Source organism: Symphalangus syndactylus, chromosome 24 (genome assembly GCF_028878055.3).
Source record: "Symphalangus syndactylus isolate Jambi chromosome 24, NHGRI_mSymSyn1-v2.1_pri, whole genome shotgun sequence".
NCBI classification, from domain to species: domain Eukaryota; kingdom Metazoa; phylum Chordata; class Mammalia; order Primates; family Hylobatidae; genus Symphalangus; species Symphalangus syndactylus.
The window spans coordinates 42220959-42291965 of NC_072446.2; the positions used below are offsets into that span (position 1 = coordinate 42220959).

Here is a 71007-nt window from a genome sequence, read left to right on the forward strand (position 1 = left end):
TTAAGCTCTTTGTCTTTTTTTTTTTTTTTTTTTTTTTTGAGACGGTGTCTTGCTCTGTCACCCAGGCTGGCGTGCGGTGGTGCGATTTTGGCTCACTGTAGCCTTCGCCTCCTGGGTTCCAGTGATTCTCCTGCCTCAGCCTCCCGAGTAGCTGGGATTACAGGCACTCACCACCATGCCTGGGTAATTTTTGTATTTTTAGTAGAGATGGGGTTTCACCATGTTGGCCAGGCTGGTCTCGAATACTGACCTCAGGTGATGCACCGCCATCTTGGCCTTCCAGGCATGAGCCACCACGACCTGCCAAGCTCCCTGTTTTCATGTTAACGCTGGTCAACTGTGCCTGAATTCCAAAGGGAGGAGGGTATGAGGCATGCCTGATCCCCACTTTCCATCATGGCCTGAACCAGATTTTCAGGGTTTGTTGGGTCCCCTTGGCCGAGAGGGGGGTCCATTCAGTCAGTTAGGGGGCTTGTAATTTTATTTTTGGTTTACAGTTCTGAGGCCCCTTCTGGCTTTCGGACAGGCCTGGTTGCTTCCCATCTGGTCACCTCTCTGTCAGTGTTGGGGATCAGCGTTCATCTATCCCACGGATGTTCTGCCTGGAGTGGGGGTGGGAAATGGGACTGGACCTCCCGCCATGGAATGCAGCCGGGCCCTCTCTGCTCAAGCCTTCCAGTGCTCCTCACCCAGATACCCTTCTGCAGGGACCCCAGTTTTACTCCCCTGGAAAGAAAATTTCCATCAGTAGGAGAAGATAGGACCTGAAATTGTCCCTGAGCCTACATGTCTACTAGGGTAGATATTTTTGAAAGCCTGGAGAGAGGAGGAAGCAGGCAGGAAGGAGTTGAAACCCCAGGCCTGTCTGCTAACTCCAGGAGGACTGGTCTTCAGAACCCAGGGGCCCTCTGCATTCCTCCTGCCTCCCTATCTCATCCTAGCTCCTGCCCCGTCCCCCCAGCACTTCTCTCCCCTTTCCTAACGGGATGCCGTTTTCTCTCCTCCAGTCCAGCCCAGCCCTACGGGAGAAGAGCAACTTGAGCTGATCTTTCTGTGCTCTGCTTGATTAAAATGTAGAAGGCGCCTCTGTCCAGAAGACTTGGCTTGGCCTTAATCACTCCCAGCCCCCTTGGCTGAGTGGCCACCCACTGCTGGCTGCTGTCATCCCACATTGGAAGTGACGGAGGAGCAGAAGCACGAGTGGGTCACTAGCCAGTCTTCAGGCTCCCGGGCCAGCATTCAGACTGGGCAGGAGGTTATTGGGTGGAAGGTGAGGTGGGCAGCCTGTCGGCCACTCCTCAGGGCTGGATGGAAATAGTGATTAGGAGTGTGGGGTTTGATGTCAGATGGCCTGGGGTTGCAACCTGACTTTGCTATTTACTATCTGTGAGTTAAGCCCTCTGGGTTTCAGTTTCTCCATCTGTAAAATGGGACTGATAGTGGAAGACGTCCTACATAGAATGGCGCCTGAGCCATCGTAAGCACTCAGTGAATCCACTGTAAGACTTCAGCCCCCAGATTCTCACTGTTCCCTTGCCCCAGCTTCCATGCACCTTTCCTGCCACTTCCTTCAAAGTTGCTCTCAGTCAGGCCTGGGGAGCCACAGTCCTGGAATGAGGACCCTGACATCCCTCTTCACAGCTGTACCCAGCACCAAACAGTCATCAGAGGCCCAAAACACTGAGCCCCTACAATGTGCTGGGCACGGCATGGCATGCCTGCTTTCTTTCTTATTTTGATACTGCAATGATTAATTCTGTGAAAAAAGTTCTAGAAGGATATAAGGCAGAGAGTTAGGTTGTGTCCCGTCCATTCACTCACGGCTCCGCTCCTACGCATGGCTGCGCTGTTCACACTGCCCTGCAGCTTCCTTTGTCTGTTGCACAATGGGCTCTGGACGGAGCCCTGTTGGCGCAATGAGTGAGCCCTACGTCAAGCATTGTCATCGCTGCATCGTTTTGCACCATGTGGCTGGGCCACCGTCAGTACAGCCAACTGCCTTTGATGGACATCTGGGCTGCAGCCAGATTCCTGCTAACAGGGCTTCAGGGAAAGTCCTCCTCAGCGCCTGTTTGTGCACATGGCACATTTCTCTAAGGCAGGTTTCTGGACATGAGACTGAGGGGCAGCATGTGCTCCTTCCATGTGGGGGTCCTGTCAATCCCCACCTCTCCCACAGGCTGTTCTAGACTCCAGCCCCCATGTGGGAGGATGCCTGTTGCCCTCACTCTTCCATCCTAGAAGTCCCCAGCCTCCTTGCCTCTCTTGTTTTCTTGTTCCGATCAGTTCCAGGTGGCCAGAGGGTCGAGACTCGTCTCACAGCCATGCAATAGATGCTTGTCTCTCAGTCGGTCAGCTCTGGCTGAGATCAGTATTTATCTTCATGTCAGTGGACACCACCACAGGTACCCACAAGAATCAGCGATCGACAGGGAAGAGGTTTGGGTGCATGGAGGAGTGCTTTGCAGTGAGGTCTTTGGAGCCTTGTGCCCTGGTTCAAATCCTGGTTGTGTTCCCTGCTGGCTGTGTGACTTCGGATAAATTACTTGATGTCTCTGAGCGTAAGCTGGGTCATCAGAAAAGCCAAGCTAGTAAGAGCACGTAGCTCAGATGGCTGCTGTAAAGTTCAGATGAGTTGATATATGCTCAGTGCTGGAAAGGGTGCCGGGCACATTAGCTGTTGATATTATTTGGGCACCTCCAGCCCAAATAATGGTAAAGAGGCTAGGAGGGATGTTGGGAGATATCAGATGTTGCTCATTGGAGGCTATACTGAGTATGCAGAGAGCTTCAGGGAACCTGGAGCTTTGAGAGGTAAAGGAACGTGCCAACTGGAACTAGAAACCCACTGCCGCCTGCAGCTCTCTGGGCTGTTTCTCCACATGCACGGTGGGGTTGTTCAGGTCCCAGTGGGGAGGGTGGCTGGTATGAGGGTGGCCTGGCCTGGACGTGAAGTGGGATTTCCAAGGCTGGCGCTCAGTCCAGAGCACGAGTCTTGATGAGGAACAGATGCACTCACAGTCCGGGGTCGCTGCCCTCCCCTCCCTCACAGCCCAGGGTTGGGGTGTCGATAGCTTCCAGATGGGCTTGGCTCTGGGTGGTGCCTTAAATGACTCCCTCTGAGTCCCTGAGAGGTGGGACCAAGGGCCTCTTCCCTGGTTCTCAACCCCTCTGGCCCTGGGGGATACCTGCGGTAGCTGGGTTCAGGCCAGGTGACCTTGGGAATGGCAGCCCTGCTCAGAGCCTCAGTTTCCCTATCTGAGAAACAGGCAGTCTCCATCAAGCTGGCTTGGCAGAGCCGCTGTGTCCTGTGATCGCTAAAGAGAAACATGAAGGAGGACAAGGAAACCCCAGGAAAGTAGGGTTTCTTTGGTTTTGTTTTCTTTTTGTATTTACTTTCTGAATGTATAGTACATATCCATAGCATAACATTTCAAAGGTACAAAAGGGGTCATAGGTAAAAGTAAGCCTGTCTCCCACCCCTGCCCTCCAGACACCCAGACCCCTCTTCCCCGAGGCAAAATCCCTGTCACCAATTTCTTGAGAATCTGCCCAGAGATACTGTATGCACACATAGGAATTTTTTACCCAATGATGACAAACTTCACACACACTATTTCACACTGTCCTACTTTAACAATACCCTTTAGAGATCTTCCTATGTCACTCCATAAAGTGCTTCTTTTTTTTTTTTTTTGGATGCTTGGTGAAGATGGTTTCAGAATATTACACAACTGTTCAACTGACCAATCAGGATGGACCCAAGCAGTGCACACTCCTACAGTAGTATATGGCTGCCGGCTGGATGCCAGCTCTGTGTCTTCATGGTTCACCATTGCATAGATGGGTCAATTGCAGGGATGGGTAATTTATAAAGGAAAGAGTGTTAATTGAGTCACAGTTCCTTGTAACTGGGGAGGCCTCAGGAAACCTACAATCATGGCAGAAGGGGAAGCAGGCACGTCTTACATGGCAGCAGGCCAGAGAGTGTGTGAAGAAGCAAATGGGGAAGAGCCCCTTAACCAGTCTTCAAGAGATGAGCAGGGGCTGTTTCCGACATTTTGCTCTTCAAAGGAAGTTTGCAATACACACCCATTTTGTACATTTGTAGGAGAATATATGTAGAATAACTTTCTAGAAGTGAAATTGCATTTTACATCCATATGTTTAAAAAAATATCAATTTCCACCCCCTACCATATACAAGAATTAACTTGAAATCTACCATAAATCTAAATGTAAAACTTAAAACTGTAAAACTTCCAGACAGCAACATGGAAGGGAAATCTTTGTCACCTTGAGTTAGAAAGATTTTTTTAAGTATGACACAAAAAGCATAAACCATAAAAGAAAAAAAGATAAATTTGACTTAATCAAAATTCAAAACTACTGCTCTTCAAATGATGCTATCAAGAAAATGAACAGACAAGCCACAGATTAGGTGAGGATATTTGCAAAAGTCATATCTGATAAAAGACTTATATCCAGAATATATATTCAGTGCTTTCACAACTCAATAATAAGAACAAATAATCCAATAACAAATGGGCAAAAGGTTTAAAAGACATTTCACCCAAAACCAGATATTGATGGCAAATACACACATGAAAAGATACTCAATGTTATCAGTCATCAGGGAAACATATATTAAAACCATAATGGGCTACCACTACATACCTGTCAGAATGACTAACATGAAAAATAAATGATAATACCTGGAGAGGGTATCTAACAACTGGAACTTAGAAAAACAGTTTGGCAATTTCTTACAAAATGACCCAGCTGTCCTACTCTTAGGTACAAAGAGTAATGAAAGAGAAGTTTGTGTTTTAAAAAGAAAAACTGTATGCAAATATTTATAGCAGCTTTTCCCATAATCACCAAAAACTGGAGATAACTGTTGTATGAGTCTAGTCTCACACAGCTGTAAAGATACTACTTGAGACTGGCTAATTTATAAAGTAAAGAGGTTTAATTGACTCACAGTTCTGCATGGCTGGGGAGGCCTCAGGAAGCTTACAGTCATGGCGGAAGGGGAAGCAGGGGAAGCAGGCACGTCTTACATGGCAGCAGGGGAGCATGTGAAGGAGGTGAAGGGGAAAGAGTCCCTTTTAAAACCATCAGATCTTGTGAGAACTCACTCACTATCTTGAGAATAGCATCGAGGAAACTGCCTCCATGATCCAATCACCTCCCGCCAGGTTCCACCCTCGACATGTGGGAATTATGGGGATTACAATTCGAGAGGAGATTTGGGTGAGGCAGGAGGATCACTTGAACCCGGGAGGCAGAGGCTGCAGTGAGCCGAGATCATGCCACTACACTGCAGCCTGCAGACAGAGTGAGACTGTCTCAAAAGAAAAAAAAAAGAGGTAAACAGATAAAGAAAATAATTTTAGATCATGATAAGAGTTAGGAAGAAAACATTTTCAAGGCACTAGAGAATGATTTGGAGGGGGTACGATATTTAGAGAAGGTTATCAGGGAAAGCCTCTCTGAAGAGGTAACATTTGAACCGAGATTTAGAGGGAGAGAAGGAACCAGACATGTGGAGATCTGGGGGAAGAGCATTCCAGGCAGAGGGGATAGCAAGTGCAAGGGCCCTGAGGCCAGAATGAGTTTGGTGTTTTTAAGGAAAGAAAAAGGCCAGTGGATGGAGCAAGGAGAAGAGGGCAGGAGGTAAGGTTAGAGAAGGAGTGGGGAAAGTCTGGCTTGCACCAGCCCTGACATGGGACAAGACACCCTCTATGCCCTTGGTCCTGGTGGCTCCTGCTTCCTCCTTTGTGTCCACCCAACATGATGGTTGGGCTTGGCCATCCCCAGATCCCTCTTGATGCCCCAGTACCTTCCCTGCCCCGCCCAACAGTGAGGTCCAGCCTCCCGAGCAGCTCCTCTTGCTTGTCGTTGGATTAATGGGCAGGAATTGCTTCTGTTTTTTCAAAGCCATTGCCCCCTACCACAGTCCCCTAAGATCATGAAGGTGCGAGCAATCATACATGAACTGTTGGATGATGAATGCGTCACTGTTGATGTGGAGGAGGCTCCCCAGTGTGAGGGCTTGGAGCAAGGTCTCGGCCTCTCACAGACCTGGCTGTGTGCTTGACTCCACCTCCTATGACCTAGGGCCCTGAGCCTCAGTTGCCTCACCTGTAAAATGGGGCAAACGAGTATGCAAAAAGATGCTCAACCTCAGTAGTCGTCAGAGAAACAAGAGCTAAATAGCAATGAGGCACACCCTTTACCTCCGTTCCCTGGATTAGCAAATAGTAGAGTCAGGAACTTCCAAGTATTCATGAGGGTGTGGGTGATGGGAATTCCATGTTCTGCTGCTGGGTGTTTGGACCGGTTTAGTACTTAGGAGCCTAAGAAAGAGTATATCTGATGACCCAGGCATTTTCCTCCTGGGTGTATACCCCAGAGAAATTCTCCTGCAGCTCCAGAAGGAGCCCATTCGAGGTCATGGGTCACTGTGATGGTGTTTGAGGATGTGAGCAGTAGATGAGAATCCATGTCAATGCTAGGAGAAGCAAACTGCAGGGGCCTCTAAAAAATACCAGATGAGGGATGGGTGCGGTGGCTCATGCCTGAATCCCAGTACTTTGGGAGGCTGAGGCAGGTGGATCATTTGAGGTCAGGAGTTCAAGACCAACCTGGCCAACATGATGAGACCCAATTTCTACTAAAAATACAAAAATTAGCCAGCTGTGGTGGTGTGCACCTATTATCCCAGCTACTGAGGAGGCTGAGTGCAGAAGAATTGCATGAATCTGGGAGACTGAGGCTGCAGTGAGCCAAGATCACATCACTGCACTCCAGCCTGGGCGACAGAGTGAGACTCCATCTCAAAAAAATAAAAATAAATAAATAAATAAATAAATAAATAAATAAAAGAATAAAATGAATTAAAAACACCAGATGAAAAAGAAAACCAAAAAGTAAAAATAAAAAACTCCATATGCATGAGAGAAAAAAAAATAGAAAACGGGGAAATCTGTAGCACAAAACCATTTCTGTGAATTTTTTTTTTTTTTTTTTTTTTTTTGAGACAGAGTCTCACTTTGTCGCCCAGGCTGCAGTGCAGTGGCACAATCTCAGCTCACTGCAACCTCTGCCTCCTGGGTTCAAACGATTCTCCTGCCTCAGCCTCCCGAGTAGCTGAGATTACAGGCACGCACCACCATACCCGGCTAGTGTTTGTATTTTTAGTAAAAACGGGGTTTCGCCATGTTGGCCAGGCTGATCTCGAACTCCCGACCTCAGATGATCCACCCGCCTCAGCCTCTCAAAGTGCTGGGATTACAAGTGTGAGCCACCACTCCCGGCCCATTTCTATGAATGAAAAAAACTCACAGACTACAGAACATCCCTACACGCGTTAAAAGGATTCACACACATTCAAGCCCAGAGAACAGACTCACAGGAGCAGAGGCCTGGGTGGGAGGGGGAGGGGAAAGGGCAGAAGAGCATCAAGAGCGAAATTCAATTCAATCCAATTGTGCAACAGACAGTTTGCAGAATTGATGAGAATGTTTAACACAGGTCTTGGCACCCAAAGTCCAAGTAAAAAAAATAAATACGATACAGCAGGTAAAATGGGGGATGATGGAAGGGTGGCGATAGTAGTGCCTTTCTCATGGGGAATCCTCGAGGCTCTGATGAGCGAAACCATGCAGAGTACTCAGCCAGGTGCCTGGCACGCAGCAAGGTGTCAGGTGCACAGTAGGGCTGCCCAGCTGTGAGCGGTGTGCGTATTCTCTCCAGCCTTGAATTCCGGCCTGGCTCCTTCTGCTTCCTGGGCAGTGCTGCCCTCTTGTGGCCTATACAGTGATAGGACTTAGACCGAATAGAGATTGGCCATGGTCCAAGGTGTCAGATGGCGCTTCGGAGGAGGGAACGGAGGGAGTCACATGGGGGAGATAGAATCACAGGAGGGAGATGGGGTCACAGGAGGAAGAGCGACTACTCCTGATGGACGGAACGGAGGGAGTCACATGGGGGAGATAGGATCACAGGAGGGAGATGGGGTCACAGGAGGAAGAGCGACTACTTCCGATTGGGGAAGAGATGGTGGATCAGATAAGGCCTCCTGGAGAAGCAATGTCTAGGCTGAAGGACAGATTCGATTGGGAGTCAAGGGGATTGATGAGCAAATGAAAGAACGAATGGAGTTAGAATATTGAGCATGAGCATTACTTAGCCCTACTGTGTGCCAAGGCTTTACACGACTCATATCATTTCATCCTCTACCACCCCTGGGAAGGGGAGTTATTGCTTCTGTCTCCTTTGCAGCTGCAGAAAGGGAGGCTCAGTGGGTTAGTGACTCTTCCAAAGTCAAGCCGCCAGCTGCACACAGAGCTCCGATACACACCCAGGTCGGTGTGACTTGCTGGGGGACTGTATCTTCTCCACTTTGGGGTGAACCGAGGGACCCCAGTGAGCATAGGTACGGACCACCCCTGAGTCTGTCTGGACCCTGTCTTAGCAGAAGTTTAATACTAGACCTGTGCAGCGGGTGGAGATGGGTGGGACCTGTGTGGACAGGAGGAAGCGGATCGTGGGACAGCTACAGCGTGCAGGGGCTTACCCCAGGGCTGGACCCTCACTCTTCGGCAGGCAGCTGGGGCACCACACCCGGGGGTTAAAGATGGAGGCTCACTTCTTAAGCTAAAGGATGTGTCTCCAAGGCACTCTCTGAGAAATGCCTCATTTTGGAATTTATGCCAAAGCCATTTAAATCCTTATTAAGAGTATTTAAAGATCAATTTTCAAAATGTCTCCTAAGTATTTCATTTTTGTTTTTCTCAACTTGGTAACATATTTCCATGGCTAAAAATTCAAAAGGAACCAAAGAGAAAGGTAAGCCTCCTCTCTTTCCACCCACTCAAACCTCTCCCCACCCCAAAGCCATCACTGTTACTGGTTCCTAGAGTGTTTTGTCACCTGTAGGTTTTGTGCATTCATGAATCGTACACCCATGTGTATTTTCACTCCTTCCCGTCCCCCCACGTAGGGGCTTACTATGCACGCTATTCTGCAACTTGCTTTTTCCACTTGGCAATTCATCTCAGGGACTGCCTCGTCATTGTGTCAAATCCTTCCTCATGGTGCTTCTCGGCCATGCGATGTTGCATTGAATGCTGTGAGATTGTATCGCAATGCCTGTCCTCTAGATATTTAGGATGTTTCCAGCATTTTGTGATCATACACAGGACTGCAGGGAACAGCTGTGTACGCAGGTACACTTGTTCTGCGGCATGTGGGCCAAGCTAATTGTTATTTATTTATTTATTTATTTATTTATTTATTTATTTTTTTGAGACAGAGTCTCGCTCTTTCGCCTAGGCGGGAGTGCAGTGGCGCTGTCTCGGCTCACTGCAAGCTCCGCCTCCCGGGTTCACGCCATTCTCCTGCCTCAGCCTCCTGAGTAGCTGGGACTACAGGCGCCCGCCACCGCGCCCAGCTATTTTTTTTTGTATTTTTTAATAGAGACGGAGTTTCACCGTGTTAGCCAGGATGGTCTCGATCTCCTGACCTCGTGATCCGCCCGCCTCGGCCTCCCAAAGTGCTGGGATTACAGGCGTGAGCCACCGCGCCTGGCCCTGGGTCAGGCTAATTGGAGGATAAATCCCTAGAAGTGGATCGCTGGGTCAGGGGACATGTGCACTGTGATTTGAGTAGATGTCAACTCACCTTCTGTAGAGGCTGGGTCAAGTCACTCTCTCCTGAGGAAGGTAGGGGAGGGTGGCGGCTTATCCCCACCCAGCTCAGGCCCTGTGGTTTCCTTTTCTTTTTTTTTCCTTTTTTTTTTTTTGGCTCTTAGCCAATCAGATAGATGGAAAATGGTAGCTCTGTGTGGCTTTATTGTCATCTAATTTGAGTAAGGGTGACTGGAGTTCCTTTTCTGGATGAAGCATTTTTGCCACATGGGGACAGTGCTGAGCCGATGACACAGCAGTGCCACTCTGGACACGCTGATTCTCCCTGATGCTCATCTTCTCAGGCTGAGTGGGACTGTGCCTGTGGATGCCCGCTCATGGAGTGGTCGCCGGGTGGAGGGCAAGGTTTTTGAGTTCCCATTCCACTACTTACTTCCTGAGCCTCGGATTCCCCCTCCGTAAAAAGTGGAAAGAATAATAGAACCCACTTCAGATGGCTCTGAGGAGGATGAATTTAAGTTTTTAATGTGAAATGCCTGGCACAGTTCCTGGCTCAGAGTTAGTGCTTAGGAAATGTTTGTTGAATGAAGAAATGAAAGAGATATAATCATCTTAAAAATTTTATTGAGTACTTATTATGAAGCCTTTCTCATGTATTCACGTATTTTAACCTCACAGTGACACCACGAGGGGTACTTTTATTATCCTCCTTTAAAGACGAGAAAACTGGGCCGGGCGCAGTGGCTCACACCTGTAATCCCAGCACTTTGGGAGGCCGAGGCAGGCAATCATGAAGTCAGATTGAGACCAGTCTGGCTAACACGGTGAAACCCCGTCTCTACTAAAAAATAGAAAAAATTAGCCGGGCATGGTGGTGGGCACCTGTAGTCCCAGCTACTTGGAAGGCTGAGGCAGGAGAATGGCGTGAACCCAGGAGGTGGAGCTTGCAGTGAGCCGAGATCGCGCCACTGTACTCCAGCCTGGGCGGCAGAGCGAGACTCTGTCTCAAAAAAAAAAAAAAAAAAAAAAAGAAGATGAGAAAACTGAGGCACAGGGAGAGATACAGGATCTTGCCTAAAGGCTCATAGCTGGTCACTGGCGGCAACGGGATTCGTGATCTTCTATCTGCTCTTACCCACCTCACTTCCCTGCCTCCCATTCTAGGAGAGAGGTGCCACCATAAACCCCATTCCAGCTGTCCATTGCATGAAACAACCTCCTCAACCTCAGAGGCATAAACAAACAACCATTTTATCATGTTCCTGGGTTCTGAGGATCAGGAGTTCAGGCAGGATAAGGTGGGCAGCTTATCTCTGCTGGGCCTTCGATGGGAGGACTCTGTGGCTGGGAGGATTCTGCAGTGGGGGGTAAGGGGGGGCAGAGGGTAAAACAGCAAGGACTAGAATACCCACTTGTGAGAAGGCTTCTTCAGCTACAAGTCTGGCTGGAGGATCCATTCCACCTTGTGGATGGTAGGTTGGCTATGGCTATGGGTGAGGGTGGGAGTCATGGGGGGCTGAGTGGGAGCCATCAGACCCCAGGGCTGAGTCCACATGTTCCAGGATCTGACATCTTAGGAGGCTTAGCAATTCCAGGGCTGGCGCCCCTGTGAGTAGCTTCTCCAGGATTTTACAAGTGCTGTTTGCTCCCCCTCCCCACCTGTCTCATTAACACCTCACACTCTTTAGTTCTCGGCTTGGCTACCTGGTCCTGGAGGAGGAGCTCCCTAACCCCTGTACGCCTTAGATGGGATATGCCAGATTCTGTCATCATGGAAGGTCTTATCACGTTGTTGGAACTGACTGTCTGCAGACTGAACGCTTGGAGGAAAAGGCAGGGTCTTTATCACCAGCACCCAGGACAGTACCAGGCACACAGTAGGCACTTTATGCATATTCACTGAATGAATGAATGGGTGAGACTGATGGATTTTGAATGACTTGAACTTGAGCCTCAGTTTTTCCTCCTAGAAGTTAACTGGCAATGTAGCTGTGAAGGTGGCAGGAGATAGGTGGGAAATGCGAGGTTAGTAAGAGGAATTGGTAGAAAAACGGTAGTCATGATTTATGCTGAGGAGAGAAAAGCAAAGGAAATTAGATATTGCACCTGAACTGCTTAGCAATGTTTGGCGCATAATGGGTGCTCCATAAATATAAGATGATGTCATCATCCTCATCCTCATCATTACTATTATTTGTATTATAAGAATGCACATTTCCTGAGTTAGAAGGTCCACATACGATGGCTTGAAATTTTCCTCTGGGCTGGGTGCGGTGGCTCACACCTCTCATCCCAGTACTTTGGGAGACTGAGGCAGAAGGATTGCTTGAGCCCAGGAGTTCAAGACCAGTCTGGGCAACATAGCAAGACTCTTTCTCTACAAATAATTTTAAACATAGCTGGGTATTGTGGTGTGCATCTGTAGTCCCAGTTACTTGGGAGGCTGAGGTGGGAGGATCAACTGATCCCTGCAGATCGAGGCTGCAGTGAGCCGGGATCATGTCACCGACCTCCAGTCTGGGTGATAGAGCTATTACCCATCTTAAAAAACAAACAAACAAAAAAAGACAGAAAAAAGAAATTTTCTTCCAAGTGAAAATGGAGAGGTGTAATCCCCACAGGTCACCTGGGCCAGATGTCTGGGCAGGAGGTCATGCTGTGGTGACTCACCCGGGGATGCTGGGCTTGAGTCCTCCTGAGTCAGGTTTCCCTTCTGTGCAAGGAAGGGCCTGGGACAGGGACCTCTGAGTCTGACACTCTCTGCACAGCTGAGAAGGCCATTCAGCTGAAGTCTCCACTGCAACTGTTGTCCTTCAGCCTGGGGCAGTTAGTCCTTTGGTCTGAGGCAGCCTGTCCCTTGCCCTCGGCTACCCTCCACCCTGCTCCAGTCCTGCTGGGAGAGAACCGCAACACGTCCCCGTTTCAGAAATGAACTCCTTTACGAGCCTGGCTGCGACCTGTTCCTGGTTGATTGGCGCCATCCAGTGGTAGGATGTGGGAATGACATGCAGGGCTGTGGCGAGGGGTCAGGCAAGGATGAGGATGGAGTGAGTGGGTGGGGGATCTGCAGAGAGGGCCCTAGTGTGGCCCAGTTGGAAGTGGTGACAGGAAGAACCCACCAGGGATTCCTCAGCTCTGGCCAAGGGGTTGTTCTCTCCCTCTGGCATAGCATCCAGAAGGCCAATAGCAGTGGAACCTCCCCCTGGGCTCGCCCGACTGCCCCTCTTTGGCTGTATGGCCTCACCCTGTTTCTGAGCTTCTCTGTGAACTTCTCCAAGCTTGGCTTGTAAGAAGGAAGTGGGCAATGCCCACCTGACAGCAGAGTCTCCTTCCCAGAGAGGCCCCTCCATCCTCCAGAGAATGTGGGAGAGGCTGGGATTTGAAAGGATTGGAGCTGGCGGGCAGGGAACGTCTGAGATGGAAAGGTTATAGGAGGGGCTTAGGCCCTGAAGAAATTTCATCCTGTAATTTGAAAATATTAAAAAACCGCCACAGCCCCAGCTGAGGACAGAGGACCAGGCCCCCCGAGGAGAAAGAACATGGCCAGGGAATTGCAGTACTGGAAACTTCCACTCTTATGTTGGTCTTTTAGAATTGTGAAAATTAGAACGTTCAGCATCCTGCAACTGGAATCTTAACAGAAAACACTATATTGTGTGTGTGTGTGTGTGTATGGGTACAGTGGCTCATGCCTGTAATCCCAGCACTTTGGGAGGCTGAGGTGGGAGAATCATTTGAGGCCAGGAGTTCAAAACTAGCCTGGGCAACATATTGAGACCCCCATCTCTACAAAAAATAAAAAATTAGCTGGGTGTGGTGGTGTATGCCTGTAGTCCCAGCTACTTAGGAGGCTGAGGCAAGAGGATTGCTTGAGGCCAGGAGTTTGAGGCTGCAGTGAGTTGTGATCGTACCACTGCACTCCAACCTGGGTGACAGATCAAGACCCTGCCTCAAAAAAAAAATTTTAAAAATACACAGACATACACACACACATACAGACTAAACTCTATAATCAGATCGTTGAGCCTTGAGGTCAGAATCAGAATTGCAGCTGCAAATCTAGACTCAGCCCTCTGAGCTGGAAGTCATCTGAGAGCCACCTCTCCCCTTAGCTTGTCCTGGAATGAATGTTTGCTCTCACTGCCTGCTCCTAAACTTGTTCGCAATGAATAGATCTGGGGGGAGGGCCCTAAAATCTGAATTTCGAAAAGGCTCCCCAGGGGATTCTGTTGTTGGGTCTTCCAGATTTCGGCAATAGATTTAATTTAGCCATGCTTCCTCTTCATCGCATGGGAAAACTGAGGCCCAGGAAGGGGAAGTGACTTGACCTAGACCCCACCAGATAGCTGGTGACAGGCTGGAGCTCCCACCTGTGCCTCTCAATGCCAAGGCCACTCTCACCAGCAGCCCAGGGTGTTTAGATGGCCCCTTGGGACTGTCAACCTCCTAGGTGCCCCTGGTCCCTGAGACATGCGGTTCGTGAAACTGCGAGGTTCTGGGGCTCGAGGTGTTACCCTCTTCTGCCTCTGGCTGAGTCTGCTTCTTGAGAGTGGCCTGGAGGGGCTGAGGGCCCCTCCTCTTTTATCAGCTCCCCGCAAGCTGAAACCCCACCCCATCCCCAATACACTCTGACCCCTCTCAGCCCCAATCATTCCTGTGAAAACCACTCCACATGTGTTAAGTTCTGCTACTCCAAACTCATCAGTACCATGGTTTTGCAACACTCTCTTGATGCTCAGGAAGCATTTGCATGTTTCTTTTCCGTTTATTAAGAAAATTTTAAAAAAAGTTAGAGTCTTGAAACAATAATAACGGAGCATTTCAGAGGCACAAACGTTTACAGAAGAGAAGCTGGTGGCCTGGCCAGGCGAAGGAGCGGGCTCTAGCTGTTCTCGGGGAGGTGAGAGGAGGGAAGTCAGAGAGAGGGTGGGCCTGCGGGTGTCAGGCCAGGGGCTCCCCAGCTGCCAAGTGGAGGGCAGGTCTGAGGGTGGGTGCTCTCTTGGGATCGGGGATATAATATTTCATCACCTAGAGCCTCTCCCCCAGCCTGCTGACCTTCTTCCTTCCCCAGGCCCCCCCTGGGCCCCTTGGAGCTCCAACTCTTGCTTCTCCTGCCCATTCCTGTCCCAGTCACGGAGCCCTATGTGTTCAGGCCAACCAGTCACGGCAAATACAAATCCCCTTTCTAAGGATTCCGGGGAGCAGAGCAGGAAGAGGGTGTTATGATGGCAGAAGGACAGGCAGTGAGGACAGACTTGCTTCCAAGCTGGGTCTGACCTGGAGACTCCTCCCAGCTTCATTCCTGCCTAGGGTGAGGGGCGTCACAGCAAAGCACAGATGCTCAAGTCACCGGTGGTGGGTGTGGGCGAGTGCACAGATCTTCCCTTGCTCCCCACCCACAATTCCCTACATTTCCCCCCTCAAGTGACCCCCAAATTCTCCTCTCAGCCGTGAATGTGCTGAGCAGAGCCGTCAGGTAGAAGCAGAGCCTGAAGGCTTCCTGTGTGACCCTGGGCAAGCCCCTTCCTTCTCAGGCCTGTTTCCCCACATGGGCAGGAGGCGCTGAGGTGGGGAACAGAGCTGCTGGATAATCTCAGCTTTCCTTTCTGCTTCAATGGCCTCTTCTGGGCTGGGCAGGTGGATCCCCCAGCAGTGACAGCTCATCTGATCCAGCTTGGAAAAAGGGGCATGGGACCCATGAGAGGGAGGCCTGTGGGGGAGTGCTGATGAGGGTGGCAGGCAGCTTGCAGAGGATGACCTGGCTGGCCCAGGGTTGGCTGCCCAGCCAGAGGCCAGGTCTTGGCCCTCCACAGCCAGCTAGGGGAGGTGTCCAGGCCAGGCCTCTGGAAGCCCTGGAGCCTTGTCCAGCCAGCTCCTCGGGGTGGCTGGTGGCTGAGGGCTGTGGAAATGGCCTCTGGGGACTGTCCAGAGAACCAGGTGCTCACAGCTCAGGGTCCTGGAGCCTCCCCCAGAGCAGAAGCAGGGCCTTCAGGACTCAACCCTGCTGTGCCCAAGCTTTGCCCTCTGGAAACCCTTTCTCTGCAAAGATGGGGTCAGGGAAAGGCCTGGGAAAAGATGTTTGCTTTCTTTAAGTTGTAGATAGAGAGAGCTGCAGGGAGGGCACAGGCTCATGGTTCCTCTTAAAGTGTGTGTGAGAGGGAGAGAAGAGGAGGGAGAGAGAGAAAAGGATGCGGTGAAGGACAGGAAGAAACACAGGAAGAAAGAAAAAGAAAGATAAAAGATAAGTGAGAAAGAAGAGGAAGGAAGGGAAGGAGGGAGGGAGAAAGTAGAGGAGAATGGAGGTGGAAGAAATAAAGGAAATAAAAAAGAAAAAGAAAGGGAAGGTAGACTGACAGAAAAATAATAGAAGGGTGGAAAGAAAGAGAGGACAAATGGAGAAGATGGAGGAGAAAGAGTAAGAGGAGAGGAGGAGAAGGAGCAGGAGGAGGTGTGCAGGAGCCGAGAACTAGGACCAGAGAGCCAGGAGAGCCGGGAGAGCCGGCGGTCAGGGCTGTAGGCTGGGCTGGCGCGGCCTCACATCCAGCCTGTGGTCCAGCTTCCTGTCCTTGCGTGGGCGCCGGTCCTTCCTGCCCTTCTTCTGGCCGGGGCTCCTCTCTGCAATGAGAGCACAGAGCCCGGTGACCAAAGCTGCAGGGCCAGTTAGGTCCTGGGAGCCTCCTCAGTCCTGAAAGACGAGGGTGCCCCACCCACTCCCCAACAACGGGGCTCAGAAGAACATTTGGGCACTGACCTTGCAGTCCTTCACGTTGAGAGTTTGGACCGTGGGCTAAGTTACCCCAAATTGAACCTTTCTCTCTAGTTCTTCAGGGAGTGGCGAGGGCCACTAACTTGCTCAGGGCCTTCTTGTGCTGGACATCTGGCTTGACCAGGCCTGCAGGTTCACCTGGGGCCCCCCAATCAGCACGTATGGTGGCCTCATGGGAGTCCCCATAGCTTTCCCCGGCACACTCCTTCCATAGCTGAGCAGGCTCTGTGCTGGACACTGGGCACGTTTCATCTGTGTCCCTGCACCAACTTCTGCATAACACTGTGGCAACAATACTTGAGCATTTAGCAAGTGCTCGCTGTATGCAGGCTACAGCCCCAAGTGCTTTATGTATATGAAGCTCACAACAGCCAAGAGAGGCAGGTAGGGTCTGAGCCACACCCAGTCCCGTCTTCTCCAATTGTTCTCTCTTTCTCCCCACCCTTCTATCATTTTTCTGTGCCAGTCTACCTTTCCTTTCTTTTTCTTCTTTATTTTATTCCTTCCACCTCCATTCTGGCTGTGCCCGCTGCCCGGGGAGTTCTTCTGAGCAGTTGCTCGTCATTGTTGTTGACAGGTGAGAAGACCACAGCATGGTTGGGAGCAAGGCCAGCCCTAAGTTTCTGCATTACAAAGTGTCTCCACACCCAGGACATTCTCCGACATTGCTTGGGCCCCATTCAGTTCCCTGCAAGGAGCTGTGTGTCCATTTGAACACGATGAACCTGAGGCTCCGTGAGTCACTTTCTGAAGGTGCGCAGCAAGGCTGTTAAAGACTCTCCAAGCCTAGTGGCAAGGGGAGGGCAGTTTTATTCCTTGGGTGTCAACTGTGTGCCTGTCTCCCCAAGAGTCAGGACTGTGGCTCCAGTCCTGGCTCCTTCCTCTGCAGAGCAGAGTCAAGGAGCTAAGACCAGGCTGCCCACTTTTGGGGCTCCCCATGCCCACTCTAAGCCCTTGGGGAGCACTGAAGCCAACTCCCACTGTGAGCTGTGGAGCTGACTGCGCAAGCCTCAGGTAGGACAGCATCTGGAGATGGGGGGTGGGTGCTGCCTGAGTGGCCCTGCCAGCTCTGAAGTGGGGGTGTGGGGGCCAGTGGCTTTGTGTCCCTACCCCTTCTCTAGGCCTGCTTGACAGCTGCTCATGTACCCATCCAGTCACCCACCCATCCCTCCACCTATTTACCCACCTACCCACTCACCCACCTATTCACCCATCTACTCACCCACCTCCATACCCAATGACCCATCCATCCACCTAGGCACCCACCCATCACCCATCCATCCACCTGTTCACCTACCTACCTACCTACCCACCCATCTAATCATCTATCTACCTACTCACCCACCCACCTACCCTCCCATCTACCTACCCACTCACCCACCTGTGCATTCAGCCATCCATCCACTCATCCAACAAATTGATCCAATATTTGTTGGATCCACTCATCCAACAAATATTAACTGGATACCCACTATGTGCCAGACTCTGTTAGAGGCACTAGAGAGACAGCTGTGAACACGGCAGATAAAGCCCTTGCCCTCACTGGAGATCACACTCCAGTAAGGAAAACAGACACTGAACAAGCAAATACGAGAATGAGCAGGCTCATTTCAGAAGGGTGCAAGTGCTACCATGTGATATGGTGGAAAATGACTCCTGGGAAGGGGACTCCTGGGAAGCCTCTCTGAGGAGGAGCAGCTGCAGCCAAGACCTGGATGATGCAGGGAGCTACAGTGGGGTTGTTGCGAGGATTGGAGTCATGTTTCACAGCACTGAGCACAGCCAGCACATGGTAGGTTCTTTATGAATGTTTGCTGTTGTTGTGATTATTATTATCCAGGGGAAAAGCTTTCCCCTCATGATCCCCCCAACAGCCATTCACCCCCAGCTCTTGGAGCCATGAGAGGTGCCATGTGGTAATGAGTGCAGGAGAACTGTCTGCCTCCTGTGTGAGTGCTGCCCTGGCTCTGGGGTCTCTTAGGTTCTCTGGTTCCATCTCAACCTCACTCTGTCCTCACCTGCCCAGCATGACTCCCAAAGGCTCCCATCTCTGCTAGCTGCACTCCCAACCCAAATAGCACAAGTCCTTCTGAAAGAGGAGTGCCCCTGAGTTCAAATCCTGGCTCCACTATGTCCCACCTGGGTGCCCTGGGCGGCCTGGCTCCAGGTCCCTCATCCTTCATCATGACTTTAGATTCCTGTTTGCATGATGAGTTATGTTTGAATTCTAGGTCCACAGCTCCTTGGCTTTGTGACCCTTAGGTGAGTTACTCAACCTTTCTGGGCCTCAGTCCCCTCATCTGTAAAATGGGGATAATGCTAATAACACCTACCGCATAGCATCACTGTGAAGATTACATGAGTTAACTATTATAGAGAATTCGGCACAGTGCCCAGTCAACACTGCCAATTCTGCGTAATTACTACTCACCATTCACATCTTACCAAGCACACCCTGTGGCCTCTCTTCTATGTAAATCAGTGGTCCTTAATAGCCCCCCCAGAGATTTTGGAAATATGTGTAGTGGTCTTGAATGCCACAGTGAAGGGGGTTCCTGTGGCATTCAGTGGACGGCAATCGGGATCCAGCATGGGACAGTCCCCCGCAAAGACAAGTTGTCCTCCATTCCATCCAGTTCTCTCACATCGTGCCCCACCCTCATGTAGCTGAAAAGTCTGCTTGTTGGGAGCTGAATTCTGTTTGACTCATGAATGCCAAGTGGTTTCGAACATTTCCGTTCACTGAAGATTCTAGGGCACTGCGATTGTGGCATCAATCAGAGATCAATTGGGTTGGACCTTACTAATCGCTGGTCACTGTTGGGAAATCGCGTCTCTGATGGCGATGTGGCCACACACTTGGGGTGCTGACCATGGCTGCAGTCCTCACTGGGATTGTGCTTCCCTAAGTGTCTGCTGCTATGTTGGGCCAAGCGCTTCCATCATGAAATTTCTTTTCTTTCTCCTCTATATTACAGTTAGGGCACTATACTGATAAAAAAAAAATTACCCTTGCAATTAGGCTACATTCTCCATGAACTTCATTAAGAATGGTAAAGACGGTATTCCCAAATCCTTCTTATTAAGAGGGGGGTGTTCAGTTTGAGAGGGTTGGGAAGTCCTGGCCAGCTCAATTTTCCTAATGTATGTAGGACTGAACCCAGGAAGGAAGGTCCTCCTTTGAAAGGACACCAGGGAAGGTGATGTGTACTCCACATGATGGTATGGCTAACGGTGGCCTTTCAGGCAGTCTCATAGGTACTATTTGTGGGGCAGTGATCTGAGTCCACTCTGTCCGTGTGGGCCTCTCCCACCACAGCCTCGCTTGCCTGTCCTGGGGCTCACCTCCTGGGCAGGGCCTCTGGATGGGACATTTCCTTGACTCAGAAAGCACCTGGCAGGTGGCTGTCGCCTCATGCCCAGCCCGGCCAGCCTCTCGTACCCGGGTCTCCAGGCCCCAAGCCGAGCCGCAGGTCTTTCCGTTGTGTGTGCAGGGGCTCCAGCCGCCCCAGGGACCCAGTTCACACTCCCCTGTGGAGTGAAAGGAGAGACAGACAGACAGACAGGGTCAGCTGGCGGTGAGGGTCCTTCAGATCCAAGGGCAGGGTTTGAGGGGTTCAGTCCTCTGAAGACTGAAGACACCACTTCCACCTGCTAGGAGCAGAGTTATTTATAAGAGCCTGGAATGAGAGCTAAACGAATGCATGCACAGACTAATATGGGCCTGAAGCCAGAGTGGCCGACTGTCTAGCTTTAAAGGGAAGGCTTCCTGGAGGAGGTAATGTATGAGTTAAAGGGAGAGAGGGGAGCTCGTCAGGTGAGAAGAAGGAAGCCCATTCCAGGCAGGTGTGCAAAGCCTTGGGAGCCTGGCCCACCATGTTTGGGAGATGGGGCAGCCTGAGTTGGGAGCGAAGTCTCAGGAAGGCGGGGACAGGAGAGGAGGCTGGAAGGTCGCCTGGGAAGCCCTCAGGACCAGGACATAGGTTTTTTTTTTTTTTTTTTTTTTTTTTGAGACGGAGTCTCGCTCTGTCGCCCAGGCTGGAGTGCAGTGGCGCAATCTCGGCTCACTGCAAGCTCCGCCTCCTGGGTTCACGCCATTCTCCTGCCTCAGCTTCTCCGAGTAGCTGGGACTACAGGCGCCCACCACCACGCCCGGCTAATTTTTTTTTGTATTTTTAGTAGAGACGGGGTTTCACCGTGGTCTCGATCTCCTGACCTCGTGATCCGCCCGCCTCGGCCTCCCATAGTGCTGGGATTACAAGCGTGAGCCACAGGTTTTAAACTTGATCATGTGTCTTTGATCAACTTTGGAAGGAGGAAAAAGGAGGCCATGGACATAAAAGTTCTTCATGGGGGTAATAAAATACATATATATATGTATATATATACACACACACGCACATATATATATATATATACTTTGATTATTTTAAAGTCCGTGAGAAGTAGGCACAGAATATGGGTAGCTATGAATACTCCTATTTTGTAGATTTGGACACTGAGGCATAGAGCAGGGGTTTGCTAAGGGAACACAGCAAGAGGCTCACACAGCAGACACAGCAAGCTCAAGATGCAGTGTTGCTAGATGCACACATTTGACAAGTAAAGACTGAGCACCCAGTGCGTGCCAGGCGCTATTCTGGGTGCTGAGGGAACAACAGCAGACAAGACAGACCAGGGTCTGCAGGCCTCCTGGAATTCACCATCTGGACGCTGCCGTGATGAGAGAAGCGCAGGCACTGTGGGAGCCCAGAGGCAGCATGGGTTGGGTCGTAGGGGAGGAAACTCCTGGACTGGGTCTTGAAGTGGGGATGGGATGGCAGGGAAGGGGAGCCTAGCCAGGCTCAGGGAGGGACGGGAGGTGCTCCAAGTGAAGGCATAACCCCAGCAGAGTCCCTAGGATGATTTGGCCTGGAACTGGGAAAGCCGGAGAATGAGCTCAAACTGAGGAGGAAAAAAATGATGGGGGTGGAAAGGCTGGCAGATGGGACAGATTGCCCAGGGCCTGGGTGGGCTCCGCCCAAGGGCAGTGGGAGCACTGAAGGGCCCTGGGAGGAAAAGAAATTGAGCAGACTGTCATTTTGAAATACTCCCTCTGCTGTTGAGTGGAGACTGGGCTGGAGGGACTGAGAGCCGAGGCGGGAGACGGGCAGGAGCTGTGGCCAGAACCCTGGCGATAGGCAGGAGGTGGCGAGAAGGCGGGAAGAGGGGGGCACAGAGGAGAGAAACCAATGGGTGGGGCTGGGGTGGGGAGAAAGGGATGAGCTGGATGGTGTGGGTTTGGGAGCTTTGTGCTGCCTCATTTTCACCCCAAAGTTCTTCCTACCACCCGAAATATTATGCATTTGTTCTCAGGTGTCGCTTCTGTCTTTCCACTGAAATGTCATGTCCATGAGTGCAGAGGCTTTGTCTGTTTTGTTCTCTAACATGTCTCCAGCATCTAGGAAAGTGCCTGGCCATAGCAGATGCTCTAGAAGATATTTTCAGAGTGAATAAATGAACAGATTGGATTGAATATAGTGTGAGGGAGAGAGAAGAGTCAACAGTGATGTCTGCATCTCGTGCATGGCCACCCAGGGATCAGGGAGCTGGTTATTGAAATCCAGAGGAAACCCAGAGGAAGCATTAGGCGGGGGATGGTGGCAGTGGGAGTGGAAAGAAGGCACCCAGAGGGCAGTGGAGGTGAGGGTCTGCTGCTCAGGGAGGCTAGAGACACGGAGTCAGGGGCCATCAGCAGCTGGAATGACCATGAATGTGAGCCCAGAGGGAATGCATGGGCAGAGATGCACAGTTTAGATGAGAATGCCAAGGAGCAGCCTAGTGCAGGAACGGAAGAGGGCTCACAGGCAGGCGTATGACAAGGAGCTGTCAGGAAATAATCAGAGCAGTAATAACACTGATATTGACATGTACTGAGCATCTACTGTGTGCTGGCTGCTGTACTGAGCACTTTAAATTGTACTAATTCACTTAATCCTCATAACAATTCCTCCCCATGAGGTAGGCTCTATGTTCTATTGTCTTTTTTTTTTTTTTAAACGTTTGGAGAAACTGAAGGACACAGAGCTGAGGTGGTTTGCTTAAGATCACTAAAGGGTAAGGTTTAGAGCTAGGATTGGACCCCTATAGGAATAGGCCTGTCTTATTCTAAAATCAGTGCTCAGCCAGGTGTAGTGGCTCATACCTGTACTCCCAGTGCTTTGGGAGGCTGAGGTGGGAAGACTGCTTGAGCCCAGGGGCAGCCTGGGCAACACAGCAAGAGCCTGTCTTTACAAAAACATAAACGCATAGACAGCTGTTGTGGTACATGCCTGTGGTCCCAGTTACTCGGGAGGCTGAGGCGGGAGGATTCTCTGAGCCTAGGAGTTTGAGGCTGCAGTGAGCTATGATCATGCCACTGCACTCCAGCTGGGCAACAGAGTGAGACCCTATCTCAAACAAAACAAGCAAACAAGCAAACAAACAAAAATCAGTGCTCTTCTGCACTCTGCTGATTCCCTTGGCATTAATAACGATGCCAGTGTTGGTTGTAGTAGTAATCATAGTAACGGTGGTTATGTTGGCTCTAGTGTATCACAGTTACTATGTGTAGGTACCCAGTGTACCTGACGCGGTGGTGCTGGGTCTCCACTCACCATATGGCATTCTACTGTGATTTCTTCCAGGCCCCCTGACACCTCTCACCAAGCCCTCGCTCCAGGGAAGGGGGGGCAGGGGCAGGGCGGGGAGGTCCCCACTCACCCTGGCACTCCCGTGTGTTCTGGTGGGCCAAAGTGCCCGGCGGGCAGGTAGGCAGACACTTCCCCTTGTACAAGTAAAACCGCCTCTTGCACCGGATGCAGAAGTCCTGGCTGAAGCAGCTCTCACAAGTGGCCCCACATTCTGTAATAGAGCCAGGGACACTCCGGGTGAGGGGGACTGCCAAGGATGGGGCCCACTGGGTCTGCCTGAGGTGGGAGGGCCTCTGGGTAGCTCCAGGCTTGGTAGCATTTGGGTCAGGACTCAGTGTCTCCTTTGAAGCCCAGACTTGGCCAAGGTCAAACTGGGCTGCATGTGAAGAGAACTCCCTTTCTCATTTGAGGGGAGGCTCAGAGAGAGCGAGTGACTTGCTTGAAGTCACCCGCAAACCAGGGCTGGAGTCAGGACTCCCTGCTTCTTTTTCACTTCAGATATAGTGATAATTTGCCCAAAGTTACAGCAAAAATTAGAGCTTGGAATTAGGACTCCTTTTCCTATTTGAGCTAAGACCAGAGAAGGTGAGTTACATGCCTAAGGCCACACCGCAAACTAGGGTAGAAGTGAAAGTTCCCTGTTCTATTAGTGCTAATTAAGGCTGAGAGCGGACTGACTTGCCTCAGGCTGCAGAGCCAGCCTGGAAGCAGGCAGGTATCTCAGAGTCTGGGCTTAGACATGCATCTACTTCCCCTCTGTCTGTGCTGGGGTGAGAGGGTGGGATCTAGGCCCGTGGTGTCTAGGAGCCTAGCACTAGCATAGAACAAGGGAGAAGCCACGTACTTTTGCACCTGTTGACCTCCTGGCCGCGGATGCCGAAGTACCCAGTGGGACAGTCGTGCAGGCACTTGCCGTACTGGCGGATGCCTTCCCGGCGGATGAACAGGAAGAGCCTCTGCTGGCAGGTGGAACAGCCGTTCTCCTCTGAGCAGATGATACAGCCTGTGCAGTTGCCCCCCAGGCCAGTGCCCACTGCCCACCAGACCAGGGCAGAAGGAGGGGGAAAGGGAGAGAGAGATGGTCAAACCATATATGTGAGCAGCTGAGATGGTCTCACTGGGACAGTAACTGGGCACATGGCCACCCAAACAAAAGACTACATTTCCCAGCTTCCCTTACAACTAGGTATGGTCATGTGGCCAAAATCTGGCCAATCAGATGTAAGGTAAAGCAGCATGTGACACTTCAAGAACGCTGCCTTAAAGGGCCGGGGTGTGCCCCTTGTCATGCCCTTATCCTTTCTATTGGGTGGAATTTGAATGATGGCTGGAGCACAAGCAGCCATTTTAGATCATGAGGTGGAAACTATGTCCTGTGAGGCGGTGGAAAAATCAGATAAAAAGCACCTGGGTCCCTGAGGAAGGCAGAACTGCTGTACCAGCCCTAGCCTGCCTGTGTAGACTGTTACATGAGAGAGAAATCAACGTCTATCTTGCTTAAATCACTGTTATTTGGAGTTTTCCATTACTCACAAGCAAACTTAATCTTTACCAAAGTAATGTGAATTTTTGAGTATGTGTGTGTGCACATGCATGAGTGGGGTGGTGTGAGACCCTCACCCTCCTGCTGGGTTCCTGAACAATACTCAACAATACTCCATTTCTCACTGTCATTATCAGCAAGGGCTCCCACCATCATCAGGAATAGCAATGGGAGAAATTTTTTTTAAGGAGAAAATTTTTTGTTACCCCAGAATTGGCACCCAGGAGCCAAATCTGGGGAAAAAGAGGTGGAAAATGCTCTAGAATCTTAAGTGAGCCTTTCCTGGGCTCATAAGGAGTCTCTGTTACCCTGACCATCACCCCAGGACGCTGATTAAGCTGAACACTTGCAGGGAGGGACTCATGGGAGTTAGGAATTGTCAGCCTGGCCAGGCATAGTGGCTCATGCCTGTAATCCCAGCATTTTGGGAGGCCAAGATGGGAGAATTGCTTGAGTCCAGGAGTTTGAGACCAGCCTGGACAATATGGCGAGACCCTGTCTCTACAAAAAATACAAAAATTAGCCGGGTATGGTGGCACACACCTGTAGTCCCAGCTACTTGGGAGGCTAAGGTGGGAGGATCGCTTGAGCTGGAAAGGCTGCAGTGAGCTGTGTTTGTGCCACTGTACTCTAGTCTGAGAGACAGAGTGAAGCCATGTTTCCAAAAAAGAAGAAAATAAAAAGAAGTGGGCAGCCTAGGGAAGTGAGTTGTGGTGCTGTGACTTTTCCTCTGTTCCCAACCCTCCCAATGATGTGAGGAGATGCCAGAGAAACTCACAAAGACAGGGGGTGCCTGCAAGAAGGTGCCAGCATCTCATGCCCTGCTTGGACATAAACTCATGTCCATAGCCCTGCGAATCTGCCCCCTTCCCATTCCTCTTTGAACAGAGAGAGGAGATCAGGAGACAGAAGGGCAGAGCTGAGGGGGAGAGTGTGGTAGAAGAGCCTGCACATCCTTCCCAGCATGTGTGAGGGGGTTCTCAGTGGTAAGGGGCACCTTGGGAGCAGCCATGCTTAGGTGGTATTCCTGCTGCCTGGCACAAGAAGGCTGGTTGCTGGGAGGTGCCCCAGCAGTAAGAGGCAGCAGGGGAGACCACTGGGAGTAGGAGGTGGGGGAGAGTCAGAAAATGACCAGGTGTCACTAAGTGACAGGAAAGGATAGGGCAGCTTTTGAGAGGCAGCAGATGGGGAAACAGTAAATGGTTTCATGTTTATATGTCATTAGGGTCAGACCGGTTAATAATCTGGTTATACGCCTTGATTCACCTGAGCCCCAAGACCACCCGGCAGGAAACATTCTTGGCTCTCCAGCTCCCAGATGCTCCCCTCTTCCTATTGGTGCCCCATCTCCCTTTTAGAGGAATTCTCCATTGTGCGAAGTCCTGATGAGGAACACATCCTGGCACCTTGCCCCTGGAACAGAAACCAAAAGAGTTCTGGCCCTTCTTTAAGTTGGCAGCAGGTGAGAGCTAATGAAAGCCCGGCCAGATACACATTCTGGTGACTCCAGTCCTGGGAGTGGGACACAAGAGTGAGGGTCACGCAGAAATGGTGTTCATGATGGAGGCAGGGAAGGCTCTCTGCCCAGCCCTGGCTGAGGCCTTTCTCTCTCCCTTCCATCCCTCAGTTCCTCTGTTCCTTCCTCCCTGCTCCAGTTCTTGGATGAGTACTGCTACTTCCCCAATCCTCACCTTCTGTTCCTTAGATTCAGTGAGGCCCCACATCCTGCTGATGACCCTGTTTCTGTTGCTTAAAACTCAGGAACCTGACTGATCCAGGGTCATACTTCCGTACACAGTAACTAGTCATACGGAAGTACACAGTAACTAATGTGTACCCTGGGATCCTGTTCCCATGCAAAGTTGGCATTGCCCTCAATTTTCTTGCCCTGGGATAAGAAACTGCAACAGGAGAGCAGAATAAAGATTTTTGTGCTTCTGGAGCTGTATACCTGGCAGGGACCTGAGGGCAGAGAGCAAGTGTGATGCTGTAAGGGGGATTCCCAGAGCCAGAGAAATAAGAACATCCACTGAGAATTTAGCAGAGTCCAGACTTCTCACTCAGCAAAAGATTCAGATTCTGATACTACCAAGAGCTGGCAAGAATGAGAGGAAACCTTCACCTTTTCACCTTAGATAGGAGCGTAAACTTCGGGGAAAAATCTAGCAGTACCTGATAAATTTGGAGATGTCCCTTTTCTTTTTGTGTTAAAAAGTTTTTTGTTTGTTTGTTTGTTTTTTGTTGTTGTTTTTAAAGACAGGATCTCGCTCTGTCACCCAGGCTCCAATGCAGTGGCATGATCCTAGCTCACTGTAGCCTCAAACTCCTGGGCTCAAGCAATCCTCCTGCCTCAGCCTCCTAAGTAGCTGGGACTACAGGCATGTGCCACCACACCCAGATAATTTAAAAACTTTTTTTGGACAGATGCTCTCTCTCTGTTTCCCAGGCTGGTCTTGAACTCTGGCCTCAAGTGATCTTCCTGCCTCAGGGTCCCAAAGTGTTGGGATTATAGGCGTGAGCCACCACAACTGGCCTGATGTCTCTTTTCTGAATGTAACAATTTAGCTTCTGGTGTATACCCTAGAGCAGCAGTTCTCAAACTCTGGCACACAACAGCAGCTCCTAAAGAGCTTGTTGGGGTACAGGTCCCTGGGTTCCACCCCTGGTACGTCTGATTCAGTGGGTCTGAGAATTTGTATTTCTAACAGGTTCCCAGGTGATGCTGATGCTGCTGGTCCAGGAACCACGCTCTCAGAACCACTGACCTGGAGAAACCCTTGTATATGTGCAGAAAGAGACAAAGATATTTATTGCAGCATTATTTAATAGCAAACAACTGCAAAAAGCTAACCCTCTGCCAAAGGAATAGATAAATACATTGTGGTATATTCATACACCACAGCCAGATACCACATACACAACCCAGCCATGATAAATGACTGAGGTAGCTACAGTTATCATTGTGGACACAGCTCAAAGACGGGGCTGAGAGGAAGAAAGCAAGGTGCACGATGAATCATATAGTAAGAGCCGTTTATATAAAGTTCAAGGACCTGCAAAGCAATATTTTGTCGCATTTGTGACTTGTAAATATGTATTCAGAGCGGAAGACGTGAGACTAACCAACACTGAATTCAGGATCGTGGCACACAAATGTTTATTATATTATTTTAAATTCTTGACTTTAGGTTTGAAATAGTTCACCCTAAAAATGCATAAAGAACAAAATAATTTATCTTCTACTGTGTCCTGGGGCAGGAGGAGGCCTACATTCTTTCTTCTCCTTCTCCACTAGCTCCCCTCCCAAGCCCTGTCCCATCCTCAAGCTGAGGTCTTGAGCAGGAGAATGTGACAAATTCTGAAGATGCGGGACTCGGGTTCCAACAGCAATGGAGACTCGTGCCTCTGCACACTTTGTTAGTCGTCCCCCTCGTCCACTCTCCCCTCATCTCAGTAGTGGAATCCTGATTTTTATTTTATTTTTTGAGGCAAGGTCTTGCTCTGTCCCACAGGCTGAAGTGCAGTGGCGCGACCTTGGCTTGCTGCAGCCTAGATTTCCCGGGCTCAAGCAATCCTCCTTCCTCAGCCTCCCTAGTAGCTGGGACTACAGGCATGCACCACCATGCCCAGCTAATTTGTGTATTTTTTTGTAGAGAAACCGTTTCGCCATGTTTCCTAGGCTGGTCTAAAACCCCTGGGCTCAAGCAATCCTCCTGTCTCAGACTCCCAAAGTGCTAGGATTACAGGCCTGAGCCACAGCGCCCGGCCGGAACCCTGATATTAAGCAGAGTTTATGTCCTCTAAGACTACATTTCCCAGGCCCTTTGCAGCTATATGTGGTCATGTGCTTATGCCCTGACCAATGGGATGTGAGCGGGCATGCCCTGTGCAGCCCCTTAGGAAACGCTGGCGCTGTTCTCCTCCCATTTTCCCTTCCGCCTGCAGGACTGCAGGCTTGAGAGTGGAGCCATGGCAGATCCGGGAGGAAGAGGGATCTTATAGAAAGACAGCTTGGCGTGGCTGTATTAACCCAGGACTGTCCAACGCCGAGATTCTTTCCTGGGGGAGGGAGTAAAGCATTGCCCATCTTGTTTAGGTCACTGGGCCTTTCTGACGCACACATTGACTGATAATTTCAGGTCTTCCGCCACGCAAGGCAGCACAGAGTCATATCAGTGGAGACCAAGGTGCTCTGCGCTGTGCCTCAGCACTGTGTAAGCCCACTGGATGTGAGATGCGACCCCACTGTCAAAGAGCAAAGGGACCCTCAGTTGACTTGTGGTGATCTCTACCACCTGGCAGAATAGGACTTCCAATTACAAATTAATTTAAATTACAGAAAAACAAAGTAGCATTTCCTGCAAAACGAATCTGTGGACAGAGACTCACACCCTGACATGGTGTTGCTGCCCATTTTGCAGCTGAGAAAAACCGAGAATCAAGGAGGTGAAACGACATGTCCAGGGTCACACAGAATCAGCAGGGGTGGACCCACATCACTCTGCCCCACGCTGCCCTCTTAGAGCATCTGTCCGGGGCCTCCTGTGTCAGGCAGAGGCTGGGGCCATGGGGGTGAGCCACGCATGGCCCCTACCCCTATAGGACAAACAGCCTGGTGGGAGGAATTGAAGCCCACAGAAGTGACAGCAAAGCAGGATGAGATAAGGGGTCAAGATGGAGACAAAGCAAAGCTCTTACCACTCTTAGAAGAGCTTAGAGGTCACTCAGCACAACTCCTGCAGTTTCACTGGGGACACTGAGGCCAGAAGGGGTGGAGCTTTCCCCAAAGTCAGGCAGCCAACTGCGAAGAAGCCTCAGTCCTCAGTTAGAGTTATAATACTATTTGTTTTTTGTTTGTTTTATTTGTTTGTTTGTTTGTTTTTGAGATGGAGCCTCACTCTGTTGCCCAGACTGGAGTGTAGTGGTGCGATCCCAGCTCACTGCAAACTCCATCTCCCAGGTTCAAACGATTCTCATGCCTCAGTCTCCCGAGCAGCTGGGATTACAGTCACCCCCACCAAGCCCAGCTAAATTTTTTTGTATTTTTAGTAGAGACGGGGTTTCGCCATGTTGGCCAGGCTAGTCTCGACCTCCTGACCTCAAAAAGCTACAGTATATGCTGAAGGCCAAAGAACCCAACAAAGACCCTCCCAGGCCTCGGAGAGTGTTGGCCCACAGGATGGTGCTTAGCATCCTTCAACACCCCGGTCTTTGAAGGGTAGTGGCTGTTTCTGGCCTCATCCTCGACCCTGGCAGTTGGCTAGGATGCCTTCTTGTGCCTCTATGTTGTAATGGCACCTCTTGCTTTTTGACTTCTGATAGCCTGTCTGTTGTTTCATTATGTCTCTGTAACTCATTAGAAAAAGCAGTGCTATTGCCTCTCTCTACCCCCTACCCTAAAGTCATGGGTGTAGGCACTTGAATGTTCACTTTGTGAATCATCAGTGATGACAAGAGTCTGTACAGTGCTGCTCTAGAAAGATCCAAACTTGATGGTTCTTAAACTTGACTGTGCATAACAATCTCCAGAGAGGCTTGTAAAGTGTCTGCTTTGGGCCAGGAATGTGCACTTTAACAAGTCCAAAATAAATGTAACAGAATTTTGGAAGTGTCTTCCCTGTTCACAGTTTCCTTTCCCTGAGAACTGGCCCCAGTAATCCTGTTTGTAGGGCATGACTCTGACCCTAGCCAATGGCTGTCTCTTCTAGGATGGGCCAATTAGACCATCTCTCTTTGAGCTGATGGACAATGGTCTGGGCTGGCCTTGACCTAAGGCTATCTGCAGGTGGGAGGGTAGCCTGTTCCGATGCACATGTGTGAGAAGACTTGGTGGGCACTAGCTAACAGAGGTCCCGCTCCTCTACACTCTCTGGCATTGAGGTTCGTGTGCTGCCATATCCACCCAGATGCACTTAACCTGGGCTTGGCCAATCAGAGCATCAGGTCCCCTTGACTACAGTGGTTGTAGGTTCAGACATAGGCTCGCATCCCCACAAGAGCTAGTCTTGGGGTTTTTGCTGAGGTCAATGGATGTGTGTGGAGATGTGTGTGTTTTCCTTTCCTCTCTTTGGATCTAGGAGGATATAGATCAGAGCTGGTGGGTGCCACATGAGGGAAGAGCCTCTGGAGAATGGAGGCCACACAGCAGAAACAGAGCCAAGAGACACAGACAAAGACGAAAAAGAGTCATCTGTGCATGTGGATCCACCCTGGGGATCAGTAAATTCTCTTCTTTTCTCAAGTCACATTGAGTTAGGTTTTCTGTCACTTGCAACCAGATGATTCCCGACTAATACAGAAGTAGAGAGAGAAAAATAAATCAGATGCAGAGAGAGAAGCGGCAACCAGAACCTCATGGGCTCCTTAAGGCAGAAAAAATTTCTGACTGCCTCCCAGTCCTTCCCAAAGCTTGGCTTGTCCCATAGCTCCAAATAAAGTGACTTTTTCACTTGAACTAGTTTTATTCTGTCAAATTACAATAAAAATGGATGTAGCTCACTAGACAGCGAACAGATCATGGTGGAGCAGCGCTGCTTTGACGTGGATGAGGAACCTGGAGCACCACCTACCCAACCTGATCACCCTGGCGCTCCGGGGGACACTGAGGTTCCAGGGAGCATGCTTTGAAACCCCTGAGTCCTTCTACACATCTTGGCCTCTGTCGCTGTCCTCTCCCAGCTGAGATTCACATTTTAAAAGCATTTAAGCTCTAATTGCAACCTCCCCAAGTTTTCTTGGGACATCACAGTGGATGGCAGGCACCTCATGTAATTTCCATTAACAACTGTCTCCCATAATCAAGACCATCCTCCCTCAGTCAAAACACCAGTAGGCCACAAAAGCATGGCCCTGTGTTGCTCCAGCAGCTGGAGAGGCTTAGAATGAAATCTGAGTCACTCCATGTTTCCCCAAGCACCCGAGGGATGAGTCCAGACTTGGATGTCCATTTTATGGAGAATGAGAGTGGAATCAAACACACCAGATTTGACAGTTTGCAAAGTAATAAAGGCTTATGACAACTCTGAATGCATGCATTAACCCAGGGTTGAGTGATCCATTCATTCATTCATTGACCCATTCATTCAAAGATTAATGAGCCCCTATTCTGGGTAAGGTCCAGTGCTAGGACTCAATGGTTATGAGCTTTGTGGGAGTTGTGTGACCTTGGGCAAGGTACTTTACCTCTACAAGCCTCAGTTTTTCCAGCTGTAAATGGAGATAATAATGCTTATCTTGCAGGGCTGATGTGATTAAAGGAGATGGTACGTGAAAAACTGTTAGCTCAGACCACCTGCAGCAGGCATCTGATAAACTGAAGCTACCATTATTATATTGAGAATGACGCGTTTTCTGCCCTCAAGGGACTTAAAAATCTAAAGATGTGTAACAATGCAGGTTCCCAGGTTGATATCCTGGCCCCATCACTCATTGAACGAGTTCCCTCCTCTCTGTGGGCCTCAGTTTCCCCATCTGAAAAATTGTGGCAGCAATTCCTACCTCCACGTGATTTGTTATGAGGGATGTGCAAACTAGCAAGCGCTGGCACACAGCAGGTGCTCCTCTGTAAACCTAGGTTCCCTCCCTGTTCCCTCGCCATCAAGACACACAGTGGGACTGTCAACCAACATCTGGACCCTTCTCTTCTTTCCCAGGTGAGCAAACAGAAGCCAGAGATGCTGGTGAGGTTGGAAGGAGGCCATCAGGGTCCAGGGACATGGTCTTTTGCCCTCTGGATGGTGAAGTGCTCAGGGCAGAGATATTAGCCAGCAGCTTTGGTCCTAGGTGAAGGGCAGGTTTATTCTTCCTTTTGGGAACAGGGAATAACCTGTGCCCTTCAAATAAGGGTCCCTAAGCTCAGGGTCACCCACATCCTGAGAACTGCCCCAAGCACCTTGTTTCAACAGGAGTCAATGTCTCAACATGTGCAAGTGATCGCTGTATTTTTATTTCCATTTCAGGGTTTTGAGTGAATTTAGGGTCATCTCTGCCATATCATGCCTTCCATCTGCCTTCACTCTGCAGAACTTCCCTGAGGGGGTCAAAAAGTGCAGGGTGACATCTGGGACCCTGAAAATGTCATGTTCTCCTAGGCAAGCTCATCTCCTCAGCAGCCCAGTGAATCTGTCATTGAAATTTCCTTAATACCCAAGCCAGAAACCCTAGCCCCATACATTTTTTTAAAAAAAGAACAAGACTAATTTGGATAGATTTCTAGCATTTAAAAAATCAAGAGATTTCACATTAAAAAGCTGGAATTTGAACCTCTCTGGAAAAAGTCAGAACATCTGCCAACACTGGGTCTGCTGTCGCAGGGCAGTGAGTGGTTAGAGTTACATAAATAAGGCATATGCTCCCCAGGTTACTGCAGACCCTACCCCTCCCTATTGTATTCCAGATACTGAGGGCAAAGGTCAGCTGCCCTATGTTATCATCCTTGAGCTACATCTTAACACCCACTTCACTCACTCACAATAGAAAACAATGTAGAGCAGGGGTTCTCAAACTTGGGCATGCATCAGATTCACCTAGAGGGCCTGTTAAAAACACAGGCTGCTGGGCCTTACCCTAGAGTTGCTGATTCATTAGGTCTGGGCAGGGCCTGAGAATCCGCATTGCCAGCAGGTTACCAGGTGATGCTGACCTTTGCTGGTCCTGGGCCCACACTTTGAGAACTACTAGTGTGGAACAGGGTTAAGAGCCAGACTGGTTGGATTGAAATTTCAGCTCTGCCCCTTACCCTTGCCATGTGACCTTGAACCAGTGCCTTAACCTCACTGTGCTTCAGTTTTCTCATCTGTAAAACAAGAATCCTCCTGGCTGACCTCACAGGTGTGCTGTGGGGGCCTGGGCAGGGCTGACAGTCAAGCAGGTCTCCATGACATCACTGTTACTACCATTATTATCACCACCTGCCCTGCCTGTGTTGGCATTTGTGATCCTGGAACTGCTTTGACAATCAGTACAGAGCTTTTGGTTTTGATGCCAACATTTTTGGGGGTAGAGTTTCTTCATAATTGGGGTGTGCCCTGGGAAGTGTGTCTTGCATGAGAACATTGTGTCATGGTGAACTAAGAATTTAATACAGCTGTCTTGGAGGACTCCCCGGGGCCAAGAAGGATGGGGAAGGAGAGAAAGACACCACTGCCCCTGCTGAGGTCCCTGCTCTGTCCTTGGGAAGGACCCAGAACCATGCAGGAGGGCCCCACACAGACAGTGCTGGGCAGCGCATCCTCCGATGCCCGCCTGGCAGTGCAGGATGCATGTCACCGATGACCAAGGGAAATAAACAACATCTGGTCACCTGCCTGCCCACTCAGGCCTCCACATATGGGAGGCAGTCGCCACCGCTGGAGGCTTGCTCAGAAGATCCCCCAGCACATTTCTGCCTGGGGGTAGATTGCACCATCCCTAGCAAGGGGGTGGGCCCTGGAGATGACTCCCAGCTTAGAGACTCCCTGGGATCAGGGCTAGAGGTCGCTAGCCCACTGGACCCTTCTCAGCAGTCAGGAGGTGGGGGGACCAGCAGGGCAGAACATTCAGCAGAACGTTGAGGTTGCCTTGGCTTTGGGGCCTGACAAACCACCACTTCCTAGCTGGGTGACATTGGGCAAGTGGCTTTACCATTCTGAGCCTTGGTCTTCTCTTCTCTAAAATGGGGACGATAGTAGCAACCACCTTCCAGGCAGTTGTGGGGATGCCATGAACTCATCTGTGCAAAGTGCTTAGGAGAGCTCACGGCAGATGAATGAGCACTCCATTACTACTTGATTCATGAGAGATGCTCCTTGAGAGCTGGGCCCAGCTTGGCTTGCTCACTTTTAAATCCCCACAGCCCTGCACATTGTAGGTGCCCACTGACTACCCATTTGTGATTATACCCATTATGCCCATTCATTATTTCTTAAATGAATGCATGAACGGTAGCTCAATAAAGGTTCTCAAAAACTGCTCTCAGGGGGCTCACAGCCTATTTGGGAGGACCAGGCCCATACAAACGTGGAGAAAGCCGATGACCTCCACCCAGCAGGGCTCAGAGCCAAGTGAAGGACCCAGGCGGGGTGGGAGGGAGAGTCCAGAGACTGGAGACATCAGGGGTGGTTTTCTAGGGAGGTAGATGTGGGGACAGAAGCTGAGGCCAGGGGCAGGACTAGTTTGTGTAGATGGAGGAAAGGTTTCTAAGAGAGGTGAGTACAAGGTGATGTTGTATTCATTTGGTAGAAAGGGCAGGGCTTGAGCAAGGAGCAGATGGCAAATCCCTGCTAAGGTGCCAATACAGGACACCTAAGGGGCTAATGGATAAGAACTTCAAAATACAGTAAGAATAAGCACACATCCAAAATGGAAACTTTTCATCCGTGGCCCTCCAAACCTGCTTCTCCTGTCCATTTTAGTCAATGGCTACTCCACTCAGGGCCAAAGACTTCAGTGGCATCCTTGTCTCTTCTCTCTCTCTCATATCCTACTATTGGCCCATCAGGAATCCGGTCAGTTCTACTTCTGAAATATGTCCGGGAATACTTCTCTCCACCTTCCCCACCCCCACCCCCTTCCCTGCTCCTGCCCTCTTTCCCCACCATTCACCTTCTCTGGCCATGCTGGCCTCATCCTCCATGTTCCCCATCTGCCAAGACCACTCCCACCACAGGACCTTTGCACTTGCTCTTCCTTTTGTCTGGAATGCCCTTCCCACATTCACCCACAAGGCTCCCTCCCTCAGATGTCTCCTTGTGGAGACAAGAGTGATTCCTTCTTAGATGCTAATCTGCCACGTTGACTCCTGACTAACCCTGAGTCCAGTAATGCCTCCAAGATGTCTAGCTGAAGCATTACTCTCTATGTAGAAACACTTATTTGCTGCGGGTTTCACTGTTCCTCCAAAACAAACCTTGATGCTGCTGCAGGAATCATAGGCTACGACACCCATAGCACGGTGTCAGTCACCTGTGCACTCCTCTCAGAGCAAACAGACCTTTCTCCCAAAGATATATAAGCCCTGGGTCTGGGGAGTTACAGCTTGGAGATCTACCTATCTTGAGGCTGCCCAAGATCTTGCTCTGTTCATAAGCTCCCCAACTAATAACGCTTTACCAACAAATTGGAATTGTCTGCCTCATTCTTTGGTTTCTCAGCTCCTTCTGCATTTGGAGTCGCTTTACATATATGGCCGTTTCACAGAACACCCCTTCCCTGTGATCCCCCCAGACCTCCTGCCTGCAGCAGCACCACACCCACACTCCATTTCTCTCCCACGTCGCTATGTTCTTCATGCCATTTATTCCCACCTGATAGGTTCTAAATTTGGCAAGTGCTGTTGTCTCTTTCCCACCAGTGACAGATGAGTTCTAGGAAGGCAGGGATGAGCCATGGCACACTGGACCAACTATGCAGCACCTGCCTTCTCACTTAACCAATTCTTTCTTTTATAGCTGCTTACCATTCCGCATAGAGGGGCTGCAAAACTCATTTAGGTGCTATTATCACACCCATTTCAGAGAGGAGGAAACTGAGGTTCAGGGCAATGGTGCTGCTTGCCCGAGGTCACTTAATAAGTGGAGCAGATATTCAAACCCAGGCAGTGTGACTCTGAACCTGAGGGTTATCCTCAGGTTGCCACACTGCAGCCTGGCTACTCAACATATCCCTGTGCGCCTCCTCAGTCCTTCATGCAGAGTCCCTTACCTACTGAGGCCTTGCTAAGTTCCCAGTGCTGTGCTGAGACCTTCTTCAGTGTCCACTTGACCTCATCTGAGACAGGAAATTGGCCAAATGGTGGCAGTGCAGGCTGCCCCAGGACTGACCCTGCCTCCTCCGCATTCCTCATCCACCCTCCCCTTACCCCCAGTAGAGAGTGAGCAGATCAATAGGTGTGTGTTCAATCAAGGGATGAAATGCCCACTCCATCTCTCAAATTCTCCAGGAGCGAGTCTCGCCTCTCGATGGGGCTTGGGGAGGATGCAGAAAAATTGCCTGCTAAGTTGCATCCTCTGCTGGACATTCTGGCTAGAATCCTTTTTAGACATTGACCTATATGGGCTAGTTGCAGGGGTGGAGAGGGTGGTGGTAAAACCGGGGTTCAAACTCACATTTGTTGATTTCATGGCCAGTAGTGATCTCAGATCTCAACCCCCATCAGAATCACCTGAGGCTGCTTATTAAAAACAAGAGGTGCTGTCGCCTCTCGACACATGCGGTTGTTTTAACGCTTGTGGTGTGCCCAGGGTTGTACGTGCATGAACTCAGAGATCTTCAAAAACTGTCCTGTGAGGTCAGCCAGGGCTTCTCAAACTGTAACATGCACACAAAGGGATTTAACTCAGGGATCTTGGGTTAAAATGTAGATTTTGATGCTAAAGTTCTGGAATGGGGCCAGAGGTGCTGGCCCAAGAACTCACTTTAAGAAGCGAGGAGGGAGATGCTGTTATCATTCCTCATTTTATGGTTCAGGAAGTGAAGGCTCAAAGACCAACAATTATAAGTGGTGGCGTTAGATTTAAACCCACAGCTGATGAAACCCCAGACTCATTCTACTGTGTCACACTGCCTTACCCTGTTGGTCTGATGATGAACGTGGAGGGGGACAATGGGAGTGATACTCAAAAGGGGCAACCTGGCCAGGCACAGTGGCTCATGCCTGTAATCCCAGCACTTTGGGAGGCTGAGGCAGGTAGATCGTAGGAGGCCCGGAGTTCGAGACCAGCCTGGCCAACACGGCAAAACCCCGTCTCTACTAAAAATACAAAAATTAGCTGGGCGTGGTGGTGTACACCTGTAATCCCAGCTACTCAGGAGGCTGAGGCATGAGAATCGCTTGAATACAGGAAGCAGGGTTTGCATGAGCCAAGATTGCACCACTGCACTCCAGCCTGGGTGACAGAGTGAGATACTGTCTCAAAAAAGGTAAGATAAAATAAAATAAATAAAATAAAATATCAAACGGGCAACCTGACTCCTTTCGCCACTCATAAGAGGGGCATTTCCCCAAGCAGCCTGAGTTGGGGACTGTCCCTGCCAGGCCCAGCATGGCAGAAAAAGGAGGGGCTGGGTTCATGTGTGCCTGACATGTGTGTGTTTGGGGGACAGGGGCAGGTGTGTGCTGACATATGAGACCCCTGTCTAAAGGATTTGCCTGCCCCCAGGTTAAAGCATAGAGAAGGCCCGAGCCCTTGCCCCATGCTGGTCCTGCAGGGCTCGGCTGGGGCCCAAATCAGGGGTTGACACAGTGAGAACAGGCTGCTGGTGCCTGGCATCCCACGCTTCCCACCCCACATCAGCCAAATCTCTGCTTCCCCATCCTCATGGACCCGCCCTGGGCCACATCTATTCTGCCCTCCATTAGGTACTCATTAAGAGAAGTTACATTTGTGTTTCTGGTGGGAGCCCTGGGGGAGCTGAGCAGCCCAGAGCAACCACTAGTGACCTTCAGAAAAATCATATTGAAGAAAGAAGGGTTGTTTTTGGATTCCTCATCATTCAGCAAGCTGTGCTGGGGGTAGAGCAGCCAGCTGAGTTCGGGACCGGGGCAGAGAGTCTACCCTCCAGCTGGCTTCCCCAGACCCATCGGCCCAGAGCTAGTGCCCTGTTAGCCATGAACACAGAACTGTCACAAAGCTGTCCTGAGCATGAAACTGTTACCAACCAATCTGTCTATGGAGTTGTTACAAAACTGTCTTGTGTGTGAAGGTGTCACAATGTTGTCAAGTATGTGACCTTGTATAAGAAATTGTCCTGCAATTGCCCTATAGGTAAAGCTGCCATGAAGTTGTCAAGTATATGCAGTTGCCACTCATTTGAAAAACTATTGGGAAAGAGTTTCTTTTCTTTTCATGTATGAGGGACAGGTTTGCTGTATGTGTGACCTTGAACAAGTTGCTGACAGGCACTGTGCTTGGCTGCTGCTTCTGTAATAACAGCGCCTGACACACAGTAGGTGCTCAATGAATACTTGCCGAATGTCTCCTCAGGGCTGCAAAGTAAACTCAGATAGGTTCTGGTTCTTTCAGGTGCTGGCTTTGTCCCGTAGTGGGCTGGTCCGTTGTGACCTCCGGTAGGTCTGTTGCCTCTCGCATCCTCTCTGAGCCTACTTTGGTTGTTGTAAAGTGCCCCGAGGCCTGTGTATGACATGCCCAGCAATACTGGGGACAATAAATGCTGGTTGCTAATTCCCTCTCCATCTTGTGGGGGGTTTATGATTCCTCAGGGCCCTTCATGGTAGCAGAGTGGCCTCTCGTGGCTCTTTGGGAGGCTGTGGAAGCTTCAGCTTTGGCTGACTAGGACGTTTGCTGTGGTTAGGACTCTGGCAGGACACCTCCAGCCAATCAGGATGCTCAGTGTCACAGGGATTGGGGGCAATGCCCACCGTTACAAACCCAGGAGGCCTCCTCTGGGGAGGATGTGAGCTCCAGGATTCTAGGAAGGGTGGGAGGAAACCTTCTAAGGGGAGCTGAAAGCTCATGATTCCTAAGATGAGCCCGAGTGAGAAAGGTACCAGGTTTTGAAGTTCGTTCTACAAATGACCTTCTTCACTTTTTTGTGTTGAAGTCCTGCAATCAACAGAGCTCAGGGTTGGAATTAGGACCTTTGCTCCTGTCCCACCTTGGACTCAGACTCATTGTATGACCTTTGGCAGAGCACCTCGTCGCCCCCTGCCTCAGTTTTCCTATTGGAGAAACAGAGGATTGGTCTTAATAAAGAACTTTTGAACTTTTTCTTAGCCAAGGGAGCCTTCTTTTTTCCAAAATGAAATGTGAAATGAGAGATCGATTCCTAAAATGAATGAGTTGAGCTGCTTTGGCTGAGGCCAGGATGGGGGTGAGGGTGAGCATCTCGAGCTGTCTTTTTGGTTTCCTTTGCCTACTTCTAGAGGCAGCCTCTGAGAGCTTGGATACTCCCTAAGGACCCTTTGAACCCCAGAGTTCCACAGTGCTAATGGCTGTAAGGAAGGTGATGTAATTTTGTGGGACTCTGGAGCCTGGGTTCATTCCCACACTAGCTTCTCTGAGCATTAGTTTTCCCATCTGTAAATTGGGGTAATGACTATGCTCACATGTTGTTGTGACAGTGTAGTAAGCCCGTTTCGTGTGTGGCATGCCAAAACAGGGTTTGGCTGACATGGGGTGCACAGCAATGCGGGAGCTACTAGCAGTTGTGGATCTCTTCTTTCACGGGCCAGACTGCCTCAACAATGCTGCGAGACGGGTAGTATTATCTGGTCTTGCAGACAAGGAAGCTAAGGCACAGAGAAGGTAAGTAAGTTGCCCAGATCACATAGCTGATGAGTGGCAAACTCAAAGCCAGGCAGTCTTAGTAACAGATAGTTATTATTATTTTAAGTACTGGGGAGAGTTTAGGCCCCAGAATAGGTCCAAAATAAATACCCTCCTCGCCTTATATAATTAAGCCCTAAGAAAGCTTAGAAATAGTCTGGGCACGGTGGTTCACACCTGTAATCCCAGCACTTTGGGAGGCCGAGGCAGGTGGATCATGAGGTCAGGAGTTCAAGACCAGCCTGACCAAGACGGTGAAACCCCATCTCTACTAAAAACACAAAACACCTGCATCGGGTGTGGTGGTGTGCACCTGTAATCCCAGCTACTCAGGAGGCTGAGGCAGGAGAATCGCTTGAACCCGGGCAGCAGAGGTTGCAGTGAGCCGAGATCGTGCCACTGCACTCCACCCTGGGCAACAGAGTGAGACTCTGTCTCAGAAAAAAGGAAGCTTAGAAATATAACCAGCTTCCAGTGCTGAGAAGACTTGGGGCCCCACTGCCAGTGAGCATCAGGAAAGGGGGCCAGGTCTAAAAGTCAGGGCTGACTGAGACAGGTCCTTGGTCAGTGTACCCCTGCCAGTGTTCCTGGGAAAGCCCCAGTTCTTCTCAGCCAGCACCCTGGGTACCTGGAGCTTCCAAGGGGTGGCAGAGAGTTGGGAATGCAGTTTGGGCCTCCAGCCCAATGCTCCATGCTCCTTGCCCAATAATCACACCTAGCACAAAGTGAGCATCTTCAGGGACCCTATTCTGGGTCTGGTCTCTCCCCGTGGGCCTTCTTCAACACTCAAATCCTAGTACAAAGGAGAGAGCCCCAGATGTGGACTCTTGTCCAGTTCTGTGGGTCCTCAGGCAAGTGTCTCCCTGTCTCTGGGCTTCAGTTTCTCCATCTGTCAAATGGATGGTTAAACTCAGTGTTTCTAAAGGCCCATTGTTCACCCATCCCTCCATCCATCCATCCACCCACCCACCCACCCACTTATCCATCCACCTACCCATCTGCCCACCCACCTATCCATCCATCCATCCATCCATCCATCCATCCATCCATCCACCCACCCACCCATCTATCCATCCACTCACTCACCCATCTATCCATCCATCCACCCACCCACTCACTCATCTATCCATCCATCCATCCGTCTATCCACCCACCCACCCATCATCCACCCAACCATCTATCCGTCCATCCATCCATTCAGCAGATATTTCTTGAACACCATCTATGCGCCAGAATCCTTTATTTATTAAAGTTAAAAGACAAATCACAGACCTGTAGAAACATTTTAGAAAGGCACACAAAATCATACTGGATCGGAAATGTAAATTTCCCCAGGACTTTTGTTCACCAGTGACTCCCCAGTGCCATGCACAGGGCCACATGTCTACTAGGTGCTCTGTAAAATGTTTGTTGGATGTAAGAATGAATAGGACATATTTTGCTGTTCTAAAGAGAGCTGCCTCCTGAGTTGAGATTGGAGTCAGACATCCTCTCTGGGACCTATTGAGAGGGGGCCAACTATCTTTGTCACCCATATCCCTGACCTGCCCCACTGCCTCCCCAGCCCATATAAGCCAGTTTCTAAGGAGGATCTAAGGAGGATTGGCCAGCAGTGACTAGGGCAGGGTAGGGCACGGCATGTCCCCAACTCCCAAGCCCAGGTGGGCTCATGGTTTGGAGGGGAGAAGCTATGAACCATAGGGAAACAGGCATTCCATCCCTTGATTGAACACACACTTGTTGATCTGCCCTGCGTCTATTGGGAGTGAGTGGAGAATGAATGAGAAATGCAAAAGGGGTGGGGTCTGGCAGGGGCAGCCTGCATTGCCACCATTTGACCAATTTCCTGTCAATTTCCTATATTCAGTCAAGTGGACACTGAAGGAGGCGCTTAAGCTTAATCTAAGCCATGGTTTTCCAGTCCAAAGGGGCATGAGGCTGTCGAAGGGGGGATGGAGTAGTGAGGAAGCTAGGGTGATCTGAAGAGGTCAAGCTTGTGCTCCTTGCCCAGTAATTACACCTGTGTCCCAATTAGACACCTGCCACACGTGGGAGAAAGGGGAGGGCATGGATGGAGGCAGAGGAACATTTAGTCCCAGTCCCTCCCTGCTGCTCACTGGTGATGGCCCCAGAGTTTTCTGACACTGGGAATTGTGGAGGCCACAGCAGCATCAGGGTAGTCACAGCTGTCTCCATCCCCATTTCTTCTCCTGCTCCCCAACATACAGGGGAGAAATCAACCCAGAAGGAGGAGAGAAGAGAATGAGACAGCATGACATGTTTCTATACAGGGCAAATCAGTGGAGTCAGAAGCTGAGTCAGGCAGTGATGGGGAAGGCAGTGATGGGAAAAGAGAGCTTCAAATCAGACCTATGTTTAAAAAATTTAGCACTGGATTAGGCATTTTAATAGCTGAAAGTTACCGGAAAGCTTTGAGATCTGCCCAGGGTTATTAAGGATTGGAGTTTAAAAGTACGACTGTGCATTGGGGGTGGGGAGTGGGGTGTGTGTGGAAAGCATGTCATGTTTGTAACCCTCTGTTACAACTTCAGTATCATCATTAAGCCAGTTACACACAAAGTAAGCCAAGAATATCCTTAATACACAAAGAGCTCCTATAAATCAATAAGAAAAACGGGAATGATCCAAGTGTGTGGAGGGAGAATGGGCAAAGACATTACAAGTAATTTAAAAAAGAAAGACAAATGGACAATAACCATAGGCAAAGCTGTTCTACTTCCGTAAGAATTTTCAAATTGAATATGAGAACAAGAATGAAATACTACCATGACCTACAAGATACAGAAACTATAAAAGACTCTGGCACCTTCTTTTGAGAAGGCAATTTAGGCAGAGTCTATTATCTGTAGCATGAGGTAGTAACAGCATTTTACAGGCAGTGTCCTGAGTTCAGAGAGGGGTAGGCACTTGTTAGGAGCCACACAGTGAGTCATAGGAGGGAAGGAGCTAGAACTCAGACCTCTGGATGGGCACCTTTGACTCTTTATCTCCAGCCAGCTGGTCCTCTCTATCTGGGCTAGTGAACAGCCTGGCCCCTGGCCCCTGGCCCCTGACCCCTGTCTGGGTAGCCCAGGTCTGCTATATCCATTGTTGCACTCTGCTCTGGGCCTGAGGATGGCTGGGGCACTGCTATTCCAAATGACAAGTCTCTTATGATTACCCTGTCCTTCCCAGAGATGAAGCTTTCAATTAGTCCTGCTGGGCAGCAGCCTTAGAGGGTAGAGGTAGGACTCCAAGGTTTGGGATGAGATAAACCTGTTCTCAAATCTCAGCCCCACCTTTACTCCCTGGCACAGTTACTTAACCTCAGTTTGCTCATTTGTAAAATGGACACTGTCCAGGTGCAGTGGCTCACACCTGTAATCCCAGCACTTTGGGAGGCTGAGGTGGGAGGCTCACTTAAGGCCAGGAATTTGAGACCAGCCTGGGCAACCTAGTGTGACCCTTATCTCTACGAAGATAAAAATTAAAAAAAAAATTAGCCAGGCATGGTGATGCGTGCCTATAGTCCCAGCTACTCAGGAGGATGAGATGGGAGGACTGCTTGAGCCCAAGAGGTCAAGGCTGCAATGAGCTATGATCGTGCTATTTCCCTCCAGTCTGGGTGACAGAGAGAGACCCGGTCTCAAAAACAAACAAGATTAAAATGGACACAATCACCCACCCACTGAAGAGCTTGTTCCTTCCACAAATATTTATTGAGGGCCTACTATGTGCCAGGCACTTTTCAAGGCACTGCAGATACATCACTGAATGAGACAGACCTTCCCCTCATGAAGTTTACATGCTAAGTGGGAGAGGGAGATCATTTCAGAGAACAACAGGGAATTGAATTTGGGTACACAGAGTGGCAGGAGGGAGGGCCTGGGCCGCCTGGAAGGGCATCTCTGAGATATACAAGAAAGCACTCTTGGCAGAGGGACCAGTGGGTACAAAAGCCCAGAAGCGGGAAAGAACGTGGCGTGGAAGAGAGCAGTGAGGCCAGAGTGCAGTGACTGAGGGGAGAGTGGTGGGTGGTGAGGTCTGGAGGCAGAGGGGCCAGACCCCCAGGACACATGGATGAGTTTGGATGGTGCTGGATTTTCCTGGAAGTGAGTTGGGAAGCCACTGTGGGTTGCAAGCCGAGGAGTGTCTGCCACCTTGAAAGCTTCTCTGGCGCTGAGGGGAATGGACTGTGGGGCAGGAGTAGAAGCTGGGAGCTCAGGGTGTAGGGGCTCTGGTCATTCTAGTGGCCTGGATGAGGCTGGCAGCTATGAGAAGCGGGTGGATCCAGGGAGGGTGGACAGACAAGCTCTGCTCACGGGTTATTATGAAAATTAAAGGGTAAGTGACTTAGTCCACAGTGCAGCACATAGCACATGCTAGACAGATCTTCGCTGTTTTATTTATGTATTTATTTATTTTTAAGACACAGTCTTGCTCTGTCACTCAGGCTGGAGTGCAGTGGTGTGATCTCGACCCAGTGCAACCTCCACCTCCCAGGTTCAAGCAATTCTCCTGCCTCAGCGTCCCTAGTAGCTGGGATTACAGGCACCCACCACCATGCCTCGCTAGTTTTTGTGATTTTAGTAGAGATGGGGTTTCACCATGTTAGTCAGGCTGATCTCGAACTCCTGACCTCAAGTGATCCACCCGACTCAGCCTCCCAAAGTGCTGGGATTACAGGCGAGAGCCACTGCACCCAGCCAGATCTCAGCTTTTAAGAGACCTAGACCTAGAATCCCATGACTGTGTCTACCTCACAGCCTCCTCCATAAACGCCCCAAATCACTTCTGCCTCTCCCGGTCATTGGTTCAAACTGTGATTCCTTGACCTTTTGTTGCCTCTTGACTTTTGCAGGCTGCTGGGATGAGGTACTTGTTCTCAGTTCCTCTAGTTGTTATTTTAAGCAGACTGCATACCCTCCGGCCCCCATCTCCCAAGCTGGTGTGAAACCCAAGGCAGTATCTAGGTGGCTCCCTAAGTCATTTTCCAAGTTGAGAATAGATAGCAGAGTCACCTATTCTCACAACCGTGACATCCACCCAGTCCAGGCTCCCAGACTAACTGCTCAGCCCCCAGAAGTAGAGAGATGGGAGGCAGCGCCAGGCAGGAGGGAACCCAGGTTTGAGTCCCAGCTCTGCCACCTTGACCCTAGGAAGGCCCTCTGACCTCTCTGAGTCTCTGCACCTCATCTGCAAAATAGGAATGATGCTATTAAAGAATTGCTTGCAGGGTAAAGTGAGGTAATAACCTGCGGAGCACCTGGCTGTGTGCCCAGCTCTTACGGCAAACACTCACCAGGTAGGAGGATCCTAAGGTTGTGGGCGATGCATACAAAGCCTCTGGTGCATTGTAGGTGCTCAATAAATGGTAGGATGCCAGTAGGGAGGAGCTGAATGAGAAAAGGAGAAAGAGACCCAGTGCATGGTGGGGGTGGCAGGAACACAGGGAGTTGGGGCCTCCACCTTGGAACCCTCTCCTGGCCCTGGGGGCACTATCTTCACCAAACCCAAATCCAGGCAGCTAGAGGGACCTGGGCCTGCACAGGCATGGAAATTCTGCACTCACTGTTAGTGGGCCTCAGTTTCCTCATCTGCAAAGTGGGAACCATAACCCTTCTTACCCAGTTATAACCTGGATTCTGGGCTGGAACCAAGATGAGCAGCTACAGGCTGTCCTACCCCACCCCCAGCTGGAGATGCGAGCCTCTGGGAACTCTGGTCAATTTTCAAAGGGACTAGAACTGCAAAAAACAGAACTAAGCTAATGCTGGCTGAGTGTTCACAGTGTGCCAGGACCTGTGCTACCCAGGTCCTTGTACTAAATCATTCAAACTTGCCATAACCCCACAAGGTGGGGGCTACACTTACTCCATTTGCAGGGATGAGAAAACTGAGGCTCAGAGAGGTGAAGGGGTTGGCCCAAGCATTCACAGGAGGAGCCAGGAGGAATGCAAAACTGAACCCAGCTCCTAACTACAGGGGAGGAGCCTGCCTTGTGGCCTGTCACCCTCCCTGCCAACTCCTGCCAGCTGGGCTTCCAAAGGCCGACAAATGCTATTTAAAGTCATACCTCTCTCAGGGCCCAAGGCACACCAGGCATGGACCCCAAACTGTTTGTGGGGGCAGACAGGAGTTATATCAGCCAAGTGAAGGCAGGAGGGAGAAGGCTACTCCAAGTGCCTTTAGTCTGGAACTGTTTGCATTGCAAGGATGGAGCCCTTAGCAGCAACCCCCAGACCGTCAAAAAAGCTGGCTTTGCACACAAACGTCCTGAGTGTAGGTTTCCTTCATTCTTTCTCTTTCTCTTTTCTTTCTCCTTCCTTCCTTCCTTCCTTCCTTCCTTCCTTCCTTCCTTCCTTCCTTCCTTCCTCCCTCCCTTCCTTCCTTCCTTCTTTCCTTCCTTCCTTCTTTCCTTCCCTCCTCCCTCCCTCCCTCCTTCCTTCCTTCCTTTCTCTTCCTTCATTCTTTCTCAATCTCTCTCTCTCTTTCTTTCTCTCTTTCTCTTTCTTCCTGGGGTGGTGAGTTGTTGGTGCAAGAGAATAAGATGATCCACAAACTGAACTGGTTCAGCCAAAGCAGCCCTCAGCCAGAGGCGAGCGGGAACTGTAAGCTGTTGGCTGGGGATACTCCTTGTGGGGGATTTTGAGCCCCTGTGGGGTATTGTTCAAGCCAATGTCACTCGCCTCCAGGGGCAGGGAGCCTCCAGCTGATGTCTCTCTTAGAGGAAAATTCACTGCTGTTGAGCTTACTACCTCCATCAGAGTAGGGGCGAGGGGGACCCCAAAGACAGGGTCTGGCTTGCAGCACATGCTCCGCAGATGCGTGCCAACTGCAGGCAGTGATCCCAGGGCACAGTCAGGAAGCAGGGTGGACAGAGGAGCATCGCCGCAGTTGAGCATCCCAGTAGCGTCCTCAGGAAGGCCCGAGGGCTGCCGCAGCAGCACTAACACTTGTTGGAAGAATCCCTGGCAGGAAGGGTGGTCCAATGGTGAGGAGTAGCAGATCCAAGCTCACACTCTGGAGTGTGACTTTGCTTGTTTATTTTAAAAGAAGGGGTCTCACCACATTGCCCAGGCTGGCCTCGAACTCCTGGGCTCAAGCCATCCTCCCACCTCAGCCCCGTGAGCAGCTGGGATTTCAGGTGAGAGTCAATGCACCTGGCTCTGGGGTGACTTCTTGTAAGACCTTCTTATACACACTTTTTAATAAGATCAGAAAACCCAGATCATAAGGTAGAACAATCCCCCTCTCCCCCCTCAAAAACCAATGGATTTGACCACATTGACAGCATGGTAAGCAATGATTTCTACTCTCCAAAGGTGAGGACTCTACAAAGTCAGATTAAAAAAGATATTTTTTTTGTGTGTCAAAATGAACATGGGATTGATACCTAGGTAATACAAGGAAGCCCTACAAATTGACAAGAAACATTCAGGAATTCCAATTTTAAAAGTGGGAAAAAATGTTTAAAAAGTGAAAAAATAAAATTTAAAACTAAAAATCAGGTGAATAAGAATTACATGATTAAAACAAATTTAAAAAGTTAAAATAACATTCAAAAACAAAATTAAATAACAAAATAAAAATTTAAAAATAAGGTATAAAAATAAAGTGTAAAAATCCATTCAAATAAAAAATACATTTGTAAAATAATTTAAATACATTAAAATTAATAAAAACAAAAATGTTAAAAATGAAAGTAAAACGTTTAAGTGAAATAAAATTTAAAAATGTAAGAATACATGAAAGAATTTTTACGAGTAAAATAAAAAATCAGCTATTTTTAACAATCTAAAGAATAAGGAAACGATGGAAACATAGAAGGAGAGCGAGGTCTTGCTAGATGGATGCTGATGATGTGGTGTGAATTAAGGAGTCCGACTGGCTCAAATGCCTGCAGGGAGGTGGGGGAAGTGAATGAGGGGGGTGGTGTAGGGGGTGAGAGGGGAGGAGGAAGTCAAACCATGCCTGCAGGCAGCATCTGACTCGGTTTTTCCAGCCCGCTGTGGGCAGAGAGGGTAGGATGTCAGGCCCCATCATGGCTTCACCCCAAAATAGCCATCACATCATTTATGCATTTGTAATGTGCTGGCAATATACACACACACACACACGCCTGTGTGTTACATCATCCCATCCTCACTGCCGTCCTCTGAGGTCCACTTTCACAGAGGAGTGAACAGAGACTCAGAGAGGGTGGATCACTGTGCCACAGTCACACAGCACTTCGGACCACCCTATCCTCTGAATCTGGCATGCTGAAAATGACCTTCTTTGGATGAGTTAGGTCTGCTGAGGACTTTCAAACAGAGGCAGGGCCATCTCTGACATCAGGCTCGAACGTTCTGTACACTAGGAAGAGCCCAACCCCACCCCCATGACGCATGACAGTTATCACCATTAAAGAAACACTGACTGTTTTCCGCGGGGTCACATGCATAGTCATCTTGAAAACCATATGAGGCAGACGCTCTTATTGTCCCCATTGTATTGACAAACAACATCGAGATTCAGGAGTCAAATACTGTCACCCAAGCATGGCAGTAACAGAACTGGGAGCTGAGCCCAGGACTGTCCACAGCCCCAATCTCACACTCCCTGCATGGCACCAGGCCCTTTTAACTGTCATTGGTGAGCCCTCCCTATGTGCTAGCAATGCATTTGTCTATGTTTCATGCCTCATTTTGCAAATTAGCCAACAGGGGCACAGAAGAGAGAGATGACCTGCCCAAGGTCACTCAACCAGTAAGTGGCAGAGCCCACAGCCTTCGTGACAGCCTGCCAAGCCCCCAGTGCTCATCCGGGACTTGCTAGAGACAGCTGTGCCCACTGGCCAACCCCAGAGCAGGCTCAGAAGGGCAGCTGTGACATTCCTTCTCTTCATGTCTCCACCCCGGCGGATGTGGGCTCTGCCATCGGGCTCCAGGGAAAGTGGAGGCTTCCAGTGAAAGGGAGTGGTTTCCCCATGTGGCCTGGGTCCTCTGGGCTTGGGAATGTCTCTGTTTTGAGCTGGTGAAACAGAACTTCCCACCCCATCCGCAATGGCACATCAGAGCCCCCACTATGGGCCACAGAGCAAGGGCCCTGTGAATCATGCTGCATTACTGCAAGAAATCATTCCAGGGCAGGCAGTGGCGGCCCAGCATGGGACAGCAGTGTCCGGGTGGAGTTGGCGTCACCCATCCGGAGATGGGAAGCAGACCATTCCCGACGGGATCTGGAAGAATCTCTGAGGGCGGGGCTGAGGGCACATGTGTCCTGGATGCTGCTGTTACACAGGGCTAGGAAAAAAGGCTCCAGCCTACAGAGACCTGGGAGCACATCACCACCTTTCCCCAGCCTGTCTGTGTGTCCTTGGCAAGTTGATTCTCCTCCCTGAATGCGGAAGGCCTCATCTGTAGAAGAGGGAGAATAATAGGGTCAAGCCACTTCATGGGGCTCTAATATGGGTAGCCAGGGAGGAAGGCTGGCGTGGTGGTTATGGACTCAGGTTTTGGAATCAATTGTCTGGATTAAGTTCAGTAGTTAGAGCTGGGCTCTGGGGCAAGGAAGGATTTGAACCTTGGCTGAGTGGCCTTGGGCAAAGTTACTTAACCTCCCTGTGCCTCAGTTTTCTCGTCTGTAAAATAGGAATACTACTACCCACTGCACAGGTTTATTAAGATAATTTAATCAATTGATACATACAAAGTACTTAGAACAGTGTCTGAAATTGTTAAATAAAATAAAAGAATGCAGGTAACATATGGCATTTCCTGCACCCTCACGTCTACTCACATAAATGCTCAACCACAAAACCAAATCCAAAGTGACTTTTGAAAACCTTTGATGCCAATGAAAGTTAAGTATTTTTAAAGAAAAAATATGTTTTGGGGAACATATATGTGTGTAGAGATGTAGGTGAGGAGTGTGCTCCCCAGTGTCCATCCCCAGGGCTGTTCTATGTCCTGATGGTGCCTATAGCCCAAGATTCTGAGGACAGGACTAGCCTTGAGATCATGATGGCTCTGTGGCTTGGTCTCTTTCATGAAATCACACAGCCAAACCTCAGACCCTATGGAGAGGCTCCACTTTGCCCAGGTAACTCTAGAGGCCCTTAAGAGGCACCCAGCCCTGGGCTGGCCTCTGGTTATTAAGAAATTCCTGCAGACAGCCTTGGATGTGTGAAAGCCCTCCAGCTTCCATCCTGTCTTAATTTTTTTGAGACAAAGTCTTGTTCTGTCATCCAGGCTGGAGTGCAGTGGTGCAATCTCAGCTCACTGCAACCTTTGCTTCTCAGATTCAAGTGGTTCTCATGCCTCAGCCTCCCGAGTAGTTGGGATTATAGGTTTGCACCAACACACCCAGCTAATTTTTGTATTTTTAGTAGAGATGGGGTTTCACCATGTTGGCCAGGCTGGTCTCAAACTCCTGGCCTCAGGTGATCTGCCTGCCTCAGCCTTCCAAAGTACTGGGATTACAGGCGTGAGCCACTGTGCCTGGCTCCATCCTGTCTTCTGACATTTGTCCCAGCCCTGGGAAAAAAGGCAAAGCACACTGAGCATTTCCAAGTCACGTGGGGGGAAACTGAGGCTCTGAGGGGCTCTCAACCTGTCAGGCTCTGGAGCAGCCTGCCTTCCTCTACCAACTCAAGTTTTCCCTTCACTGCTAGTCTCCTGCACCCTCACTTCTACTCACAGCTGGGTGACCTTGAGTAAGGCACTTCCCTGCTTGAGTCTCCAATTTTACAAGGATTGGTCTCAAAGGTCTCACTTGGCCTTTTTGGCCTTAATGCTTCGTTATTCTAGAACCTTCTCCAGAATTTCAGAGAGAAAAATGAAAGCTGAATTGCTCTGCAAACTATAAAGTGCTATAAAAACAAGAAGGTGGTTAATGGCAGCATTAGATGGGTTTTCAGGAGAAGTCTACCGTAGGCAGGATTTGCTGTGGGTTTTGGAATTAAGAAGACCCAGCTCGCACATGTATTTGCAATGTGACTTTGGATAAGCCAGTCCCCCACTCTGAACCAACTTCTTTCTTCTGTAAGCTGGCAGTGGGGGCATATCCACCAGGCAGGGCTGGGATGAAGACCAAAGGAAAGGAGAGTGCAATGTCTGCCACACCCTGGCCGCACAGAGGTGTTTGATGCAGGAGGAGATTTAGGGCTCCAACACATCATTCCACCTTCCAGGAGCTAAAATCCACACATCTGGGGAATGATGTAGCTGTGAGATTCAGGGCGATTAGAAACAAGCATCTGAACTAAGGCAATTGTTTGGAGCTCCAGAGACAGACTCTCTGGGCTTACAACCTGGCACCCCTGTCTGTTGCTGTACCACCCACTGGGCCTCAGTCGCCACATCTATAATCTAAAGATCCTCCTGGAATCTGCCCCTTACAGCTGTCAGGAGGGCCTCCATTAGGTCATGACTGAAAGGGGCTGAGCACAGAAGATGGGCTCAGCTGGTCCAGCAGCCTCCACACTATTTTGACAATGGTAAGAAATACATTTTTATATCAGTAGACACAGTATTACACACATGCACATGCATGCACACACTCACATAGATCCACATATATGTGCATGCACACTCACCCACTCATACACACATTCACATATATGTGTAAACTGAAACACATTTCTCAAAATAATAGTTTTCACACTTGCAATGCACTCTGATATATTCTAAAAAGGAGGTTGGCAAAAACCGTAGCCTCTGGACCAAATCTGGATGTTTTTGTATTGCCTGTGAGCTAAGAAGAGTGGAGTACATGACAGATCGTATGTGGCTTGCAAGGTCTAAAGTATTTACTATCTGACCCTTCACAAAAAATGTTTGCTGACCCCACTCTATTTTATTCAGTTCTACTCCATTCCGTTCTGTTCTGTTCCAATCCATTCCATTCCATTCCATTCCATTCCATTCCATTCCATTCCATTCCATTCCATTCGAAAATGCTGGCTATCACTCAATTTATTGTCCTCACCTGCTGATGCATTGTAAACCTCAGCTTGGAAAACTTTAAACTAATAGGAGCTTCAGTTTTTTTCACCAGACGGGAGAATGGATGAACAAACCCTATCCATGTGACACCTTAGCCAAGCAACCTCCCCTCTTTGTCTTGGATTCCTCAGCTGAGGCTGAGACCACCACCACCAGCCTGCTCTCAAGGGTGTGTTGAGGTGCAGCTTCAGAGGTCTTGTCCATGATGTTCTCATTGATGGATCTTAACAGCCCAATAGTAAATATTTTAGGCTTTTTGCACCACATACGATCTGTTGCATATTCCAGTATTCTTAGCTTGAAGGCCATACAAAAATAGTCCTCTGGCAGCAGAAATGGAGGAACATCCATCTCTGCTGTCCTTTTCAACACTCAGCCCAGGGCCTGGCCCACAGGAAGGACTCAATAAATATTTCTTCATGATGATGGTGACTGGAGTATGGTACCAAAGGCCCTCCATGACTGGACTCCGGCCCAATCTGCAATCAGAACTTCACTTCCTTTGGCCATGCCGTCCCTTGTGCCCTTCCCACCTGGCCACACTCTCCCCTCATCCTGCAGAGGTCCTCGCCCTACTGCCACCTCTGCCTGACAAAATCCTAAATCCTACTCCCCCCGATGGGGTTCCTCTCAGACACTTCCACCTTGCAGCCCTGGCAAATCACTGACATGATTCATTTCTATATCTATTGCATGGGCTTCAGAGCCTCCAAAACTCTGGGTCCAGGTCCTGGCTCAGCAGCTGTGAGCTCCTTGGCAGGCCACTGATGCTTTCTGAGCCTCAGTTCCTGTGTCTGGGAAACAGGCATAACACAAGGCAGTGGCAGAGTGAGGATGCGCGGCCCCACCTGCATAGCTCCCGGCACATGGCCCGCCTCCCTCCTTCCTCAGTGGCCTCAATTTCAGTGACCTGAATCTCCTTCGGTGGCTGGGCAGGGGGATTGGATGGTTTCCGTCCACAGGAGAGGGAGGTGGGGCTCCCCATGGTGGGGCAATGGGATGGAAAAGCAGCATCTCTTTTGCACCCAGGCTTGGATTCAGAACGCTGAGTGGAAGAAGGATGGCAAATGGAGCTCAACTGATTGACCACCTACTATGTGCCAAGCATTCAGCTTTCCATTTCTCAACCAGCCCCTATGTTATGAAGAAACCCAAGCCAAGACACCAAAGGTTACATTCTATTAAGACTCAGCACCATTCCCTCAGCCCTCAATGTCCAGTCATTACCCACCCCCGCCCTGTAGGAATCCCTTTCAGAACTACCCCTGCATCTAAACCTGGCTTCACTTGGATGCCAGCACTCAGGGGACATACCTTGTTCTGTGCCCAGCAATGGCGCCTGCTTGCCCAGGGCTTGGTGCATCTGTCTGTGTACAGGAGACAGTGCTGTCTGCCTGGCCCTCCACATGGGGCTTTGCAATTTAAACGGAAGTGTCATATTCACTCCACATAACAGGCCTCTGGAGTGGGCACTGCTACGGTCAATTTACAACAAAGAAAAACAAGCTCAGAGAGAGGAGAAGGTTTGCTCCGGATGCACAACAAGCAAGAGGCAGAGGTGAGCTTAACCCATGTGAGGCCCCACTCCCTTCTGGTTCAGGGCATGTCTGCTCTGCTGTAAAATGGGAAGGGAAAGTGCTCAAATCCTTATGAAGCCCCTACTGTGTGCCTTTGGCCCCCTTCCCTCTCGGACTGCAGTAAATCTTCCCAATTGCTCAAAGAGGTAGGTGTAAGTTTTCCCATTTCACAGATGGGGAAGCATGGATGGGAGAAGGCATGTGGCCTGCTTAATGTCACATATCTAGGGCAGGAGAGGGCTCAAGATTTGAACCCAGGGCTCTTCACTTTGCCCCTTGCTTGCTCAGGTCTAGAAAGATCCAGAAGCTCCATGTGAATGTGGGGGTCCCTCTCCAGAAGGCCTTGGATGTCAGGGAAATTCAGTCACAGGCTGGCATCTCCTCCTTGCCTAAAGGATCCCCAGATCTAGGGAGGCGAACCAGGGCCCCCTCACTCTGCCCTACTGTCCCATTGCCAGGACACCCCAGCATGTTTCAAAAAATGTCCCCATCTGGTTCTGATTCATTTGTACTTAATTAATCAAAATGCTGTTTTGTAAGACACACTTGAGATCCAAGAACCTTTTTCAAGTCTTTTATTTCATTCTTTCTTAGAAACAGAAAAATTGGGCTTCATTAAGACGCAGTGACATCGGAGCCTGAGGAAGGATGGGCCTGTGGGAACCAGGCCTCAAGGGGGCTCAGACAGGGCAGATGCCAGCCCAGCACCTCATTCCTCGGGACTGTGCAGACCTGGCCAAACGCTAAGGCCAAAGACTCAGGCATGGGGGAGACTGGAGAAAGGTGGGAAAGTGTCATCCTTCTATGTTGGCAGCTCCCCAAGGACAGGCCCAGGGCTGCTCACCTGGGTATCTCCAAGGTCCCCAACACAGAGCCTGGCACAGAGGCTGCCCTGTGAAACTCGTTAAATGAACAAGTGAATGAATGAAACACTGCCAATACCCAGGTGTTTTCAGGACACATTCTCCTGCCAAAGTTAGATAAGGTCAAAGCTGGTAGGACCCTGAGGGATTGTGTACAGAATTTTCCAAGCAGATGCCTTATGAGAAATGGTCTCTGATGTGTTTGGGAAAGGTCACTCTCTTTTTTTTTTTTTTTTGAGACAGGGTCTGCTCTGTCGCCCACGCTGGGGCGCAGTGGCACAATCACAGCTCACTGCAGCCTTGATGTCCTTCCTGGGCTGAAGCAATCCTCCCACCTTGGCTTCCTAAGTAGCTGGGACTACAAGTGTGCACCACTGCCACCATGCCTGGCTATTTTTTGTATTTTTTTAGAGACAAAAAATGTATTTTTTGTAGAGTTTTGCCATGTTGCTCAGGCTGGTCTCGAACTCCTGGGCTCAAGCTATCTGCCCATATTGGCCTCCCAAAGTGCCAGGATTATAGGCTTGAGCCATCACACCTGGGTTACACTGTCTATCTCCACCTCTTCAGCATGCTCTGATAAGTCTCACAGCCAAGAAATCTGCTAAACCCAGCATTTCCCAATCTATTTGACAGAACTCCTGTGGCTGCCTTGCAAAATATGCTACAGGAAGGGTTTATCTAGCTCTGGTCCCCACTGCAGTGCCAGTGGGAAACTGAGGCTATGGGCGGGGGACAGAGAAAATCCACTCACCCAAGGTCACATGACACAACTGGATCGGGGTGTGACTGAAATCCAAGGCTATCTCCATTGTACCCCAACAAATAAATGGAGCCCTAAGCCTCTTCTGAAGATGCTAGGCAGGTGTGTGTCCCAGAGGTAAGAGATCAGGTACTGGAGGAGGGATGCCGAGAGCCCCTCACCAAATTGCAGTCATATCCCTACCTCCTCACTGAGCTCCTGGGGAGGTGGTGGTGAGCTATAGATGGGGTGGGGGGCAAAAGGGGCAGGATAGGAATTTTTCATTTTTCTTTTTTGTCTTTTTTGAGCTGAGAAGCATCTTAAAGTCTTCTAAACCAGCTCCTTTTTGTTGTTGTTGTTGTTGTTGAGACAGAGTCTCACTCTGACACCCAGGCTGGAGTGCAGTGGCATGATCTCGGCTCACTGCAACCTCTGCCTCCTGGGTTCAAGCGATTCTCCTGCCTCAGCCTCCCGAGTAGCTGGAATTACAGGCGCCCGCCACCACACCCAGCTAATCATTGTATTTTTAGTAAAGACAGGGTTTCATCATGTTGGCCAGGCTGGTCTCAAACTCCTGACCTCAAGTGATCTGCCTGCCTTGGCCTCCCAAAGTGCTGGTATTACAGGCGTGAGCCACCACACCTGGCTTAAGCCAGCTCCTCTTTAGATGAGGAAACTGAGGCTCTGAGAAGGGAAGAGCAGCACACCTCAGAAGATATCTTCTCAGCATTATGTCAGGCAGATTGGGATTCGAGCCTGCTTTGCTACTCATCTGCTGTGCAACCTTGGACAAGTCAGTTTCCTTCTCTGAACCTCAGTTCCCTCATCCAGAAAACAAGCATCTCTCCCCTCCCTCCACTAGGTCACTGTGAGTAGCCAAAGACACAGTGGACAGGAAATGAGAATGATTAATACTTACGAGCACCCATTAGGAGCCCGTGTCCTTAGCTACTCATTTCCCATACATACTAAGTCAGTCTTGCCCACAGTCTTCCTTATGAGCAGGATACTTAAGTAAAAGATGGGTTGATGAAGGAAAAGGGGGTTTGTTTGATTTTTTGGTATTGTTTAGAATGGAGAAAGATCTCACAGATCTTCTAAAGGACCCTCAGATGGGTAAAGTGAGGATTGGAGAGGCAAAGTGACTTATCCAAGGCCACTCAGTTGGTAACTGGGGAAGCTGGGATTTGAACTCAGTTGACCTGGCTCCAGAGCCCATGCCCCTAACTACTAAACAAAAGCCATTCACAAAGGAGTGTCCCCATAGAGTCCCAAACTCACCCCAGCTCAGCTGAAAACCACACGCCTCTACCCAGTCCCTTGTCCCACTGTCAAAGCAAGAACTGAAGCCTCTTGGGCCACAGTCTCCCCAACCCCATCCAATCCCACCTCCCAATTCTCCCACAGCCTCTATCTGCTTCCTGCTCCGTTCCACGAGTGACTGTATTGCTGTAGGGCTTTCACACAAATGGAAGGCCCCAGAGGGCAAGCCATTCTCTCTCATTTCCTCTCCCCTTTATCCTTGCTCAGACCCGATGCCAGGGCTGGAAAGAGAGAAGACACCAGCTGGACAATTCAGCAGTTATTTAAACCAGTCTGAGCCTTGGAATCCCAGGCTTTATTAAAACTGGACGACCCCTATGTCATGAGGATATAGTTGGGATTTGATGAGCTAGGACATGAAAAACCCATGGCACAGTGGCTGGCATTTGGCTGCTGATCTTAAGAGTGGCACCTGGAGGCCAAAGGGCTGCCCAGCTCAGGCAGGTGATTTGCTCACTTGCTCACCTGCTTACCCTTCTCTGAGGCACAGGCTCTACCAACTCCTGCTCTGCAGGGACAGCCTCCAGCCCACCTTCTGAGGATGTTCTGACTCTCACAGCGAGGCTGTGGCATAGGACTCCCAGGTGAGAGTGCATGCGGCCCCTGGTACATTTATAATCTGAACCTTGGCTCATCTTCCTAGTGGCCTGAGAGGTCAAGATGGAAAAACTAAGGCTCTCTGAGGGGCTGGACTTCTTCTAGATCATCCCCTATTAGATAAGTGAACCTGAACTCAGGTCTCAGGTCTGGCTGAACTCAACAGAGGGGGGCCATGGAGGACCACTGCCCTCTGGGAGGTGACACCAAGAGTCAGGGTGAGTGATGAGGCTGGGACTGGGGCCTCTGGACGCCCAGCCCAAGGCTCTCTATGTCACTTCCTGGCCGAGCATGGATGCTTGGAATGGCTTCTACGCCACTGAGTCTGTCTCTTAGTCCCTGTGCCCCCCAGGCTGGCTCTTGAGTCTTCTGTCTCTGCACGAAGACATCCTCCTTTCTGCTAACCATGCGGCTACTACAGAGAGCCCTGCTACCCTCTCCCTTCTGGGTGAGTCTCCTTGGCCCATCCTGCTCAATGGCTCGCTCTCTGGGTGCCCTGGAGCCTCAATCTCCCCATCTCAAGTGAGGTTAAGACTCGTCTGGAGGAGGGAATGATCCAGGGCTCCAGGCACCAGGCAGATGCCCCCAAAGCCGCCGCCCCCGGTCCTCCGGACCCCGGTCTGCCCCGCAGCGCCTGCCCGGCTGCCTTGCCCAGCCACCCCTTGTACCTTGCTTCTTCCTTCGGTTCAGCGCCAGCATGTCCACGGCGTAGGCGACGAGCAGGAGCAGGCAGAGTGGCGCCCGCATCTGGGCAGCCTGATCCGGGCTGGCGCTCCCCAGGCGGCCCGACGGCCCGGCGGCGGCGCGGCGGGCGCGGGGGCTGCTGTGGGCACGCCCGGCGCGTCCGCCAGGCGCGGGTCGGTCCGGCCGCCAGGGACCCGCGGTCCGCCCAGAGGCCGGCCGCCAGGTCAAGTGAGGGCGTTGGCGGAGCCGGGGCACTGCCCTGGCGGGGAGGAGCCGGCGCGGCGGGGGCGGCGCGTTAACCAGCTCGGGGCCCGGGAGCGCGGGGGGGAGGGGGCAGGGGTCACTCGGATCAGGGTCCTCGAGTTCGATCTGTCCCGCAGCCCGCGGTCTCGCGTCTTTCCCCCCCAGCACTGCCCCCGAGCACGTGCACATGCTCACCGCCAGCCACAGGTACGCACACGCGCGCAGGTACACATGCGCGGACACCCGGAGACCCTTACAGTCTCCCGCGCCCTCTCAGCGTCTGTGATTTTCTTTCCCTCCCCTCCCAGCCCCCTTTCTCTGTTTGTTCCTCCTTCTGGCCCTTAAGGACAACTCCTTGGCTCCTGCTTTCTCCGTCTTTCCGCGGCCCGCGCTCCCCCTCTCTGCCCCCGACCCTGCCTGGCTGTTTCTGCATCCTTTATTTTTGCCGGCCGTGTCTCTCTCAGGCTCACTGTCTGTGTCCTCCTGGCTGGGCCTCTGGTTCTCCCTTTTCTCTGTCTCTCCCTTCAACCCCCTCTCTCCCCTTCTCCCCTCCTGCAGAGTGGGGTGTTTGCGGGGCTCCTGCTGCCTGGCTTTCTCTTTTTCTCTCTACTCTGTGTCATTCTTTTAACAGAGTCCTGATCCCCTTCTGGCCACTAACCCTGAATGTTCCCTGCGCAGCCTGCGGGGACCATCTACTCTGACTCAAAGTGACCAGCACCTCATAAATCCGCTTGTGACAGGGCTGGGGACCTGGACTGTGTTTCCTCCAACCTTATCACCAGGACTGGGAGCAGCTGGTTCGAATTTAACCCTTTCAGAGCAAAATTCCTCTTTCAACCCAACAGCATGCTCACCTCTCCTGTCACTACACCCACCAAAAGCAACAACAATAATGCTAGCTATCATTTGTGAGGCATACATGGTGGGCATTGCTAAGAACTTTACATATAATAGAGTCTTCAAAACAACCCAGTGGTTTGGGTTTCTATTCTGAGTAATCCCACTTTTCTGGGGAGCAAAGGGAAGCTCAGAGAGGCCAAGTGACTTGCTCAAGGCCACACAGCAGGTCAGTGGCCATTCTGGTCCAGTGCCTGCTCCTCTTAGCCACTTCTCAGGCAGAGACTCATCAGAATGGAAGGGGCCTTGGAGGGAGGCCCAGAGAAACTTACACTTGACACTCTCTTGCTGAACAATTGTCTTTCCTTTTTTCTTTTTTCTTTCTTTCTTTTCTTTTTTTTTTTTTTTTTGAGATGGATTTTCACTCTGTCACCCAGGCTGGAGTGCAATGGCGCCATCTCGGCTCACTGCAACCTCCGCCTCCTGGGTTCAAGTGATTCTCCTGCCTCAGCCTCCCAAGTAGCTGGGATTACAGGTGCCTGCCACCACACCCAGCTGATTTTTGTGTTTTTAATAGAGACAAGGTTTCACCATGTTGGCCAGGCTGGTCTCGAACTCCTGACCTCAAGTGTTCCACCTGCCTCAGCCTCCCAAAGTGCTGGGACTACAGGCGTGAGCCACCCCGCCCAGCCTGTCCTCTTTTTTCCTACATGTGGAGCTTGCTCCAAAAGAAATGGAAGGTAAATGCTGGTATCTCCTCCAGCTCCTTCTCCCAGTGCAATGAGGGACACTTGAAGGCATGGCAGGGGCAGGGGAAACACACAGAGAGTATGGCAGCTGAAGGTACAGCCCTGGCCTGGCCATTCTTTCTGTGGGGCCCCAAGAACACTGGCAGACAACGTGGAGATCTTGGTGGAATGTCAGAGCCAGCCCACCCAAACTGCTCCATTTCACAGATGAGGCCACTGAGGCTTCAGGACTGGGGGTGCCTAGATTAGGCCACCCAGTGAGTCAAGGACAGAGCTGACATGGGCATCCAGGTATCCCACTGTGGTCGTCACCATGGCCTGCAAGGCCCTCTTGTTCTGATATCTCTGATCTCAGTCTTTCCCACTGCCCCACCCCTCTCCCTTTAGCCTTAGAGATTTCAGCCCTTGATTATTTTACAAACACCACAGGCCTCTCACACCTCTGAGCTTTTCATGTTGTGGGGCCTCTCCATGGAATACCATCCTATATCCTACCTCCTTCTTCACTGCCTCTGCTCCAGGAAGCCTTCCCTGATTTTCAGGCCAGGTCCAGTGCCTCCTCTGGGCATCCACAAATCTCTTTACCACAGCTCTGATCACATCAGGTGGTAACAACGGATGTGTCTGTTCTCCCTCCAAACTGCCATCTCTTTCAAGCCAGAGCCAGACACACAGAGGTGCTCAGAATGTTTGCATATTGAATGTATAAATAAATGAATGGTGAATGAATGAATTCTCCAGATGCACAAGTCTCCCAGCCTGTACATGGAATGCGGGTACTTGGAGAAATGAGGTGACCCCAGAAGATCAAGCCGTAGGAAAGCGGAGGTCATTCCCTTCCCCACTACCCCCAGTACTGGAGTCTCCAAAGTCCAAAGGGGACAGCTTCCATATGAGCAGGGCCAGAGAGGTCCAATGTGCATTGTGAATTGACAACCAGCCATGCGGCTCTGCAGGACGAAGCTGCTCACCCCTTCTTGAATTTCTTCCCCTATTCATTCCCCACTGCCTCTGCTCTAGCTAGCCTTGTGTTTCTCAGACTTTTGTCACTCATCCTGCGGTTTTTGCTGTCCTCTCTGCCTGGAAAATCTTTCCCTAGATATGTTGGGGCTTGTCTCCCCTCGATGTTGCCTCCTCAGAGAGGACCCCTGTGAGCACTCCAGTAAAATGGACCACTATTCACTTTATCCTCTTGTCTTAGTAGTACCTGTTCATGTCTGTCAGTTCCTGTTTGCTTGTTTGTGAGTTCTGTGAGGACAGGAATCTTCTATTTTGTCCCCATGTGCCTTACACTGCAGTGATTAAGACGTACTTGTGGAATGGATTTTTTTAAAAAAATGAGTGAATGAATAAGCACTCATTCATCCCTAGATCCATTGCGAGACCTCAAGTACTTTCTGCTCTCTTAGGCTGTTTTCCCAGTTGTTCAATGGCGCAGATGGGATTTTGTGTTCTGTGAGAGCCCCTTTAGTGCTTCCAGAATCGGATATTTCTAGGGTTCTAAGGCCCAGAACTCAGGGCCCTTCATGCCCCAAGATGCTCAGAGGGTGTTTGGTTCTCTTTAACTATGGGGCCTGTCTGGGCATCTCGGCCTGTTATCCAGTTCCTCTACCCCAATACATGTGACCAGGGAGGCTAGTGATGCTGATGGCATGCTCCAGGGGGTGTGCACCCAAGGAGTGTCAGTTAAGGCACCATTGTCACAAATAGATGAAGACAGGTATAATGGGTGAAACACACTAAGCTCACGGCATGTGTTCCTGATCAGCAGATCCTTCTCTGTGGGATAGCAGGAACTCAGATTCCTTTCAGCTTGTGTTCTGCCCTGTTCAGTACCTGGTTTAAAGCTCACCGAGAAGGGCAGGGCTTATGGGAAGTACAGAGCCTGTCTACCTATGTCCCATTGGCCAGAACTCAGACCCATGGCCACACCTATCTGCAAGGGTGGCTGGGAAATGTAGTCCAGCCATGTGCTAGACAACACACAGGAGGAAAAGCAAGAATTTGGTGAACATCTGGCCCATTGACCAACGTTGGGCCACCCTAATTTCTTGCCCCAGTCATGCAGTAGCTCCTTCCTGTGTCTGCTGTGACCCCTACAAGCTCTTCTTAAGCAGCCAGAGGACCTGTATTATTCACCGGGTGAAGACCAAATTTATCCTCAGAGATGCAAGGGCTACATGATGGCCCCTACTAGGGGGCCATCTGCTAGGGTGACCAGCTATCTGGTTTGCCAGGGATTGAGGGGCTTCCTAGGACGCAACGTTGACCTGTGTATAGCCTTGTATAACACAACCACAATCAAGATACTTAAACATACTTAAACAAGATACTAAAACATCATCACGAGACTCCTTCATGGTATCAATTTATGGCTCCACCCTCCCTCTCCACTTCCAATCCTAATCCCTAGCAACCACTAATCTGTTCTCCATCTCTGTAATTTTTTATTTTTTGAGACAGGGTCTCGCTGTGTCACCCAGGCTGAAGTGCAGTGGCACGATCATGGCTCACTGCAGCCTCAACCTCCTGGGCTAAAGTGATCCTCCTGCCTCAGCTGAGTAGCCTGGACTACAGGTGCATGCCACCATGCCTGGCTAATTTTTTATTTTTTGTAGAGGTGAGGTTTCGCCATATTTCCCAGGCTGGTCTTGAACTCCTGGGCTCAAGTGATTCTTCCACCTGGGCTTCCCAAAGTGCTGGGATTACAGGTGTGAATCACCACGCCTGGCCTCCCACCTCTATAACTGTTTTTACGTAAATATTGTATAATGGAGTCATGCAGTATGTATCTTTTTGAGATTGGCTTTCTTCACTCAGCACAATTTGTTTGGAGATTCGTTTTAGTTTTGCATGTATTAGTTATTTGCTTTTTACTGCTGAGTAGTATTCCACAATATGAATGTAATATAGTTTGTTTAGCCATTCACCCACTGAAGGACATTTGGGTATTTTCTAGTTTTTCATTATTAAGAATAAAGGTGCCATGCTCACTTGTGTATAGGTTTCTGTGTATCCTCTTTGGTGAAATGTCTGTGCATATCTTTCACACATTTAAAATTGGATTTTTACATTACTATTGTGTTTTAAGAGTTCTATGTATATATTCTAGATAGAAGTTCTTTGTTGGTTATGTGATTTGCAAAGTGTGAGGTTTATGTCAAGGTTCATTTTGTATTTTTGTTTATGTTTTTATGTTTATGTTTGTTTATTTTTGTTTATGTTCATTTTTAATTTTTGTTTATTTCGAGGTTCATTTTTTATTTTTGGTCTGTGGATGTCCAATTGCTCCAGTATGCTTTGATGTAAAAGCTTTATCAAAAATTAATTGGGCATATTGGCATGGATTTATTTTGGGGCTGTCTCGTGTATTCCATGGACTATGTGTCTTTCTGTTTACCAATACTACACTGTATTGATTACTGTAACTATATAATAAATCTTGAAATTGGGTAGATGGATCCTTCCCACTTTATTCTTTTTTTTCAAAATTATTTTAGCTATTCTAGTTCCTCTGCCTTTTCATATATATTTTAGAATAATCTTGTTTATATCCACTAAGAATCTTGCTGTGAGTTTGATTAGAATTGCATTAAACATGTATATGAATTTGGGAAGAATTCACATCTTTACTATATTGAGTCTTCCAATCCAAAAACATAGTATGTCTCTCCATTTGTTTAGATCTTCTTTGATTTTTTTAAATAAATGTTTGGTCATTTTCAGCATACAACTTCTGTGCATGTTTTGTTAGATTTATACCTATTTCCTTTTTTCTCCCTTAGAGATTATAAATGGTATTCTATTTTAAATTTTGCTGTCCGTGTGTTCATTGCTAGTAGATAGAAATACAATTGATGTTTGTGTGTTGATCTTGTATCCTAGCACCTTGCTGACTCATATATTAGTTCTAGGAGTATTTTTGTAGATTTCTTGGGTTTTTCAACATTGACAATCATATCAACTGCAAATAGCGACAGTTTTCTTTCCTTCTGATCTTGTGCCTTTTGTTTCCTTTACCTGCTTTATCAAACTTGCTAGAACTTTCAGCAGTATGCCAAATAAGGGTGATGAGCATAGATATCCTTGTTCTCAATCTTGCCTGGTTCCCAATCTTAGTGGAAAAGCATTCAGTCATTCACTATGACATTAGACTGGAGGACTTTTGTAGATACTCTTTATCACTTTGAGGAAGATCCTCTCTATTGCTACTTTTCTGAGCATTTTTTAAAATTATGAATGGTTGTTGAATTTTGTCAAATGTTTTTCCTGCACATTGGTATAATCACTTAATGTTTATTCTTTAGTCTACTGATACGGTGTATTACATTGATTGATTTTTAAGTATTAAACCAACCTTTCTTCAATGGAATAAGCCCCACTTGGCCATGGTGTACCATTCTCCATTATATACTGCTGAATTCTACCTACTAATATTTTGCTGAGGATTTTTGTGTCTAAATCCATTAAGAATATTGGTCTATATTTCTCTTTTTTGTTCTGTCTTTGTCTGATTTTGGTAGCAGGGTAATGCCAGCCCCAGTAGCACCAGAAGAACAAGGCTTACCAGAATAGAATTGCAAGGGTTCCAGGCCAAGTGCAGTGGCCTATGCCTGTAATCCCAGCACTTTAGGAGGCTGAGGTGGGCAGATCACCTGAGGTCAAGAGTTCGAGACCAGCCTCGCCAACATGGTGAAACCCTGTCTCTATTAAAAATACAAAAATTAGCCGGGCGCAGTGGCGCATGCCAGTAATCCCAGCTACTTGGGAGGCTGAGGCAGGAGAATCACTTGAACCCTGGAGGCGGAGGTTGCAGTGAGCCAAGATCGCGCCACTGTACTCCAGTCTGGGTGACAAAAGCAAGACTCCGTCTCAAAAAAAAAAAAAAAAAAAAGGGAATTGAACAATGAGAACACATGGACACAGGAAGGGGAACATCACACACTGGGATCTGTTGTGGGGTGGGGGGAGGGGGGAGGGATAACATGAGGAGATATACCTAATGCTAAATGACGAGTTAATGGGTGCAGCACACCAACATGGCACATGTATACATATGTAACAAACCTGCACGTTGTGCACATGTACCCTAAAACTTAAAGTATAATAATAATAAAATTAAAAAAAAAAGAATTGCAAGGGTTCCAACAACTTTACTGTCATTGGACCTAAAGCCCACAAAAGTAAATGAGAACTCACATACTACATTTTAACAGGGAAACTGCTGCCTGCTAAAATAAAGTATGAAATAAGACCTGAAGTTTCAACTGATGCTAATACCAAAATGACTCAGATGTTGAAATTGTCTGACAAGGATTTTAAAGCACATAAAAATGCTTTGGCAAGAAATTATGAAATCTCTTGAAACAAATGAAAACAGAAAATCTCAGCAAAGAAATGGAAGTTATATAAAAGGACCAAATAGAAATTTTAGAAATGAAAAATACCATAATTGGGGAAAAAAACTTTGCTAATAGACTCATTAGTACAATGGAGATGTTCAGTGATGGACAAATACCCCAACTCTCTATTGAATGGGCAGGATGGCCGGACGCATAAAACATGCTACGCTGTCTCCTGCCATACTGTCTCCTAGAATTCCCCAGCCCTGCCATGCTGACTTCAGAGGGACCGAGCTTCGGTTGCCCACGGTGCTGTCTGGATAACCTGTCCTTCGTGGGCTGCCTGCCCTTCCTGTTTCACTCCTTATGCTCCATGCTATGTTTCTTGGGATCAATTACCAAATCAATTTCCTGAACTCAAATCCTTGTCTCAGGGTTGGCTTCTGGCAACCCCAAACCAAGACTAATTCTTACTAATTCTCATGACAACCTATAAGGTATTACAGGTAAAACATGGAACAGCACCTAACCCAGAGTAAGTTCTCACTGGTAACTTTTATTATTAGTGCCTCAGTTTTGTTATGTATAAGACAGAGGCATCGAACCCCCCTACCCTCTTCCTCTGGACTTCTTCTTGTTCTCCTCTTAAATAAAAATCTCTGCAAACCCACCTTTGTTCTTTGTTTTACCTGTTCTTTCCCAAGGGAAGGCAAACAGCCTTCTCCCTGTAGGATGCTCGGGCAGACAAAGGAGCTGCTTCAAGCCAGCGCCCCTCCCTCACCAACCCCAGTGGAATCCCAGCCTCCACAGTCGGTTGGGTTGTTGTTTTTTATAATATCAGTGTGAAATAAATTGAAAAATTACCCATAAAATACAGGTTTTCAGCAACTGGCCTGAAATTTCTTTCCATAAACAAACAAGTTTAAAGAGATGCCTGATGCCACCCGCCAATCCCAAACTTTTATGTCTCCATGTGGCAGTGGGGTCTGCCAGGAGATTTGGCCTCCTAGGCAAAGGCAGGCTGCTGGGGGCCACAAGTCACCCCTAGGTCTTTGGGGCTGACTTGTACTTCTCATCTGTGTCTGTCTGCTCCATGAAGAATCCCCCAGACTCATCCCCCATCCCCCAGCTCCTACACTCAGCATAGACTTGGGAGCCAAACTGCCTGGATTTGAATCAGAGATTTCCACTTATTCAGTGTGACTTCAAGCAAGTTACTTAACCTATCTCTGCGTCAGTTTCCCCCACTGATAACACTGATAATATTAGTACCTACTTCATAGGATTGTTTGTGGATTACTTAAATACACATGAAGTTCTTAGGACATGGCTCAAGACCATGCTGTATAACTGTTAGCTATTATTAGTTGTCCAGGAGGAAGAAAAACTAGGATAGAAGCTACAGTAGGAGGCCTAGTGACATTTTGATTTTCCCACAATGAGCTTTCTCTGGAGTTTCCTTCAGGGTGTTTACATAAATGCCTGTCCAACACTGCAGTTTGCAAAGCGTGCTACATCTGCTATCTCATTTGGATTAACATTTAAGCCATGGAAGGAGTCAAGACAGGGGTTGTGATTATCCCCACTACCCCTAGTTTACAGAAGAGGAAACTGAGGCCCAGTAGGTGAATTGACTTGCCCATGGTCTCAAGAAGGGATAGAGCCAGGACCCCATTTCTGTAGCTTGAGGATCCAGGACGCATCTTGATTCTTGTCACACACCGAGAGCAGGTCAGAGCCCTCCTGATCCTGCATCGCACACTGAAGCTTGAACCTCACCCTAGACCACAACACAACCCCGGTCTCAGGTAGGGCTCTGACCCCATGCTTGATCACAGACTGAAGCCCAGATTAAGCCTCAGTTTTGGTTTGAGTCAGAACTCTGAATCTCGCTTCACACTAGGCCCTGACTCTAGCCTCTGACTGATTCCTGGTCTTTGTTATAGACTGAGTCCTAATCCAGGTCCCATATTGACTCATGATCCTGATTCCACACTGTGCCCTAACTCTGGCCCCAGACTGAGCTCCCAGTGGGAGCCTCTAACTTGGAACTCCATCTCTAGCTCCATCCTGAATCTTTTGTATAAATCCAGTTGCCCATCTTCCCCAGGCTTTGGTCCATCTACCTGAAAAACAGAGTAGGGAAGAAAGTGCTCAGCACCCTTTGGAAAAGGCCCAGGCACCAGAGCAGAATTTACAATCCACCGCAGGAAGCAAGACCCTCATCTCATCTCATGTGTTTGCAACTTCCTCCAACTCCACCCCAGCTGGGACAGCCTCAAAGACCCCAGTCCTCCTGATGCCAGAACTCTGAGGAGTTCTATTGTTTAGGTGGTTTTCGGTTTTGATTATTTAATACAGTCATTTCTGGTTTTATATTCACAGCTTTGGTCAGCTGGGATAGGGTTTTTCTTCTTCCTGTGGTTGAAGTTGTAACACCATTTCAAACAAAGGAAAAATTTTAAAAACAACAGTGAAAATATTTTCAAAATATGTTCAAAATCAAGTTAATTCCTTGGTAATTGGCTGCAGAAGAGAAGGGAAGGACAAAGAGATTTTTCATAATGAAGGGACAGCAGGTCTCTGGTGGGTTGGGGGACAGCAGGATGGGGGCCAGCCTTGGGTCTCAGTCTACACAAAGGTGGTAATGGGCTGGGAGAGATAGGGATTGGGAGCTGGACCCAGGACAGTGGAGGAGAAAAGCCAAGGTCAGGCCTCTAAATGTCCCACTCTGGAGGGAGTTAGGACCCGGAGCCCATTATTCGCTGTGTGCCCTTAATTCTGGGCCTCACTTTTTTCATCTGTGAAATGGATTCAATAACACCTGCCCAAGGAGGACTCTTGAAATTAAAAGACAAGGTGGCTGCAAAGCACCCAGCACAAGGCCTGACATTGAGGTGTACAAGTAATAGTAGTTGATGCCATCATTATTATTTGTATTCATGGTTTGCCAGCCCAGAGGCTGTAGAACCTGGTGGTACAGGAAAGCCTGAGTCAGACAACCTGGATTCAAGCCCCAGTTCTGCCACTTACTACTTATGTGACCTCCGGCAAGTTGCTGAGCCTCTCTGACCTTTGGTTTTCTCATCCATAAAATGGGGATAGTAACTGAGTTGTTGTGAGGATCAAATGCGTGAATGCATGGAAAGCACTTAGAACTATGCCTAGTGCATAATCAGTGCAAAGTGTGAGCTACTATTATCTGCTCAAAAATATTTCATGCATACCTACTATGTGCAGGTTGTGAATTGATTGATTCTTTTTTCATTACTAAGCACTAACTGTGTGCCAGAGAGCAGTGAGAACCGAAGACACAGTAACTTCTATCAAGGCCCTCATCGCCTGGTGGGAGACTGAGAAGGAAAGAAGGCAATGATGACAAGGTCAAGTAAGTTCTAAAATCCAGGCACAGTGGAGGAGCTGTGGGAGCCTAGGGGCAAGGCCAGAGAAGGGTTCACAGGAGTTAAACATTCATTCATTCAACAAGTATCTACCAAGCACTGGCCCAAGGCTGAAGATTCAGCCAACACCACCACAGGTCCACATCTGGCCTTCCTGGAGCTTGCAGCCTAGCCGGGGAGACAGGAACAATGAAGACACACACACATAGATAACATGATGTTGGTGATGGTGAGTGCTGCGATGAAAACCAAAGCCAGGGGAGGGGATAGAGGATGAGAGACGTGGCCAGGGAAGGCTTCTCTGCAAGGTAAGCAGAGATTTGAATAAAGTGGGGAAACGAGTCCTGTGGAGGTCTGGGGAGGGCATTCCAGGTGGAGGGGCAGCAAATGCAGAGGCCCAGAGGCCTCTCCATGGGGTAATGAGGGAGGCAGAGGGAGGGAGGGAGTGGAAGGAGCTAGGGTATGTGTAGGAGGGAAGCAGGGCAGGAGTGGGAGCACAGTGACTCGCCTGCATGTATTCCCAAGGAGATGGGAAGGAGAGGCGGGCAGAGGGGTGAAGGAGAGGAAGCAGGAGATGCCACTTTTGAGAAGCACTGAGAAGAGAAGCAGAGGTGGGTAGGGAGGGGGATGCAGGGCCAGGACTGGTGGGCAGGGGCCCCGCAAGCCCTGCTTGCTGGAATGGGAGAAGGCAACCTTCACAAGCCACAGGCAACCACTGAATGACATTAGACAGGGAAGGGATGAGATCAGACCCTGGCATTAGAAAGGCTGGAGTTCTGGGTCCTTCATGCTCTCTCCCTTAATTCTCACAACAACTCATTTCACAGGTGGGGAAAATGGAGGTCCCAGAGAGGTTCAGTGACTTGCTCCAAGTCACTCTGAAAGGACGCAGATCTGGCTGCCTCCAGCTCCCCCTGCTCCTTGAGTTCTCTGCTGTCTTCCCTGGCCTCTGCCTCTGGGCCCAAGAACTCCTGGTCCTCAGCATCCACGGCCTCCCCCTGGCCCACCAAGTCTTCAGCCACCTCCTTCCTGGAGGGCTCAGCCAAAATCAGACTGAGGAAGAAGTGGTGAGCACCCACCTTCTGGCCTTCCTCAGCCCCTTATTCCTAGGACCAGTCCCCATCTGGAGGTCCTCACTGCCTCCCTGCAGCCCCTTGAAACTTCTGATCATTCAGTTCCTGGGATGTCCTGGGCAAAGTTATCCAGGCCCAGGTCCTCGGCTCGTGGCTTTCCTCTCATTCCCTCAATGGATGCCCTGCCCGCACCAGGATGGCATTCACCGTCCAAGTGCTTGCTGACTCTGGGGGCAGGCTGAGTGCTGATGAGTTAATGCCCCTCATGAGCACCCCTGAGTGGATGAGGATGGGAATTGGTGGAAAAACATTTCAGTTCCCTCACCCCTTGGGTGGGACAGTTCTGTTGCCAGAGTTCCCAGTGGGAGGGATGCCCAGTTGCCAACTTGATTCTTATCACACCCTGTGCTTGCTTCTTTGGGACTGGCTTCCAGGGAATCCATTTGGACGGGAATTGTTATTTCCAGGTCTGCGAAGATAACTACCAAGCCTAGTCCATTCTACCTGCAAAATAGCTCTCCAACCCTTGCCTCTGTGACTGCCAGGTCTGCCACAGCCTCCTGCATCTCTGTTTGTACTCGTGTAAAGGCCTCCCAAGTTGTCCTCTTGTTTTGCCCTTGCGGTCTACCCAACCTCCCTCCCAAGGAGCCAAAGGGGTTGGGTTTTAAGGAAAACCTGACCATGGCTGTCTGCCGTTCTAAGGCTAAATAGCACCCCTGCAAGGCCCACAGACAGCCCCTCTGACCATTTCTCTACATCTCTGTCCCAAGCCACACTGATCACCTTCCCATTTTTCAAACACACCTACTTATCACCTTCTCAGGGCCTTTGCACTTGCTGTCTCCTCTGGATGGAACACTCCCAGTCTCCCATGATTAGCTCATTCCAGGCTTCAGCTCAAATGTCACCTCCTCAAAGAGGCCTTCCCTGACCATGCGATGGAAACTCCCATCCTTCATCACTATGCTTGGCCCTCTTAGCTTTGCTTCCTCTCCTTTGAACTGTTTCCCATGATCTGAACTAGCCTTGTTTGTTTGTTGTGATGATGATCGAGCCCCCAAAAGCAGAGACCTTGTCTGCACACACTGGGCATCTTGCTGGCTGTGGGTGTTGAGCTGTGAGATGGGCTATGTCCTTGCCCTGCTGGAGTTGACAGTCTGGTTGGACAGGGGCTGGAGGGATGAACCAGTTGTGGAAAATGCCGCAAAGGAAGAGGAGTAACTGGCTGCAGGGAGAGTGGGAGGGCATACTTACTTGGGTGGGTGGATTCTGTGTAAGAACAGAGACCTACCAAGGTGGGCAGATCACTTGAGGTCAGGAGTTCAAGACCACCCTGGTCAACATGGTGAAATCCTGTCTCTACTAAAACTACAAAAACATTAGCTAGGCGTGGTGGGGCACGCCTGTGATCCCAGCTACACGGGAGACTGAGGCAGAAGAATCGCTTGAACCTGGAAGGCGGAGGTTGCAGTGAGCCGCGATCACGCCACTGCCCTCCAGCCTGGGTGACAAGAGTGAAACTCTATCTCAAATAAATAAATAAATAAATAAATAAAATAAAGTGCAGCTGCATTTGCCTCCCAGGGCAGCCCAGATGTAAGCTCTACAGCTTGGTGGAATGTCTCCATGGCTCCTAGGGGATGGCCCAAGAGAGCTCCAAACACATCATATTCCAGTGAATGGGACTG

At 49.6% G+C, this 71007-nt stretch overlaps 1 protein-coding gene across 2 annotated transcripts; it reads right to left on the reverse strand.

Annotated features, from left to right (window-relative positions):
* Positions 1-15013: 15013 nt before the first annotated feature.
* RSPO4 (R-spondin 4) lies at positions 15014-57750 on the reverse strand. Of its 2 annotated transcripts, XM_055266258.2 has the most exons (5): positions 57659-57750; positions 23937-24125; positions 23163-23303; positions 19767-19952; positions 15014-16270 (listed from the first exon to the last, which is right to left on the reverse strand). In XM_055266258.2, the coding sequence occupies exons 1-5, from the start codon at positions 57735-57737 to the stop codon at positions 16161-16163; spliced, it is 705 nt and encodes a 234-aa protein (XP_055122233.1). In that variant the 5' UTR covers positions 57738-57750; the 3' UTR covers positions 15014-16160. The 2 variants fall into 2 exon arrangements, with proteins under 2 accessions (XP_055122233.1, XP_055122234.1); XM_055266259.2 differs by lacking the exon at positions 19767-19952.
* Between the last annotated feature and the right edge of the window lie 13257 nt (positions 57751-71007).

Excerpts from the sequence above, each read along its gene's own strand:
- RSPO4 (XM_055266258.2), bottom strand. The coding sequence starts at position 57,737 with ATGCGGGCGCCACTCTGCCTGCTCCTGCTCGTCGCCTACGCCGTGGAC. Across the intron at positions 23,304-23,936 it reads GGAGGTCAACAGGTGCAAAA|AATGTGGGGCCACTTGTGAG; the intron begins GTACGTGGCTTC and ends GCTCTATTACAG. Across the intron at positions 16,271-19,766 it reads CCAGAGGCCCTGCCCAGGAG|AGAGGAGCCCCGGCCAGAAG; the intron begins GTGAGCCCCAGG and ends CTCTCATTGCAG.